We start from the raw sequence: 72,089 nt of genomic DNA, 5'->3' as shown, positions 1-72,089 counted from the left end.
GTGAAGAAAATGAAAAACAGAGGTTTAATGGTGCTCTAAATTCAATCACAGGTAGAAGATTAAACCTTGCCGACATAAATTTCTCAAAAACCCACTATTTCTTCTTTGTTAATTTGGTGTTCTTGGTCCAAAAAAGTGAGCAAAAAGGGAGTAAAGTGGATGAGATATTCCTATTTATAGAAAGAAAAAGGATTATGAATCAATGGTCAGAACTTTTAATTTTTTTTTTCAGAATCAGACAAAAGAATTTGCTAAATTTTCTTAATAATCAGATTTTTGTAGAAATGAAGCACAATAAAGAAATGGTGTCCCCTCCTAGTGGCAATGGAGTGTCACTGTTAGGTGGCTGCTTACTTCTGATTTTGTTTCATTCAACATTTGGCATACACAAATCTCAATAGCTATACGGGATCGAGCGTGAACGATAATATCAAATAGTTTTATAATTAAATTATGATATTATTTTGGTTGATAAGTTTGATATAATGTATCTTGTGCTAATAGAATAGTAGTATCGTGATAATTTATCCGGAATAGTTTTAATGAAATAACAAAAAGTATCTTTTTAAGTTTTTTTTTTTATGTATCATTTTTCACATTCATGTATATTGTTGAGGTTATTTTAGTGTCATGTATAATAGCATTCAGAATTTTTACTATTCTTTATTTTTATGATATTATTCATAATTTTTTATTATATATTATACTATATAAATATAATTTTTATTTATGTATTTATTTGATTAATTTTTATGTTAGTATCTTTTGATTTATCTATTATAGAATTACGTATTTTTAGTTATAGGTTCTTTTAGTCGATTACTTGAAAGTTTGTATTTTATATATCAATTAAAGTGAAGATAATTTTAATATTTTACAATTTAAGAGTAATATATGCTTAAATGAAGTGACATAAAATATAAAGGTATAATATATAACTATATTTTTTAATTTGGCCTGAATTTACATTTATGTCATCTAATTTTGAGTCTGCACGAGCAAACAATTAAACTTGTATAAAGTTCAACAAATAAAAATACGCATCTTAAGTGAAATTTCACGTGGCAATTTAAGGCCTACATGGTGTCCTACGTGTATCATGTCACGTAGGATTCATGTGTTTACTTATTCTCTCTTTCTCCTCTCTACTCCCTCCAGTTGTTCCTCGCTTGATCGCCTCTCTCCTCCGTTGATCTCCACATTTTTATTCGATTGCTTGAAAATTGAGGATATTACTCACACAAATTTAGCGAGAGATTTGTATCAGGTTGGAAATGGAGACCTCTCTTTTTTCTTTTCTGGTCTTCTATTTCATATTTAGACTCTCAATCATATATTATTATAAGCATGAAGCTCAAAACTTAAAAGTTGGATTACTAAAATGCCCTTCACTTATTTATTAAATTAGAAAATGTCATTTACAAAATTTGAAAATTAAATAAATAATGATAGCAAAACAGTTTTTTTTTTAATCTTTGATTATTGATCCTTTGAGTTTCTGCAGTTAAACTCATTCCAACCGAACTTAATGCTTTACACTAAATTCAATATTTAAGATTGAAGATAGATAGTCATAATCTCCTTGATTACAATTCAAAAACGTTTCATGTCATATTTTTCTTAGTTATTGTTGATCAATGTTTATATAATTTTCTCCACCTTTTCATATTCTTTACATTACAAAACTCTATATAGGTATACAATAAGTTTTCTTTTCTCTCATTTTCCATTCATTCTATTCTTTTTTTCCAGGTATATCTATCCTTTTTATATATGTATGTGTGGTTTAAGCCTCAATCTTAGTATGTTTAGTGATATAGCGTTTGATATGAAAACGGAATGATTATTTTTAAATTAGAACTATTTATCCCAATTTTTTAAATTAATCTTTTGGTTCATATAATTAATTTTCATCTTATGGAAACAAAGATCAAAAGATATTCGAAAATGAAAATANTTTAAAAAATATATAGGATGCAGTTCCAATTGATTTGCACAGTAATTTTGATAAGTGTATTACTATTCAAATTATATCATACAATTGAAAACTTGAGATTCTTATAGCCGATTGGATATTTGAGGCAACAATGTCAAAGAACCATTTCGTGGTAGTTTAACTATCAGGTGATGTTGATTAATTAGTTAAAATTGTTGTGTCTTTATTTTGTTATTTTTTAATTTATCTTACACTTTAATATATGTAAGTGCATGTATTACTATAGAAAAAAAAATGTTATATATGACATTATATACTTGAGGTTTAATAAAAAATTTGAAGTAATTAGTTTAATGTGGTGTTGCAATGCATGAAAAATATTGATTTTAATAGTTTGTCATGTGACATACGATATATATATATATATATATGTGTACTATTTTACTAATTATTTATGTTAAATTCAAAAAAGAAATGACTCAGAAGTTTAAATCAGACAAAAAGTAATCTTCCTTTTAAATTCATATAAGTCATATTATTTTCTTTAAAAAAATTACTTAACGTGAAATATACGTGCGTTGCACGTATTCGAGAACTAGTATTTCTAAATGAGGGAAAGATAAAATATTATATCAATCATATTTTGAAAGAGTATATAACATTCATTACTAGTCTCGTACAACATAACTTTATAGGTTCTATAAACTGAACTTATATATGCCTTTATCGATATAACTTAAACTAAGTTATCCCTTGTACGATACAATCTGTAGGTTTTGAGACTGGTTGAAATATTGAATGACCTTTTGATGAGTAATAGACTCTAAAAGTAATATATTAAAATACCTTAATCGATCTTCTCATATGATAAACAAGGTAGAATTCTTAAAGAGTCCGAGCAGGATAGCTTATTTGTATGCTCGTTTTTTATTAATAACCTTGAAAACCTAAGTACTAATACTCACACATAGTAGTAACTAGTTTTTGTTCACATTTTCCAGGACATAACAAAATTCTTACCTAAAGGCAATTCCAGTCCATGAATATCCATCATCATACTCTTTCTCTTATCAACTTCATCATCCATATTGTCTATGTACTTGTGTTTTGTTGTGCTATACTTCACTCTTGAACCATCTTCGATCGGTTGTCCATCGACGTTTATTTCAAAAGCCCCATCAGTACCATTGGTGCCTAAAACTATAACCTTCTCAATGAACCATCCTTTATCCAATGCAAACTTGCTTTCTTGAACTTCTGACCACAACTTCATTGTTCCGTTACTTGCTGTTGCATGGAAATCGATATACGTTGATTGCCCATTTCCAAGTTTCATCTCAGGAAGCTCATCATCGTCGAGGAAAAGATTTCCTTTAGCTTCTATGTCATTTGTCCCCGATGGTAAGGTGACTACGAGGGTAAAAGGTGTCGTTCTTGCTTCTTTTGATATCATCCCACCGCGCTGCATTGGTATGATGGTGTTTTCGTAGACATGTACATTGACCACACTTAGAGGCGCGTCTAATGTGAGGTAATGTAGGTCTTTTATGACAATTGCTTGTGTCATATCGAATAAATTGTACCACGTACCAGGGGGAAACAGAGCCTTCACCTCTGTTTTCCCCTGATCTAACACTGGTGAGACCATGACACTGCTTCCTACCAAGAATTGAGTGGTCACGTCGTGAAGTTCTGTCAGAGTTGGAAAAGAGAAGAAGAGGGGACGAGCAATTGGCGCACCAGTAGTATGTGCCTCGTAGTTCAAAGTATAGAAATATGGTAATAACTTGTACCTCATTCCTAAAGCATTTCGCGCAGATTCAGCCACACTGTCCCATTGGTAAAGCTCTTGTCTAGGTGAATAATAGTTGGCGTGATCCCTTGAGAATGGATAGAACGCGCCAACTTCAATCCAACGATTGCAAAGCTCCTCCGTTGGTGCTGGATAGAATCCACATATATCAGCACCAACCATAGGAACACCAAACAATCCAAAATTCAACACTGTAGATATTGAATACCTCAAATCATCCCAAGTTCCTTTGTTATCCCCTGTCCAATGTGCAGCATAATGCCCCGAACCAACAAATGTTGAACGAGACAGTATAAAAGGACGCTTCCCCTCGAGTCCTTGAAGTGCCTTATGAGTTGCAATGGACTGAGAAAACCCGTAAAGGCTATGAGCATCATATTCCTTAACTCCATTATAATGAACAGCGCTAGTCGCTATGGTTTTATAACCAATTGGTGCTTGTATTCCACTAGCATTAATCTTATAAGGCGGATCATCCCATCTAGTATTCGTTATGTTTTTGCAATCCAGGCAACATATCCAACCAGGACCGGTGCCAGTAGGACATATCCTTCCTTGAGGGATTGTACACAAACCCGAACAAAAGTTTGAAACTTCATTCATGTCAATCCAGAGTCCATCAATAGGCACAAGTTCGCGAAACCTCCTGATTTCATCACCCCACCACTCAACAGTCTTCGGATTCAGAAAATCGGGGAAATTGACAGCACCAGGCCAAACTTGAGCTAAATAAGGCTTGCCTTCATATTTGATGAAAACATCATTAGCTATACCTCTTTGGTAAACACCATAAGTGTTGTTAACGCCTATTCCAGGATCAACGATGACAATGTACTTCATGCCACGAGCATGAATCTTGTCCAAGAATGCTAGCAAATTCGGACGAGGATAGTTAACAGGATTGAGAGTGAAATCTTTTTTACCATCCATATGATCATCATCGTTCCAGATAACATCAAGAGGGATTTTGGCTTTGTTGTAGTTCTCAACAACATCTTCAATTACTGATAAATTGTGGTAACCCCATCTACATTGATGGAATCCTGCAGCAATCACAACAAGGAACTTGTTATAATCGATTAAATTATACTGATACACAACGAAGAAAAAGATCAAGTGTTACAAGTCCTAACACCGAAATAAGAAATAACTTTTCGTATGACAAAGTTTCATATATTCGTATCGTAATATCTACGAGTTATATTTTTAATGTATCATTCAACATTAGCTGTCAAATTAAAGAACATTTGCCTAAAAGGCACAACTCTAGTTTTTGAACACTACAATAAATTTGAAAAATACTATATAACTTAATTCCTACATAATTTATGCCGAGTAAATTACGTCTGAATAGATAAGAATACATTACCTCAAAATAATGACAAGTTTCACAAAAAAAATAAATTTGACCGGACATTTGCTTATAGAGTTTGAAATGAAATTTATATATTTGTAAACTACGTAAAGAGTACTATAAGTCACAATAATTGATAATTTGAAATGTTAAAAGGATCTATGAAAAGCTTACGATAAAAAATAAACTTGTTTAAAACTCGAAATGCGAAAAATGTACATCAAATGAGACGGAGGGAGTAATTAATATCTACTACTTAGACCTACTTAAATGTGGGCTGATACCTTTATGTAAATTAATTGCCAAAGTGGCAAAGAAAAAAAAAAGATGCCTTCAATCTTTCCACTTATGTATTAAAAGAATTAATCAAAGATTCTATCGAATACGATTATTTTACTTTTTTAATAAAATTATATACATTATATATATAACCTTTTTTTAGACTTTGTTTGTAATATTATTTAGATTGTCTACGATCTTAGTAACTCATTTTATTGATTATCTAAATTTTATCTTTTTTGTTGTAAATTCATCACCTACTTCGATATATTTTTTTAAAAAAAAAAAGAGAAGAAGATGATCCACGTGCTATCAATATTCGTACCTTATACCTAACAAAATATATTAAAGAAAATAAATTACACCAATTGACAAAAATTAATTAAGAGTATTTTTGTTTTGTACATAACACGGGTTCTAACTTATTCAAATTTATTCTAACAGAAACAACAGAGACAAAATTTATATAAAGGCCACTCACGGGTTCTAATCAAGACAAAATATTAAACTTACAAGTATTCTCCCACCGCCTTCATCTTACCGTAAAGACGGATTCAAAATTTAAAATATTATGAATAATAGTTATGCATGTAATAGTCTTGTAAGGGGCGGAAAAAGAGCTAAATTGAGATTGAAGGCGTAAATAAAAAATTAAAGGATGTATAGTCAGATTTTTATATGACAATCATTTTTATAATAACATTTTAATATAAATTGACAACAGTCTAATTTTTAAAAGCCAACTTTTATATTATGTCATGTATTCTTTATAAGAATATCTTGCTACAGCAATCAAAAAATATTCAAACAAACGATATTATTATTAGGAAAACTGACTATAATTTGGGAGATGTATCAATATAACATATAAATATCAAAGATTGTTGTAATATACACAAGATAAAATACATAAATATTTCCTTTAATTTTATTTTATCTGTGATATACGTCTTTTAATTTTATATGTGAACGAATAAATTCACGTCTCCTATATGATATAAAGTAAATTAATGTCATAAAACAGCGTGCCTACTTATATACTTAATACTGAAAGACATAAAGATCAGCTTAGATAAAATTAAACGTCATGTTGATGTAAAACAAATAGATACACGTGTCTTACATGATATAAAGTAAATTAATGTCATGTAAGACAGTATATCTACCCATATACGCCCAATACTAAAATACGTAAATATCAGCTAAGATCAAATTAAACGACATGTTCATGTATTATGTGTAAATACAATTACATTAAAGAAGATGAGAGAACATCAAACTTACCAAAAGACCAATAAGGCATTGGAGCAGGCCTTCCTATGAATGAAGTATATTGATCAACAACATCAAGTGGTGTGGGCCCAGAAAAGAAGTAAAAGTCCAAAACACCCCCAATCACTTTGTATGTTAAAGAATCTCCATTGTAAAACACATCCATCCCATTGCTATTTAGTAACAAAACAACATGAGCCTTTGCCTCTCCATTCACATTGTTCCTCAAATCCATATACATAGGGTGTGATCCATACAAATCCATATTCAAATTGATAGCTGGTTGATCAGTTGTATACAAAGTGTAAGGGTCATTTGGGTATATTTTAATACCATGGGGTTGTGTATTTTCACCTAGACCATATAAAGAAGCATTTTTGGGCAATTTTGTTGATATTTCAAGATATTGATCTTTAAAAACCAAATTGTTATATGAGTTTGAATCATCAAAGCTTGAATTGAAAAGGGTCTCTCCATTTGATTTTCTTTTCACAGAAAAACTAAAAGGGTCATTTTTGTAATTGAATATTAACTCATTTCCCGAATATTCTGACTCTACTGCTACTGATGAAAAAATATTCTTTCTTGATTTACCACCGATGTTTTGTTTCAATGATGGGGGTGTTTCTCTTTGTAATAAGTTGTAAGGAACTTCCCATCTTTGCTCTTTTGCGTCAGTTATATGAACCCTTAAACGATTATCCGTCTCATGCCTGGATAATAACCACAAAATTAAAATAAGGATTCAAAAAAAAAAAATCAAGAATGATGCATGTTCATGCTTGAATTATAATTACAAAGTTGACACAAAGATTAATTTTTTTCTTTCAAGAATGATGTTCATGTTTGGATAATAATTACTCCACAAAACTAACATAAAAATTCAACAAACATAAAAAGAATCAAGAATGATGCTTATGTCTAGATAATAATCACAAAATTAACATAAGTACTTTTTAAAATTCAAGAATGATGTTCATGCCTAGATAACAATCACAAGATTAGCATAAAGATTTAATCATTGTTTTTTTCAAGAATGATGTTGATGTCTAGATAATAATCACAAAATTGACATAAAGTCAAATTATTTTCTTCTAAAATGATGTTTATATCTTGATAATAATAAAAAAATGATATAAAGTCATTTTTTTTCTTCAAGTCTTGATAGCAATCATAAACTCAACATAAAAATTCAATTATATTTTTCAAGAATGATGTTCATCATGCAAGTCAAAGAAATGATTTATTTATTTATTTATTTGAGTCATGAAAAAAAAGGGAAAAACTTACTTAACATAGAGCTTCAAATTTGGAATATCTAGCCCATAAATATTGTTCTTCTCCTTTACTTGGAGGTGACCTATAAGGCCTCCATCTTGTGATTTTTCTATGGAGATCAACTTGTAACCTTGGCCAATCTTGATTTGTGTTGTGGACACAAAATCAACACCAATAATACATAGAATCAAGATTGATAAAGAAGTAAGTGAATAAGGTGATAAGAAGGAAGAGAAAAACATGATTTTGGATGTGAAAGAATCAATTAGCACTAGTGAATCTTTTGAGGTTTTTGGGACTTATATATAAGGCCAATATTCTTTTGCACTCTTTGTGTATATTAACTTATTATAGAGTAATAGATAAATCTTATTTTTTTAGGTTACTAATTTACCTTTTTATGGATGTTACCCATTGTGCTTAACTTGGTAATTTATTGAAGAAAAACTGATAGATGTATAGTATAAATCATTAGTAGAAATACAAATTTTTTTATCATCAATCAGTCGAAAATTTGTGTTATATATATCAAATACGATTTTCTCAATATTTTTTACTAAATCAGCTCATAAGAAATTTACGATGAGAAACTTCTGAAATTTCTCTTTGATTCAATCAAATTATCTATTGATGAAAATTCCTATGAAATATTTTTTATTAAAAATTTTTAATAAAAGATAGTGAGTTTTTAATTAGTAGTGAATATAAAAATATGGAGGGTAGCCTAAAATGTTTTACTTGGCAAGTAAAATGGCAATGGTATATATTATATTTCATGAAAATGAAGAACAATCATTCGTTTCTACTTTTTAGTAATTTTTATGTTTTAGTTTCAAAATTAATTTCTCTTAAAAGGGAAAATATTAACTTTAAGATAAATTTCTTCCATTTTAGGCTAAACAGTTGTTTTTTTCCCATTAGTTGGTATTTGTGGTGTTTATCTAGTAATACTATTATCACATCAACCTATAAATAAGTAATTTCAAATTTTGGTAGGTTTCTTTTCTTTCTTTCTTTTTTGTTGGGTAGAATATTTTATTTGTAAGTCGGCGAGAATATCTTTATTTCTTTAATTCCGTATATGTTTTTAAAAAGAAAGAAAAAAAGACGTGAACATTCAATTATACTATTGATAGTAAGCAATTTAATCATATTATTATATTTTAAAATTTTAAAAATATAATATTGATGATTTTCCTATTTTATCCTTATAAATAATTAAAAAAGATGATGACTTTTATAATTTTGCCAAGAAATAAGATGGTTAAGGTACAAATCATTAAAAATAAAAGGATAAGATGCAAGTCATTAAAAAGCACACACATTAGGATACAAATCACAAATTGACTCTTCAATGCGATATAAGATTTAGTTTATTTTAATATGTTATAGTATTAAGTAGATTACTCTTTAAAGTTATTTTAAACCACTTTTAATCGACTATAATTATAATAACTATATTTTAGGTGAACTAGTATTTGATTATTTGTATAAGATACATTATTGTTTTAGTATATAAAAATTAAATTAATATCCAAAGGAGTCATACAATACTCGTGAGTTGTGATACATCACATAATTACTTTCAAATTATCATGTGATTCTGATGTTCCTTTGGTCCCATTTATCTCTTTTCATTTTCCTTTATTCCTACGTCAAATTGCTCTAATCAAAAATCTTTTTACGAGCTACGTTATTCTTTAGGATAATATTATCATCAAAGATGAGCGGGTGAACAGATACTTTTAAGGTAGATACGAAAAGAAAATTATTTTCTAGTTAAGTTAAATGTAGTTATTTTTAATTTTAAAAATATTTTCACTTGTAAAGATACGAATAAGAGCTTAACTCATTTTCAAACATTAGTTTTATGAGTAAATAATTGGTCAAGTTCATATAAGTAAACCATTAATTCATTTTATAATCAACGTGAGATTTCAAGTCAACTCTAAGTCTCTAACACATCATTCATGTACAGACTCAAGACACAACTGAAACATGAATTGAAAACACAAATAAAGATGAATCTGCTTCTAATACTATATGAAAATATAACACACACATCTAAATTAACTCCAAAAATAACTAGTTAATCTTACATAATTGGTAACACTTGTATATACATGCCTTCTTTCACTACTTTTTGAGTTTTGTTTATAGTAATGGTAGAATGATGATATTATTTTTACTATATTATAACTAAAATAATAAAAGCTTGATGAAACTTGTACATCACAAATTGAGACTTATGTTCCACTCTATATTAAATATAATATTTCATTTTATGTTCTCGTCTTTTAAAACACTGATAATAACAACCACTCCTCCCTCCTCATTAATTATGTTGGCCTATTGGAGGATTGAAAACTACGCAATTTTGAATATTCAACTACACGTTATCCATCAGAATGATTTAACGTCATCGTTACATCATACATAATTATGGAATCCTTTGATGAAAGGCACCCTGGCTTTCTACAAAATTATAATCTATTTGTTTTAATTTTTTATTTTTTATTTTATTTTCAACTAACATAAAATATAAGAAAATAAAGAATAATTTTTGATTTGTGATTTTAATATATATATATATATATATATATATATATATTTCTTTTTAATTTTAGGGCTTTAAACATGTCATTATTGAAATTGAAATAATTTAAGTGTGTTTTCATACTCTAGTTTAAGTTTGGAACTTAAAAAACAGATATAGTTTAGGCGTGTTTTTACTATTGTACTAAAAACATCTTGATATATTATAAGTAATAAATAAACGAAAAAATTTTTATTTGAAATAATGAATAGATAAAAATGAATCGAGAAAGTATTAAAAAAAATGATACTTTTTGTAAACAAATAAATAATTGGAACATTTGAAGTCAAACTAAGAGAAACTAGTAATTCTACGTGTATTGTTTAGTAAATTTTACACAAATCTCATAGTGTTAAGAGTTAAATACATCTTATTCCTATTTTTTAAAAATTTCTTAAATTTGGTGGAATCTGGAATCTGGATCATCTCAAAACGTCCTGATACATCACATTCCGGTTTTGAATACATCCTCAACGTCATGATACATCACGTCACGATTTCGAATACATCACTCAACGTCCTGACATCACATACGTCCCGATACATCGCATAATTAAAGTAATGTACCCGGCCGTCACATTGTGCAAAGTAATGTCCTGATACATCGTTAAGTGTTGTATTCGATCTGTACATCACTTACGTGATGTAATTAATTGATATATAGCGTAAAGTGATGTATCCGACTTATACATAGCGTAAATTATAAATGTTTGTACTTTTTTTCAAATGATTGAAAATAATAGAAAATATAATAAAATAAATTGTATATTTAGGTACTTTTTCTTCGTATGTTTTTCCTAATTAGGTGGTTTAGCTTTTCAACAATAAATAAAAAATTAGTTAAAAGTTCAATCCCCTTTTTTTTCATAGTTAGGTGATTTTAGATAGATAGATTAAATCAATGAGTTCAACAATCAAATCTCTAGGCATTCGTCATTTTGCTTACGACATTTTCCACAACGTCAATATATGACATCATTATATATTGATTAATTTACTTAGTCAACTACCAAAAAATCCACTATATAAACAACATAAAAAAAACTCCTTCAAATAATCAACCTCAAAAAATTCCAATTTGGAAATTTTATAGGCATTTACATATTTTCTCCAATATTTTTTGTATGATGGAGGTGCAAAAGAGGAAAAGAATAGACGATGATAATGAAGCGATCGATAATAAAGAGGTGAAAGTTACGAAAGAGGACGAAGAAAATAATAAGGAGGCGATAGTAGATGATGATGAGGTGGAAGAATTCTTCGCGATCCTAAAAAGGATACGCGTGGCTACGAAGTATTTTGATGAAAAAGCTAAAATCGTTAGTGGTGATGGTGGTGGTGGGGAGAAGTTGATGGCCGCGGAAAAGCCGCGGAATCCGGCTTTGTTGCCGGAAGATTTTGAAGGACAAGAATGTGTTGAGGACAATGGATCTTAACCCTACCTATCCATCTTTGATTTTAATTTCCATTTCTAAGTATAGTGAATGTTCTTGAGCACGATATTTAAGGAAGAGATAAATGATATTTTTTCTGTTTCAATTTATTTAACATAATTTATTAAACAAATTAAAGAAAAAGAAAAACACTTTCGTAATTTGTGATCTTAAATATCTTATCATTGAATTTATGTGACACAACCATCACCATTTGTAGAAGTGGGGTCATCATCTAGTTATGTTGCAAAAGTTGCATCATTATGTTGGATTTATTATACGTGATATCAAGAATTTTATCGCGATTTCAAGATTAATTCGAGTTATTTCTATGAATTTGGTTTGATTAAGACAATGAAAAAGCTAGATAATGATGAATAAAATAACTTATGAGTAATAGTTTATGAATAATGAAAATTTTATGCATAAAAAATAAGGGATAGGGATCAAAGTACTTAATTACTCCAATATATATATATATATATATTGGAGTAATTAATTTTTATGTGATATTATAACTTTGATATAATAGAGAATATGTCGAAATATTAAATTCTTTAAAAATCAAATATTTTTACGTAAGCATTGTGATATCATATGTTGATTCCCTTAGTCAACACCCAAAATTCCACCATATAAAAAGCTATACACGTGAAATGACTCCATAATAATCAATCTCAAAAAATTCCAAACTTTGGAAATTTCCATAGTCATTATCATATTTTCTACACTTTTCGATAATTCCTTTGCAAGAGAAAAAGAAAACAATTGAAAATTTTAATCGAAAAAAAAAGTCAATATTTTTTTTTGTTCGATTTGATTTTAGATTTAAATTTTACAATTTGATATGATTTGTTAATAAGCGGAAAATAATCAAAAATCATTAATCAAATCGATTACATAAATTATGCCGCGCTTGGTTATAATCACCATCTTCATAATCATCCATATTATTAGGGGTTTGATTTCACTTAATCCGTTAAATTTAAAAACGAACACAAGTTAAATGACGATTTAGAAAAATATATATTTATGGACTTCACCCGTAAAACTGTGTTACAGTTTAAGCCCATATACTACAACATGGGCCAAACGTCCTTTAAGAAGTGATTGCTAAGCCCAATGAATATGCCTAAGCAATTGTCCCTTAATATTAATAAGAAAAAAAAGTGCATTCAAAGAATTTTATATTCATTGATATGTTATAAATATTTATACAACAAATTATCTGTATTTATCTGAAATAACGGTATTTTCTTTTAAAAAATACGTAATTAGTTAGGCGATAATTTGAGATTTTATAGCATATATATGGATACAATTAGCTATTAAGATTATATTATATACGCATGAATACACTTATAAGTGTAGATACAATTTATTTCGCTATAGAGATACTGCTTACATGTAGATATATTTTTTTAGCCCACGGACACGATGTATTTCACTATTATTATACGTGTGATTACAGTGGCAGAGTAAGAATTTTCAATAAAGGGGTCCAAAATCTGAAAAAGTAAACACACGAACTAGTCGAAGGGGGTCAGAATGTACTATATATACCTAAAAAAATAATTTTGACAAAAAATAGTAATATTTTCTGTCAAAGATCAATATGTTGGCTCCACCCCTGTGCGAATAAAATATGTTTTTCGCTACGTTCTGAAATCAAAATGATGCTACATTTCGTAATTAAGTAAAAAAAATCTTGTTATTTTCATAAATCTAGATACAAATAGCACTATTTACTAAATATTCACTATTATATATTATTACCATAAAAATAAATGAAGATATTAATGGGGAAGTGTCATATAGGAGATCCAAGCCCTAATGTGTACACATAAAACTCAAACTTTTTTCAAAGTGAACTTGCAATGAATTTTTCAATTTTGTTTTATTTTGTGTATGGAATTGAAATATTCCAATTCCTAAAAAGAGGGGACAAAGAGTTTTCACATTGACATAATAATCTTCATAGAATTTAACTCTTTTAATACATTTGCTTAATGTGATACGTTGCTTAGAGTTCAAGGAATGAAAATTATATATACACTTGCTAAAATCAGCGTAGTTGATATTATGTTTAATAATTTTTTAATTATTTTTTATAAAATTCATTTTATGTTTGATAATTAATTTTATACATGAATAACTAAATTTACTAAATTTGATATAATTAATCTCTAGATAATGTTAATACTAAAATAACTTTAATCAGACACCAAACAACTCTTTTACTTCTTGGTTTGTGTGTCATTATCATTGGCTCAATATTATCAATGCTGATAAAATCGCGTACTTTCGCCGTTCATCTTTACTTATCCACTATACTATTTTGAAATGTTCAACTCTACATGTTCACTTTATAAAATCAATGAATGATTTATCATTTTGTGTCTATTTTATCATTGCTAATAAATACTATTCACTTCTCAATATTTAGATGGCTTATATTTACTAAAGATGATTTAGTAAAATTATCATTATAATTTACTGTTTCTTAATATTTGTGTCAAATCAATAGTGGATAACTATTATACAGAGAGTGTATTTAATTTCTTTGATGGTCTTCCAATTTTTTGTTATTAATTCCACATAAGCAACTTTTTTGGACCAAATATATATGATATTATTCTTTATAAACACCTTCCATGGGCAATTCTTGACTTGCACTGGTCAATATTACTGCCTTTGATACTTGAATAAAGAAAAACAAAAGAAGCTTAATATTGACAAAAGCTAATGTAAAATTGAAAAAAAAAATAATGGAACATTGGGAAGATTATTGAGTAGGCGAACTCAAGATTTGAAGAGTCTAGATGTACCAATAATATTTAAACAGAAGCAACCAGGACATAGTATGTCCAAAGGAAACTTCAACATCGTTGATCAGGTTCAAACAAGAAGATATTTCCTCACTTCTATCAGCAGACCAAAAACGGTTTAATCTTCTTTAAGGGTGCACTTTTATTATATCCCTTTTTTAAACAAAAAAAAATTAAATTTTTATCGATCAATCAAACATTAAAAAATTTGAAAAACTCCCTATGGAACACACCCTATATATGCACCAACTATTCTTTAAATTGAAATATATTTATATGAAATTATGTCATGCGTAGACAACTGGAAGAATAAATTATAACCAGTACCATAGTCATTAATTTGCACATTTTTCCCATTATTGAAATATAAATGTGAAAACTTTCAAAATAAATTGGATGGTCTAACAACCACCCCCCACCCCATGCTCCCAACTAAATTAATATAAATACTAATCAAAATAATAATCGATAAATATTTTTCGGGTACGTACCACTCACAACTAATCCTTAATGAAAATATTACTTAAAAGCAAATAAAAGAACAAAAACAGATGGATAAAAATCAAATTGGTGGTGTACAAGACATAAAGAAATGCAAATGCAATCAACATTATTATTTCTGGCCCCTACTAAAATAAATGTTTACTTCTTTTCGATTTGTTTTTCTAATTTTGATTTAACATAAAAAATTTAAAAAATTATCTTAAATATTATAATCTTAAACTAAAAATATGTTAAATATATTAAAATATTTTGTAATGTTTTATCTTAATCAAACATGTTACGTGAAAATTAATATTAAAAACTTGTCCAAAGAAATAATGAAATGGAGTATATAAACATCACATGAGTAGATTATAGACAAGTTATGGCTTGCTTGAAGAACAAGAATTAATACTTTTTTCTTAGAAAATAAATAAAAAATAAAAACATATATTTCTTTTCAACAAAATTAATAAAGTAATTTGTTGAAGAAGAAAAGGTCATTCAAAGAATAGTTATTCAAACTAGTTAGAATATTGTTCAATGATGTCCACATAAGATGGCAAAATATGATTGGTTTTGCTACATAATAATCTTGACGAATTGTATTTCAAAAATTGGACACTTCTTCTACACGTCAAACTCTTTTAACAACCACTATGATTTTTTTTCGGTTCAGTATTCAGAGCTCATATTAAAATTAGGATTAAATTCACATTGCATATTGAAAAGCTCATACGAGGATATTGACGCTTCCATAAAAAAATTTCCATAATCAAAATTTAAACTCGAAGTATTTGAATAAGAGCAAAGTGAATTCACCACAATCCATATTGGTCATTATAATACTTTATTTGTAAAATTTTATTTATTTAGTGTTGACTAAGACTCTATATTACGTACATATTTGTTAGTTAGACCAACCTGTTGAAAGTGGCAACTAGAACTAGTCATAAAGAAGAACGAAGAAGTAGTATAAAATACGAGTGTCAAATAAGCAGGTTGAGTTGAATTTGAAAAGGACGAATAATCTATTCAAATATTATTCGAAAAGAATTATAATTTAAAATAAACTAAAAAGCAAATCATAACTTAATAGTTAATTCGCCTAATTCTCAAGTATTAAATTTTAATTTTATTTATTTATTCTTTTATAGCATTGAGTATCTGATAAATTATTGTTTTTTACCATGACTATATATATATATATATGAGAAGCCTTAAATAAGTCTACTTCCAAAGAAATAGCTAGAAGAACTCACATGATTGCTTCTTTAAAAGAACACTCATGTCGATCTTAAAATAATTATTTTGGAATCAAATCCTCAAAATCAAAATGAAAAAAATTATCTAATTAGAAACGTCATTTTTTAAAAATATTTTAAATATATATAAATTTATCTTTAATTAAAATTTTAATATAAATATTAAAAAGCAAAATTAAAAAAAAATATATGTGTGGAAAATACCAAGTAAGAGCTAAAAAAAGTTGACTAGACCCTTATCTTCTCAATTAAAAAAAAACTAAATGGTGAGGAAAACTCCAAGTTTAGTTGTTTGAGCATTTCCACCACTAACTCCAATTTACAATTTCGTTTAATTGAATCTGTTTTAATTTATGTGATATTATTTTATTAAATATAAAATTTAGAAAAAAAATAAAATATATTATACTTATAATTAAAAATATGTCTTAGACAATTTATATCTGATTTTAAATTATTATTTTTCTATTTTAATTTATGTGATATAATTTGAACTTCAAAAATATTTTTTATTAAATTTGAATAGTGGATTTGAAGCATTAAGATATAAAAAGTAAAAGATGGAATGAGTAGACCAAACAACTATCTCTACATATATCAAAGTTGAGAAAAGAAGTATAACTTTACCTTTTTTTAGTATTTAATTATTAATCGACAAATTAGACGTATTATCTTCGATTCTCTAGAAGTGATATCAAGTAGTAATTTTTTAATAATTCTTTTAGCCGGATTTTAAACTATATTAATTATTGGAATGTGTATTAATTATATAAATATTTAGCGGATTAAATGTCCACCATTTTAATAAATCTTTTAAAAACAAAGCAAAAAGTAATAATTATTATATTATATCGTATTCTATTATTATTTAAGGAATATAACATTTTAAATGATCGTATTATTCAATGTTGTTAGATAATGTCATTTACTGATAATTTGAATTATAAATCTATAAGAAAAGATAAAAGTAAGGTATATGATGGAGCTGCTGTCATATGCAAGGCGAAAGATTATTTAATTATAAAATAATAAATAAAAATTAAATAAATAAATAAAAAATAACAACAATTACATCAAATCGATCATTATATAAAATAAAACACTTTATTATTATCTAACAATAAATTTAAATTATACAATATAATAAATTTAAATAATAACTAAAATAAACATTATATATAAACTAAGTACCATCTAAACATCATCAAGAAAAAACTATAATGGAATAGGACCATTATGTCAATTATGATATGGCATGTTTCCACACCATAAAAATTTTCGTATATATTAGTGATTTTTTTTTTTATAAAGTAAGATCATTTATTGAATTTAGACCAAAAATAATAATTAAAAAAATCATCAATTTAAAGTCATTATTGAGGTGTGTACCATGCTTTTCTTTTAAACGTGGCCATAATTTTCCGACCCTACAAATAGGCCCTCCATGTCTACCAAAGTGCAAATCAACCAATTTGACAAAAAATAAATAAAATTATATATATATATATATATATATATATATATATATTTCCTTTTTTGGTGGGTCGGATAAAAAAAACAAAAATATGTGTCCCAACTTTGATAATGTTGTGATCAATTAGTCATTAAGTAAATATTATTATTAAAAAAATTTTACACTATACAATAATTCAAATGGTTCATCTGATTTTAAATCGTAACATAAAAAATTATATGTTCAAACAAACATAGTCATTACAATATTGTGTGTTACCAGTCAACATAAGGAGCCACTTCTCTTCCTCGATTTTCTCCTTAATGGCTCGAGCATGACAAATAATTTATAACAGATACTAATTAGATATTTATATATAAATTTTTTATTTTAAATCATGTATGTGATTACGTCATATTAGAGAGACTAAGACAAAGTGGGTTGTATGCTTACTTTAACTACTTGACAAAACAAAGAAAAAAAAACATTTCGAATTTGAATCTACGAAGTATAAGGTAAAATTAATTATTATTTTTCAATTTACCTTTCATTAATAATAATAATTTGTTTTTGAATATAAACATCTCAATAGAGTAAATATTTATTTTAAAAAAATTGTAGATACTAATACATGAATAAAATAAAATAATGATAAATATTTCCTAATCAATAATTTTTTAAGTCGCACGTAAAATTAAAATAACATAAATAACTTGAGACTAAGGAAGCACTTAGGTATACATTTGTTATATATAATATATATACACACTTGCGCCGGACAATATGTTTAAAATTTCCTTAAATATTGTATATGTGTAGGTTTGATTGCATATAGAATTAGATAAAAAAAAATTTAAAAATAAATCGAGTTTTATATGATATTTGGAGTTTTAAATTTAAGTTTGAACGAAATTTAAGTCGCATATTATAAAATTTATTCGAATGCGCTTCTAATAAAAAAAAAATCCTAATATTATAGATACATAGAACTCGATAATTATTTCAACAAAAAAAAATTCAACTATTTTTCTATTATTCATCATGCAACTTTAATTAAATTAATTAAAAAGTAAATTACATCTAAATATTTATATTTTATTCTATAAATTCGTCAATCACTAATCCTTATAATTCCTTCAATCATAAAAGTTGTTGATAAATAGTAACGATGATATATGTCGACATCTACTCAAATAAATAATAAAATTCATCTCATATGACTAGTTTTAATATTGTATCAATAATAACAACCAACTTCGACCTTTTGTGTATGTTTATCTGTTCATATCTAATTTGAACATACCCTTCAGAAATAATAAAAATAATAATTTTATAATATTATTTATTATTAAATAAAATTATTTATTAATTTTTTATTTAATATTTATTTATTATGGTTGAATGCATGAATGGAAAAGTCAATTATTGGGATTGACAAATTAGGTTTGCTAGATTGACTAAGTTTTCTTGATTGAGTTTAAACCATATAAATTGTTAGTACTATTTTTGTTATATAGTTATTATGATAATTAAAGAATAATATATTAATATTTTTTAAATATGAAGAAAAAATCACATTGATTCATTGAGTATCTTCTACATACCTCCTTTCCACCACTATTCCATAATCCTTATCCATATCAATTATCATAAAAAATAATAAAATATTTAGTAAAATTCCACCAATTTTTATATAATATAAATGAAACACATTCTCAAATTTTATTAAGTCAAGGAGGGTTCTCTAACATTTTCCTCAATTTTTTATTAAGAATTTTATATTACTATAAGATTTTAAGATCATTTGTTATATATTATGTGACAGATTGAAAATAAATTGAGGTGTATATAAATTTAATTAATTAAATAGAAAAATATTTTTAACGCCGTTAATAATTTAAAAATAAATTAATAATTTACGTTAAATTTAAGATTACAATACTTTTCTCTCATACTTCTACCCTCATGAAAATAAAAAAATTGTTTCGGAGGAACCTTGACTTTGAGCATAAGATCATCAACAATATCATCCCACATCCTTATTTCTCATAGTATTTGTTAAAGATAAATATTGTCGAATTCAAAAGAAAATTAAAACATATTTTTTAAGATTTGTATTGACTATTTGCAGGCGCGGATCCACACAATATGGAGGGGTGTATGTATACCTGCTAACTTTCAAAAATATTATATGTATATTTGTATTTATTTTGAAAAACAGATAGAAATTAAGATATATCTAACAGGGAACCCATAGAAAACACAAAAGTTAAGCAAGAGATTTCAACCCCTAGATCAGAGTTCGAATCCTACTAAAATTTATTTTTATTTATTTTATTTTTTAAAATATTTGAGCTAGGTTCATATTGGTGCACCCAAAGTCTTCAAATTATGGGTTCGTTTCTGAGTCTGTTTGACCACAACCAAAATGTAATTTAAACAACTTTTGGAGGGTAGAATAGACATTATACAGCGATTGATATTTTCTGGAAATTACCAACATGAAGTGGGACCCACCAAGATATGTTTTGTGGGTCCCATTACCTTGTGAAAAGTCACCAGCTAAGCTATCATAAAACTTGGATTTGGTCTCATAAATGTGAAAACTAATGCTCCTTTATTATATCATAAAAATTCGTTTGATAATAACACTTCAAAATAAGAAATCATATTTCAAAATCGAATGATATATATGTTTATATACTAAATAAATCTTTAAAAATTATTGCATATTTTTTTAATAACGGCATATAATTAAGTTCACTAAATATTATTATTTTTCACCAATAATAAACATCAAGTAATTCTATTTATTAAAATTAAAATAAAATTAAAAAAATTATATAATAATTTTTTATGCATAATTTACGTATATTCTATTCTTTCTGATATCATCGTGAAATAAAAAGGATGGAGGGGTCCTTCCCATATACTCATCATATTCATGTGTAACATGTTTACGTAGGTCCTCCAAATTTTCCCTTTAATTTCCTATATCTCTTGTTTTTTCTAAACTTTTAATAATCCCGGGTACTCACAATAATCAGGTAATTTATTTTAATATTTTATTAATTATCATAACATAATATCATAAAAACTATATAATATCACATAACATAAAGAAATAATCCAACCCCACCTTTGTTTGACTCGCTTATCTTTAGTCTATTTAAAGAATAATTTTTTTTAATAATTAGTTAATTTCAACAAATTAATTGATATTTTGATATAATTGATATATTTTAAATTTAATATTATATAATTAAAATTTTGTGTCAAACTAAAACAGATTAAATAAATTGAAACGAGACGATTATTATCTTGACTATATAACCAATCTTTTTATGGACATGGACAATAATAGCTTATAATGTAGATTATCATAAATCACAAATAATTAACAAGGAAACTAAGATCCAATTTATTTGATTAAGTATAGAAAAACATAATACGAAGCAAAGTAATTTGATTTTGTCGGTAACATACCAAACATGAAAGAGTATTAATTGACTTATTAATTTTTATAATATAGTTTTTCATCTTCAAGAACAAAGAAATGAGCTGGCCATCAAATTAATGCTTAACATCTAAGCATTAACCTTATTGTAATTTATAGCAATTTGAATTGTTGTTTATTTGTCACTTTCTTCCTTGCCCATCCCATTACACATGGTGGAATTATAAAGATAAATACGAATTCAAAATTTAAAATATATGAAATTTTATAATAACACGAGACATGCTATATTTATTCTATTTAAAGATTTAAAATTTTTTAAAATCTACTTACACTAAATGTTTAAATCAAATTATAGTAATTTATTACATTTAAGTAATGAATTGAAATGATAATATACACTGATTATATATTGTTTACCTAGTTGTAAAAATATGTGTAAAATGATATTTTTATTTATTTCCTTGATATAAATTTGGGCATTATCATTTTCACTTTCTTTTTTTTTTGGAATTGTATCCGTTATGGCTCATATTATTATTTTAACTTTTTCCACTCCAATTTTATCAAATATTGTCCAAGTTGTCCGTTCGTACAATCTAATGTTTTGTCCTTTGAAAGAAATTTTTCATACCTAAATTCATATTTTTTCTTGATTTTTTACGGTATTTAGTATCTACATTGAATCGGAGTTTCACTTATTTGAATATATACGGCTAAGATTAAAAGAAAACACTTTCTATTAAAATATTTATATATATATAAAGCTTAAATCAGATATATTTAATTAAGGGAAAAGGGTCTGATATACCCCTCAACTTTGTTATTTAGAGCTGATATACCCCTTGTTATGAAAGTGACTCATATATACCCGTACTTGTAAACAAATGGCTCACATATACCCTTTCTCTAACGAAAATGAAAAAAAATATAATTTTAATCTAAATTTTTATTATTTTTTCCAAAAAATAAAATCCTATATGAGTAAATTTAATCTTCGTCAAACATATTTTTTTTGATTTTTTTCTGTTTCAATGACTAATTTAAAATTATTATTTTGATAATCAAATTTATTTATGTTTCACTAATATTCTTGTAAAACTTATTGTAGATGACCAAATTTTTTCTTTGAATACGAAATTAAATTACAATACACACAAAAAAATAGTTTAATTTTTTTTCTCTTTAAACTAAGGAATGAAAGGAAAAACAAAATAAGAATAAGAAACTCAAATAATTATAATAAAAGAAGTCAAAAAATAATTTATGTATGAAAAAAATTAAAATATACCTTGAACTTTGATAGAAGAATCATATATACCCCTTAATAATTTTTTTTTAAATTAGAAGTAATAAATATAAATTTTAAATTAATTTATTAACTTCCGTAAAATGAAGGGTATATGTGAGCCATTTTGTAATGGCAGGGGTATATGTGAGCCGTTTGTATAACGATAAGGGCATATACGAGTCACTTTTATAACGAGGGGTATATCAGCTTCAAATAACAAAGTTAAGAGGTATATCAGACCCTTTTCCCTTTAATTAAAAAGAAATATCGTTATCCACTGCACTCATATCCTTTGGTAATTTTCATACCCAAATTCTCTTGTGAGTTGCGTTTAGAATTTGGAGTTTAGGTCCATATCTTGCCAAACTAGGCCACAAAGAATAATACCAAAAAGAATTTATTAGCTGTCTTGGATCTTGTTTTTTCCCACCAATTTATGCAAATATTCCTTTTAGATTTTGGAAATTTCCAAGTATTTTACTTTATAGAAAATACATATCAAAAAAAAAAATTGGCCAGAAAATATGGTCGATTTATCTGTATTTTTCTCACTTCATATTACTTTGATTCTAAATTTGACACGATTTTCTAAAAACTTTAATGTTATTTTTATGTGTCTATTATATTAAAGATAAAAATTTGTTTTATTCATTCAAATTGAAAAATTAAGTCATAATTTATTGTTTTAAACCTATTTAATTATTAAATACTAGTATTTATTTTAATATTTAAATGACTTATATTAATATATAAAATTATTATTTTTAAGATTATGTCAAGTTAGACATGGACGGAAGGAGTATATAGTATCCCTTTACTTTTATGTTCTTTTTTAGGTAAAGTTGAAGAAATATCTATTGTTCACTGTTTATAGAAAAGTGGAGTGCACGAAAATTAAATTAAACGAAAGTTTTATTATAATACCCTTTAGCTTTTTCCACGATTTTTATGCAAAAATATTCTATTTTTTATATTTGGAAAATCACTTTCCGTAATCTAATTTGATATTTATATTTCTTTTTGGAAAAGTGGAATGCACGAAAATTAAGTTAAACGTAATTTTTTCAAAATAATAATAAAATAAAAAAAATCTTTGAATAAACGCTAGATTTACACTACTACATGGAAAAAAAAAATTATATAAAAAATTGGGCATATCTAATGGAACCTAATTTATTTATTTTTTGTCAACAACCTTAATTAGCAAGAGATGAATAAATTTGACTTTAAGAAATGTTTTAATGTCAGCTCTTTTAGGTAAGGAAAAGACATATGGATTTATGGAATACTTTAACCAAAACAAATATGCTAAGTTTAGTTGAGTAAAAATACAATCATAATTCAGATGACAAATAAATTTAAGAATTTTTATTTTAATCTATCATGTTGTTGTCAACCATTTTATATGGTTTGTCAAAGTATTATACTTTGCAACTTGAAAAAAAAAGAAGTAAAATGTTCTAAATACATTTATATTTTGGATGTATATGTATTTTTACAGTTTTTTGAAGCAAACAAATAACAAGTAATAGCTATAGTTTATTTTAATTGTAATTTACAGGAAACATTCATTTTTTTGCTATCTGATTCGGTATACAATTAGTCATTTTATATATTTTGGTATAAAATGTAAAAAATATGTTTTTGTGTGTAAAGCGAGATAAAAATGTATATACAAATATATATATTTTCGTCCTATACACTTATAATTATACAAAATACATATCTTATTGTACAAATTATAATATATAAATATAGTTATAGAAAACAGAGCAATTTGTATAAAACTGGATGTCTCTAGCGAATTATACAAATCAAAGCTCAATACAAACAAAAAATTTGTTACGAAGCACAATTATATAAGCTATAATTATAACATACAAATATAACGGAGAAAATATAAATTTTTTTTCTATAACATCATAGTCAAGGACCCAATACGGAAAAAACTCACTAGAAATGAAAAAAAAACAATGAGTTGAATCATTCCAAAGAGAATATAAGTCCATATACAAATTACGTCTTAATTTCAAAAAAGATATAATTCAATATTATGAATTTTCATTTTTAAATATTTTATGGTCATTTTTTTTGTAAAATAATTCAGATTCCCCCTCAGTTCGTAGATAAGGTCGGATCTGACTTTACCATTATCAAACCAATTTAATTAGATTTGTTTTGACTAATGCTTAAAATATTTTCTAAACATTAAAAAAAGGGAGAAAAAGGATTCCAAATATATTTGAATTCGATCAAAATTGCTTAGTTTTGGGAGGACGAATTACCCCATATACTATTTAAGTAAGTATATTTTAAAAGTATATACTTCTCCGTTTTATAAAGAATAACCTGATTTGATTTGACACGAAATTTAAGAGTATAACATTTTTTTTTATATTTTGTGATCCTAAATTAAAGTTAGGTTGAATGTATAAAATTATCTTTGATCTTGTATCCTTAAACATGCCAAGTAGAAAACTGATTTTAAAATGATATCAAAAAAAGAAAAAAATTATTAAAAAAAAAAAGGTCATTTTTTTTTGAACGAAGGAAGTATATGCTTACATAAACAAATTACTACTTATGATATTCACGTGAAAATACATATTCCTTAAAAATATATTATTAAAAAATACGATAATAAAAAATTTCTTCATAAAATTATCTTTATATTATTACTCTTACCCGATACCAAACGACCTCGATAATTGACTAACCCATATAGGTCCATACTACGACACATTCCGTACTCCAAGTCTGAAATCAAAACCAGCTAATCACGGAATATTATTTATATTACTATTCTCAAAGTACCCCACCCCCACTACTTACAAAAAGAAAAAAAAATTTAAATAAATCTTCTAAAACACACCACCAACACGTTTAAACATAAAGTTTCTAAATTAATTAAATAAAAATAAAAATTTCTCCTTTTTTTTTAATTTAAAAAATAAAAATCTAGAGACGACCATAACTGCCCCACAAATAATTCCCACCCACGCGCCGACATTACATCATTTTACTCCACTTTCTCTCTCCTCTTTGTCTCCACTATATAAACCAACTCTTATCTTCCCTCTCTCCTCACTCAAAACTTTTTCAATTCTCAAATCTAAGCACGTGTATTACACGCATTCTGCAAATTTCTATGGAGAGCATGATGAGTAGAAAGAAGAGAGTCCGAGTTGAATCGGAAGAATCAGAATATAACTCACCGGAAGTGAAGAAACTCAAGGAGAATCTGTTGTACGATCTCACCGACGACGATGATAGCTCCGAGTTTTGCACCACGAGTCATGATTTCGATTCGTTCATGAAGAGTTTCGAAGAAGAAATTACAGCTCCTCCGTCACCGGCGAAGGTGATGGAGACGGAAGTGGTGGATTTGACGGCGGATTCTGATGAGTCTCAGCCGGAGTTAGGTTACCTTCTCGAAGCGTCGGATGATGAACTCGGACTTCCTCCGGCAACGGCGGAGGGAAGTGAATCGGTAGTCGAATTGATCGGAGTTTCACCGGATTCAATATGGGAAGTGGAAGAGAGAATTCCGAATTACGATTCGTTCGAATTGGGGATCGCTGATTTAGTGGATTTTAACACTGGTGTTTGTGAATACGTAGCACTAGATGGATTGTTTGATCATTCGGATCTTGGTTTCGGGTCACCCGATTTTCTATGGAGACCCGAGACGTTACCGGCAAACTAGGAAGTGTAAATCTTTTTTTTTTTTGGGGGGGTTTTAATCTTCTTTTTAATTATTAATATTATTTAATTTAAATATTAAAAAGCAAGAACAGAGTATACAAATTTCTGGATATTAAATTTTGAACCAAAAGATAGTGGAATATTATATTTATGACTGGATATTGTACTTTAGAGTCTTTGGTGGACTTGCACAAAAATTAGACCTATCGATAAATTTGAATTGAAAAAAGTTATGGACTAACTTGTAATTGGGTAATTTTTTAAAAATGATTTTATGAAATAAATTATAGGATTATCGGTTTTTGAATTTCTTTAATATATTAGAAAAATATATATTTTTTTTTGCGGTAAACATATTCAAGTATTAAATAGCTCGATGAGTGGGCTTTTCGATGTTGATCTCTATTTCTAAGGTTCATAGGAGGAACGTTATGTCATTACATGCCCTTCTTTTTTTTAAAAAAATAGAGTTTTGACCGATTTTCTATATACATGCGTGAACACAAGTATGTAAACATAGCATCTTTTATACATGGAAGATGAAATAAGTCACGAGGCTGACAAATAAAATTAAAAGTTGCTCAAGGTACCACAACACTTGACACAACGATCAAGTCAAATAAAACGATATTATTTTTAACTCATTCTTTATCTTATGTGAGTATAAATAAGAAGAAATCTAACATGTTTACAACTGTAGTTAGGCATCCCATCTTGAGTCTTGACCATTCTTTAATAGTGTAGTTATTACATGTTTAGGGCATTTAAAAATAGGGGGAAAATTAATGTTTATTAAGAGAAAAAAATATCCATTCCACATAAACTAAATATCAAATATCATATATCATCAAATTGGATTTAGCTCATATTTGTATTACACTCTATTATGTATGGTAATTTGCTTAGTGTATATTGAGTTACGTAGAGTTATATTTTATATAGAGCGGTATATTTTTGAAAATTCCTTCTAACATAATCATTCACATTATGTGTAATAATAAAATATTTTATATGGATTTGGTCTTGGTTCCGGATTTAGGGACAAGACTTGAGACTTGAGTCTCATGTTTTAAATGTCTCAAAGCTCGATTTATTGATCTCGATCACGATCAAGTGGATCGTTTAAAAATATTTTTCGATTCACGGTAAGGTGGACAATTAAGAAAATTGGGTCATGTTATGAGAATCATGGCCCAACCCACTTAAAACCAATTTTAGCCCAATTCATTTGTCCAAATAACTTTTGAACTAATCTTTGTCCAACCCATATATTTTCTTGAAGATCCATTGTGGATGGGCTTTTTCTCTTTATTTCCATAATAACAACTCAATTTTTACCTGTTAAATAAATTTGAAGGGGTGGAGGTTATACATGCACAATTCTTAATAAAGTTTAATGAAGAATTTTTTTTTGGCAATTCCTCTTGATCCAAATATTTTACTTAGATGTGATAAAAAACTCTTTTAGATAATTAACTATCACATTCAAACCAAACCTTGAAGGCCACTATTCAATATGTCAATTTCAAATATATCAATAAAATGAGTTGAGACATGTGTGTATATATTCTAAAGAGGGAAAAATTGTAACAATATGTGTGTATTAATATATGTATATGTTATACACTAAATATACCTTGATTAATGTACTATACACATATTATAATAAAAAAACAAAAAAGAATGAGTGTGAAAGATTAAATGGCTATGATGAGTACTGACAAAAAATGTATATATGTATATAATGAAAGGTGTATCTATTCTGTATCCAACACATATACTATATCCAGTGTGTGTGTATATATATAGTGTATAATGCATATATAACTTATAACATTTACATTTACATATAAAATAAAGAATTAATATATAGATTTTTGTATACAAAGTAAATATCATGCTCTCATATATATATATATTCCTAATCTTTCACCCTTTTAGATCTTATAATTTTAGGTTAGGTGGGTAGACTTGAAGGTGCATGAGGCTATTTACAAGGGTGGATGAGTTTGATATATATCTCCACAATTTCATCTCCAACTACAAAAATAGCACTATTAAATCTCCATCATAATTTATAAATTTCATTTATTCCTAAACCAACATTGATTTATGTTTTTTAAGCCCTAATAAAATTGAAAAAAAAAGAATAAATATGTCGAAAAAATACAACGAAAAGTATTGTTAGTGGAGAGAAAAATATTAAAAACACGATAAAGTATTAATTTCATACTCAAATAATTAACAATTTTAGAAATATCCTTACGCGATTATATATATAATATAAGTAGTAGATATCACAAAAATCTAGCTAGCTGATCCTTTCCTTCATTCAGTCTTCAACACCTACTCCCAATCTTTCTCCTTCGCCTTTCACCACACGCGCTATCAAACTACCCAAATCCTTATCGCGTGTCTTACACGCACATATCATACGCGTGAAAGTGTCTCCACAGTTATTAGATATATAAAAAGGCCTGTACTCTTTTAACTCTTTACTTGCACCTTACGGTCCTTTCTACATTATTCTTCCTTCACCGTTGGGCTCTCCGTCGTCCTCTCCCTCTCGTCGGTCGGCGATCAAACTTCCCGGGTGACGGAAAAACAGATATGAAGATTTTTGTGAAAACTCTCAAAGGCTCTCACTTTGAAATTGAAGTCAAACCTGAAGATACGGTCCGTTTTTTTAAACTCTTTATTTGATTATACATGAGCTGATGATATTAGCGATGTTGTTTGAGTTCAGTTTTTTTTTACCATTTTTTTTCGGAATTGAGGTTTGTTTTGATTTGTTGACGTGCTTTGTGATGCATAGATGTGACTGACTGTCTGTAATGATTGATTCAGTCGGTTGCTGCTCTAATTTGTTGATTAGATTCCGAGTTAGGCGATGTTGAGGTTTGAATTGAAGTGGTTTTGGTTTTGATTTGAGTTTTGAGGAGTTTCTGATTGTGTGTATTGGGCATAATTAGTGGATTCTTTTTAAGTATTTTGAGATTGTGCTGTAGTGTTGGTGTTGCTTAGTGATTTGTTTCTGCAGGGAGGCCATTTTGTTGTTGGAAGATGCATCTATGGAAGTTTAAAGTACTTCCTCTGTTGATGTACTCTAGGAAACATTTCCTGTGTGACTTGTGAGCTTGGGCTGCTTGCCAAGTTATAGCTAGTTTTAAGCCAAAGAAGAGCCTGCAATAGAATGAAGGATGATAGTTAAATTAACAATTATTTGAATTCTAAATAATAGACGACGACGGTTGCAGAGGGTCCATGTAGGAGCAGTTGGTTTTGGATGGCGAAAGGCAACAAAAGGCGACAAGACAATGCGGCCTTTTTGAAGTGTGGCGCGAATTATACCAAAAAATTTGAAGTATTAAATTGCATATATAATAATAAAAATCTCTGTAGTAATAACATATTAGCAAATATTTTAATTCAAAAACTGAAAATAGAAAGTAGATACCGAAAGTCTAGAACTTGAATGAGAAAAAAACAAAACAAAGTCAAAATAAATAGGAAAAAACAGAGGTAGAAGTGACCCAAAATTCTGAAGGAAGAGGAAAAAGAAATAGAAGAAGAAATCTGTGGAAGAAAAGATAAGAAAGAAGAACTATGTATTGGTTGGACTTTGGAGTCGCCGGAAAAGTATGGTTGGTAGCCGGAGAAGTCTAATCGAGTCAATTGGCTGGAGTCGCTGTCGCAGTCAAAGAGTTGCGAGAAAACCCTAAAGTCATCTTTTAACTTTTAGAATTCTAAGTTAGTAACCTTTTTTAAGAAAATAGAGAAGGCGACACGTTTCTTGCCTTTGTCACCATGGCCTCGCCTTTTGAAGATTGCCTCGCCACAAAGTTAATAGGCGATGAAGGGCCGCCTCACCTCTCGCCATTGTGACTAGGTGATGATCGCCTTTCACAACACTGCTTCGATGAAACCTCTGAAAATTGTTGAATAGAACGGATGGATATTTAATTTTAAAAAAATAATAGAATAGATAGATATAGACATATTCATATGGCTGACTCCAATTGGTTTGGAGTTAAGTTGTTGAGCTGCTGTACTCTTGGAAACCAAAGACTGACATGGAAGGGCGTGGTTTCATCTATCGGCAGAAAAGAAGTGGTTGAAATTGCATGACATCCGGATGAAGTTGTGAAGTTTGAAACAAGGTTTTGCTAATACGGTTGAAGTTGCATGAGATCCCTTTGTAGAAATTAGAAGAATTTGGAAAACTATCCCCCGTTAGATTATTTTGGTAAGTTGTATTTTTTGACTAGTTTCTCACTTTTTAATGAAGTAACATTGGTATATTTTCAGTATTGTCTAATTTTTAACTCTAGCTTTTAGTATAGGAACTTTTATGTAGCTAATGGTATGGTTGTCCCCTTTTCTGTCTATTGACTTTATAGATTATGAATATTAGGTGGTTTCTTCCCATGTGTCCAAGCCTTGATACAATTACTCGGTTCTTGTGCTAGTGGGAGGTAGGTATCCCTGTAATCTATCGAGATGTGCACAATTTAAGCCTGGACACCATGATTATCGAAAAAAAGAAAGAAAGCAAAACAGAAACACTTCCGCGGGAATATATACAAAGAGCATTCTCAAAACACATAGGATGGCAAATCATCATTGTTTGATACATAACAGTTCCCAACTCCCTCTTTGTCTGAAACAACCTTGAGCTTCTCTGTTCTAAATCCGAACCATGCCAACAAATGATAAAGAATTACAGGAAATGATGATACATTCTCAAAACACAACTTGGAATGAAGCTTCACTTTTTTATCTAAAAAAAGTAAATACAACTTGGAATGGGAATACTCAAAACTAGAGGTCTGGTTGGTACAGTTGTTCAGCTTCTCAGTGATATATTGTTAAGTGTGGTTACCCTTTTTCCCCAAAAAGAAAAGAAAAATGGATGAAAAAGAGTAGGTGCACTGCTGCAAAGAAACACAGTTGCTGGTTACAAATCAGAGTTCTGATAGTTGGTGTCAAACTATAGCTGTCAGCCATAGTTGCTCTTGATGTCCAGCCAATAATAAGGCGTTTCGACAAATTCTTTAGGCTCAACATAAAAGTGTTTCTCAGTAATCAAGTGCTATTAGCAGGATACATTTCGATATATAGATTCAGCAAGTAGATAACAATTTACCAGTTTGTATGTAACTATGAGGTCCAACAATGAGGTACAGAATTAAATCAAAAGGTATGATAACAAAAGCAGAATGAGCAAATAATCATAGTTATTCAAGGCTGTGGCATATCAGATATCATACAATTGCCTGGCTTTGGCATATGATCCTCAAATATATTTGATCGCACTCAATAGCCATTGTGAACTTAAGCAATGTGCCTTTGCGTAGCGAGGTGTTACTATCTCAAGGGTGGACTCATGCTTCTTCAGAGAAGTGTGTTCATCAAATGATGGTGGACAAAGTAATCTGAACCAATCATCCATTCTTTTTTACCTCCACTTTTAGTAGGATTAGATTGACATTGACAATGTTGTATATTGGATGCAGTAGTTGGTTGTTTTATTTCCAAGTTGATTTTATATTTACTAATAGATTCATTTACATTTGGTACTTTCTAATTTAATAAATTGTATACTTCGCTGCAAAGAAACATCCGTTCATATCTCGCTTTTGCTTCAAGCCTCATGGACCTAGCCCCCTTTTTTGCTTTTCTCACTTTTGGTAACCCTGATTATTCTCTCGCGACCAAACTTTTGGACAAGGATCTTTAGCTGGATTGAACTTATCTTAGAGATTTTAGCTCTTGTAATCTTGTCACAATGAAACTTCAGATCATGCAGTACATTAAATTCACGGCTTGAATTTTCTGTATTTTTTAGGTTGCCGATGTGAAGAAGAACATAGAAACAGTTCAGGGTTCAGATGTTTATCCTGCTGCCCAGCAGATGCTTATCCACCAGGGGAAGGTACTAAAAGATGGGACAACACTCGAAGAAAATAAAGTTGCTGAAAGCAACTTTATAGTAATCATGCTGACGAAGGTAAATATGAATCTTTTTCTTTTTTCTTCTAATTTTCAGTGTTATTGGTATAGTTAACTGCATGAACATAGACATCATGTTGGATCTTTACACCATGTACTGGGGTTCTCTTGGGGGATAGAGCGGTATAAAAAGAATTGATTCACACCTCTTTTTTTATAGAAAAAATACTGACTCGTCATTGATCATTTGATGTAGTTTCAATAAGCATGTGTATATGTTTGTTCTTTTTCTTTTTAAAGGTCTGATGTAAAGATTCCTCTTCCAAACTCTTTTAACTCCATATTTTAGAATATTTACCATCAAGTCTCTGCACCTGTCCTTTATTTTTCTGAACCTTTGTTTTCAGAGAAGTGTATTTTGTTGAGGATTGCCCCTTTTGATAATTCCATGTGTTAATGTTAATAGCTAATACTAATGTATTTGGAGGATGAGCTATTGCACCTGTCAAATAGTGTGTGTTATAAGCCATGATATGTTTAAGTTGTTTGTTTATTGGACTTATGTAATGTATTGTGCATATAGGGGCACACAATGGGTTCATAAAGGTCTTGAGTGATGGTAATTGCTGCACGTACTAAAATTATGAAAAACAGTGTATACCTACCCTGTTTGGATGCATACTTGTAAACATGTCCATGCATCACAATTTTAAAAATAAATGTCTCATGGTGTACCTATCATAACTTACGAATAAAGTTATGATATTCAGAGGATTACTACATCTGTTTTTATTTATATTTGTAACTTTAGTTTGTTACTTGCTGTTTGCATGGAATTTCAGAGTAAGAGCTCAGCTGGAGAAGGTTCAGCTACTTCAACTGCAGCAACAGCTAAGGTTTGCGGTGTGATAGAATTTTCGTTCAATTGAATTAGTTGGTCTTGCATTTGTCCCGAGTATTTATCCAAGGTTGGTAAAGATCAAATCTAACACTTTGGGATAATATTGATAGAGGTAGGGAGAAAATCTGGATCAGTTCCATACTATGAGCTGAGTGTTTAATCCTAAAAAGAGGCAGCACACTGGAAAAGCTTTTTTCCAAATTTTTTCTTTTGATATGTTTTCTCAGAGACATTCTCCTACCGTGGTATGTTTGATGTTTTGCTATCAAGGTGTTATGTATAATAGATGAGGACTACTGGATTGCCTAACTCGATTGGCTATTGACTAAATCATCATTTATTCTTACTTTTGAACTAGGTTAAAATTTTGCACAGGAACAAAAGAAAAATACCGTTCTAGAAAGGGTACTGGCAGCTACAACTAGTTTTGTTTTTCTCTTGGGGAGTGGTGGGGGGTTTCTCCTCACTAATTCTGTGATTTAATGTCTGTTGCATTGTTCTGATATTTGATCACTGACTGATAATGCATGAGCTGCATGTGGTCAAAGTTTGTGACAGTAAATAGAGCTACCCGTACAGATCCTACTTTTGTCAGTGTGGTAGTGACTATTTGGTGGTAATGCTTTGTTCATGTGAAGCCTGCCGTACGAGATTTTGCTTGTTATGCCTATAGAAGCTTATATATTCACTGAGGTGTAGACTATGTACATATCACTGCAGCAAGTTATTTCTTCTCAAAATGAATGTGATTGTAGTTCTTGCTGCTTGGCACTTCATTTTCTTAGTTTTATTGTGAAATATTGTTCTAGTAGTTGTCAGATTTAGCTGTTGAGGAATCTCTTATCAGGATTGTTAGTGGTTCCTATTGAGTTACTTGAATATTTAGATATGATGTTTGTAGCTGATCAGTCTCATCATTTTTGGGATGGTGAGCCTGTTTTATGAATATGAAGTTACCTATCTCTGTCTCTCAAAAAAAAAGGTTCCTGATGGTTATTATTATTTAGGGTCATTATAAAGCTAGTGAATTTCGGTATGACGACACTTGGTGCTTATGTGATAAGGGTCTTGCTTGTGTGTTTGGTGTGGAAGGAAATTCTTTTGGAAAATATTCTCCTGAAAGTAAGTTAATTTTTGGAAAAAGCAACAACATGAAATAAAGAGCTGAAATAGTTGTGGAAGGAAGGTGATTTATGTCCCCAGGTAAGGAGAGTTATTTCCTTAACCTCTTAGTGAAATGTTCTCTTTGAAAAATATTATCCAAGCAATCAAACATCAGAAAGTGGTTTATTTTCCCTCCTACCTACGAACTCAAGTCTATATTATTTTCTGAAGGTGATGAATTACTTAATAGAGCTCCAAATTCCTATACGTTTAAAATATATAATACAGAAGTCCTAGGTTAATTGAATTTACTCTTGTCTAATTGGTATGAAGACATTATTATGTATAATGATATTTTTCCTGAAAAATATTTTCTATATATTTGGTTGAGTGTAAAAGTTGATTGCTTTTGTTGTAAAAAAGTGAATTGTTACTAAAAGAGATAGTTCACTTTATTTGCCAAGAGGGAGTAACAAAAAACAGGCTACAAATCCGGGGCTAATTGGTGAATACAATTTACTGTAGGCTAATTTTTATCTTTGAAGCTACTTAAGAGGGTGTTTGGTGTCATGTAAAATACTTTTCATGAAAGTATTTTTGTATGGAGAAGTGGAAGATGCGGCATAAGGGAAGCGCTTAGCTATGCACTCCAATTAGCAGAGATAGACAAGAGTATTTATATAGTAGTTGAGACCTGTTGGTATGAATCATGATTGAGATGATTGTTGGAGGAAATGATTTTGGCCTTAATAGGCATAAGTTGTTTTCTTCCAGTTGATGCAAATATTTTCCAAGGCAAACAAAATATTTGAAAATGATTATGTGAAGGAGCAACAACTGTACCCTTGGGTCATTTCGTTAGAGGTTATGCAGGGATCAATAATGCAAGGGTTGTAATGCTGGAATATGTAATGCATTGAATAGTTATTTAAGGATTGTAATGCTGAGACTATATCTTGTGGAGTCGCATTGCTTGTGGAATGCTTAGTTTAACATATTACAGATTAGTATACACTGTATAATATCAGATTAGGGTTACTTTTATAACAACATAAAGTCTATGAAGACTATTTCTGTCATTTTAGGGTTTCTGATCCATGTACTTCTAGTACTTTCATTCTTATTCCACATTCTATTCATCATATAATAATCCCTCCGTTCCAATTGAAATGTCTCAGATCGTCTAGCACGAAGCCTCTACTTTATCAAAATTAATAAGATTGATAAGGCACATCATTTTAAAGAAAAATAAGGGAGATGTTCGAGCCTTATTAAGACAACAAGATTTGCGTTATGTACCACAATGCCCTTTGAATCTTGTAGTTTTGAACAAGCATGTAGAATGTTGGAATTAGAGATGTTCCAAATAGAGAAAGAAGTTTTCTTTGTTGAACTAGTTAAGAAGGAAAGTAAGATGCTTAAATTGAAGTGTAGAGATTACATAGATTTGGACGTAACTTATGTAGGTACATTTTATGAGGAAAACAAAAACTAGTAACCATTGTATAAAATAATGCTCGATTTTATGTAGGGATTAAATCCCTTTAAACCCTTGACCAAGTATCACCTTAGTAATTACTAATTAGCATTATGCGAGTGAGAAGTAGTTTCTCCTTTATTTGCCATGGCTGAGCAATTCAACTGTTCAGGTTTTTTGGGTTACGGTGAATGTTGACATCATTGTCGAAAATGTTTTCAAGAATAGTATAATCTGCAAGGTAGTGTGATGGCCGCTGCCTTCTGCAGCATGTGCCCATGTGTTTACTATAATGCTGTTCCTACTCTAACAAGTTTACTTCAGTTAATTTATTTGATTTGGACTTGTAGACACCACAGTCAAGTACGGCAGCACCTAGTTCAACTCCTGCATCTACAGCTGCTCAAGTCCCAGTTGCATCGTGAGTTTTCCTTTTTCAGTATCATATTTTCTCAAAACATATTTTTCACTTTTGCATCACATCTATTTGGCTGTGCAATTTGGGGTTTGCCCTATTATTCCGATTAGCAGTAACGCCATGATGTAGTATTTTGGTCCATTGAGATTAAATTTCTGATGAGCTTTAGACATCCAGGTCTTGTGGAATCACACTGGGTATGTTGTTGTTGAGCTTTAGACATTTAGGTGATGGTGACTATATATATGTTTGAAGAATGCAGACCCAGAACAATGTACGTGATTAAACATGATGAGAAGTTTATATTTCCCCTCATAAATTTTTGAAATAATATTTGTGAAAATTACTCCGTCGATGATGTTTGACTGGGCATCAAGTTTAAGACAGACTTGTGAAACACATTAAAATTACCGCTGGCCCTTGTTTTAGACGTCTATGACATTTTTGTGGATGTATGAGCATATCATTATTGTAATAGGAAGTATAAAGTGAGAGATTCTAAATATAGACAGGTATTTATATGCGTTAAAAAAATATAGATAGGTGTTCTTCTAGGAACAAGCTAAATCGAGGGGGAGTGTCATATACAATGGATCTGAGGGGAGTAATAAATAAATAAATAAAAATTTGAAGGATTTCTGAGTTCAGGTTTAACGTTTGGAAACAGTGTTTTGTTTAAATTGTGGCGTAGTGCCTTGCATTTTAATTTATTCTCCCCTTATCCCTTTTATATTATTTTCTCTCCATTAACCTTGATGGGAATAGTGAAAGCATTTCATACTCCTCACTTGTGATTGTGTGCTGTTTTTCAGGCCTGCAGCAGCTCCCTCCCCAGCACCAGCCCCTGCCGCTGCCCCTGCCCTTGCCCCAGCCCCAGCTCCTGCTCTTGCTCCTGCATCGGCTGTTGTGTAAGTATATTCTTCAAGGAACACATTCTCCTTGCCTTTTCTGCTAAATTGTAAGAGAACTTTTACGTAAATGATCTATTTATATGCCAGGTCGGGATCTGATGTCTATGGCCAAGCTGCTTCAAGCTTGGTTGCTGGTAACAACCTTGATGGAGCAATTCAGCAGATCCTTGACATGGGTGGTGGAACGTGGGATAGGGAGACAGTTGTTCGAGCCCTACGGGCAGCTTTTAACAATCCCGAGAGGGCTGTTGAATACTTGTACTCTGTAAGTTTGTTAGTCCTTGGTCGCATACTAGTGTCTGTCAATTTTTGTTTTTCTTTTTACTGTTGGTTATAATTCTTTGACAGAATATTTCAAGTTCCACAAATAATAATGGCTACATTTTTTACTTATTTCTGTGAATATTTCCATTTTTATGCTACTCATCCTTTACAAAATTATTATGTTGCATAAATCAAATAAATGTAGGATTCACTCAATATATTTAATATTAAGACTACTTTATCAAAAAAAAAAATATTTAATATTAAGACTAACAATATAGTTAACAGAAGAATGTAACTCCTCAATGTTGGCTCCCTTTCTTTTAAGCATGCATCCTTCTCCTCTCCATGCCTTCTGACTAAATCCCCTTTTCTTCCCCAACCAAAAGAATGTAAAAGCCGCTCTTCCCTTCCGAGCTCAGGCTCTTTCATCCTCTCTCTTCTCGGTCCCCCAGCCTGCCCTCTCTGAATCAGCATGTTGCTGACGCTAAATCTTCTCTCTCTCCCATTATCTGATTTCTGTAAGTTATTGTTATCGTACCGGTGATTCTTTGGGGTGCTTGTGCCATGATGGCTTTTACCATTTTGGGTCTGATGGTATTTTTGAACTTGGGCATTAAATGTGGGAAAATGGACCACTGGCTGTCTGCTTATCTGTCTTTCAACTGCATTCTTGCCTGAGTCACTCATGTGGAGTTAGAGACCGTTTAGATTAGGATTAAAAGTTGGTCAAACCTGCTTCTAAGTCGGTTTCAGCTTTTGGGAATGTTTGGCAAATCTAAAGATAACTTAAAATAAGTTTGAAATGTTATTTTTTAAAAAAGTTATTTAAGTTTTAACCAAAAATATTACTTCTTTAAAAAGTTAGAACTTTTTTTAAGACAACCCAAACAGGCTTGTAATCTGACAACCAATTTGCTGGTGCATACTGTCTGAAAATGATGGTAGAGAAGTAGGTGTGTGTCTTGTAGTCATATAGAATTTGCTGTAGTTCCTATTTTGTGGCTAATTTTGTTTGCATCAAACCATTAGTGAATGGGTGGAAGGCTTTAAGCTTTGCTCAAATACCACGTCTTACTGGTTATATCTGTTGCTGATCAAGCTTTTAAATTCTACTTAATAGGGTATTCCTGAGGCAGCAGAGGTCCCTCCTGTTGGAGGAAGTCCACCCAGCGTGCAGACAGGTAATCAACCGGCTCAGCCTCAACCTGCAGCACAACCAGCACCTGTTCCTGCAGGCGGACCCAATGCAGATCCCTTGAATCTCTTTCCTCAGGTAGAGCGTTTAATTCGTGTTTTTACGCTCTTCTTTTGAGGGGGAGGGGTGGGGCAAATTATTTTGGGGCAAGCTTTTGACATTCTGTTCACGCAGGGTCTTCCTAGTGTGGGATCTAATACTGCTGGTGCGAACACCTTAGACTTTCTAAGGAACAGTCAGCAGGTATGCGTGTGACATTTCCTGACCTTCACTGCCTGCATAATCCTTCCTCTATTTCATTCTGGAAAGTTCATTTTATTTAAGTTCATCTTAATTATTGTCATTCTCAGTTCCAAGCTTTACGGGCAATGGTTCAGGCCAATCCACAAATTTTGCAGGTTTCACTTCTCAGTTCCTCTCTAGTTTGGACCATTTGTAAAAATTCTGTGTGTAGGTTCTCTTTTCATTGTTTCCATTGTTGACAGCCCATGCTTCAGGAGCTAGGCAAGCAGAATCCCCACCTAATGAGGCTTATACAGGAGCACCAGGCTGATTTTCTTCGCCTTATCAATGAGCCTGTTGAAGGAGGAGAAGGGTATGTTCACCCTTCTACATTCAATGATTTTGATACAAAGGTTATGTTTAGTACTAATTCGTGTTTCCCTATTTTGATATCAGCAACAACGTATTGGGCCAGCTTGCAGCAGCCATGCCACAGGCTATATCTGTAACACCCGAAGAGCGTGAAGCCATAGAACGTGTAAGTGATCGCCGACATGGTGGTGGTGTATTTTCGTATCTATATGCTATCTTTCCTTTATTCTAGGACTGATTTGTTTTGATTTCCCCTCTTTTTGCAGCTTGAGCAGATGGGCTTTGATCATGACCTTGTACTGGAGGTTTTCTTTGCCTGCAACAAAAATGAGGAGCTCGCTGCTAACTACCTCTTAGATCACATTCACGAGTTTGAAGAGTGAAATCGGGGTTGGGATGGCTCTTTTGTGTAGCTTCCCTTGCATCCCTCTCTTTGACCCACCACAAACATCACTTCCATATATGGTGTGGGTTCTAAGCTATTCGAGTGCTGGAGAGGGGTGAACTGGAAAAACGTAACTAGTTATCCTGTTTGTTTCTCTTCTCCCAGCATTGGCTTGAACCTCATTAGGATTATCCTTATACATAGTTTGTCAATTCCTCCCCCCTCTACCCCCAACCCCCAAAAAAGAAAAAAAATCTTCCCTTTGTTGAGAGACTCGAACGTTTCACCCAGAGATAAACCTTTTCAATGTGGACAGTCCAAATCTATTGGTATTTGCATGCATTTCCCATTTTCAATTCTGGTTTTTGTTGCTTGATGATCACCATCTCCTCTGTGTATGTGTTTCGATCTCTTCCGAAAATAAAATGAAGCTGCATTACTTTAATAGTTTAAACTCTGTTTTTGACTTTTGGGCAAGTTATCAGTCATATACCGAGAGAGAAAAATCGCGACGTCATACGTGGGGGTCATTCGGTATGCGGTCTATAAGGAAAATAATCATGGTATATGAATTATTATCACTTGTATTCACCGTTTGGTTGTAATTTGAAACATGCATTAGGGGGTCACCTTTTCAAGAATTAAAAGACCTATCGTGTATAATAACATAGATCTTTTAATTCTTGAAATGGTGATCCTCTAAATCATTGTTTGTATCAATGATAAGACTTCATCCCATGAGGAGTTTTGAGGTGTCTTCAGTTTTCTTTTCGTAATTGATTATCTAAGAAATATACATCTCAAACACATTTTCGATAATGAATTTCAAATTGGTTGATAACACGACTTATAATCTGTATATGATGTGTAAGATACTAAAAAATTGAGTGTCCTTTACACTTCACATCCACTGAAGCAATCAACTTTCGTCTCACCTCCATATTTCACTTCTTGAATTAACAATTGTAAGTTGTGAAAACAAAATGGTAAGAAAATGTAGTCTTTATACAGAAAACAGTATCCACCACATATCTGCATCATATATTACTAAAAATATCAAGTTGTTTTTGCTTGATTAAATTTTAGCTTAGATATAAATAAGTGGATACACTTAATTTATTACTTTTGAGATTTGGCTCACCTCAAATACCAAAATTCTCCATTTACCTAACCTTGAAATTTTAATATGTCTCTTCAATAGCCAAGAGGACCAAATAAATTTGATTGACACGTGTTGTGTTTTAAGTGGTCACTTAATTATATATTTTTTCAAAGGATTTGGCTCACCTTCGATACCCAAGATGTGTTAGGTATGACAACATATATTTTCTTAGAGTTTTTTTTTTAGGAGATGAGAATGGAGGCTACTAGTGGTAGGGTGAAGATGAGGTGTGTTAGAGGGTAAAGAAGACACAATCAATATGAAATGTCACTTGTTGATCGTAAATGAGTTAAAATGTTATGATAAATTAAACAAAATACCTTCTGTTAATACCAATTTAAGGAGGGGTCCTGAGGTGTCTTCAACATATGTTACAATAGTAAGAGAACTATACATCTCCGACATATCTCTTTCAAAAACCAACGGAGCCCCTTTTGTGAAGAAATCTTAGAGAATGTTCGACAATGCAAAATTTGTTTGGGAAAGAAATCTTAGAGAATTTAAATGAATCCACTTGTGAAAATGTCATTCTTAAACTTGAGATCATGAATAATGATCTGGATTATCACAATAAAATGAACGTTAATAACCTATTGGATGAGCGAAAATGATACATGTCCAGAGGTCTAGAGCTTTGATGAAATTGTGGATACCATTAAAAAAAATGTGATGATAAAGTAGAAGATGATACACTACCTTTGAAACCAGTTACAGGTAAAGAAGCACTTAAAACATTTAAAGCTCTATACAATTTTATGGTGTAGTTCATAAAGACAACATCGAAACTTTTGGATCCAATAAAAAAAGTTAGAGATTAACTTCAACAAGATTTAAATTTTAACAAAAAATAGAACACAATAGATCATATTTCGCTAGACTGTCTTAGATATATTTATATATCGGTCTTCCCAAAATATATTATCTTATCGAAAGGAGTAATTTTTCCATTAACCCAAATTGAAACTAAAGAAAAATATTTTTTTTAAAAAGGTTATTAATTAATCGAAAATTAATTTAATGAGGTTTTCCTATTGTAGATTTGATTTAGTCTGTTTTTAAAGATTCATTGAGATCCAAAGCAAATCTTCTAGAATGTGGTAAATAATTAATTACTTAACACATTGTTATTTAACTTAAATGTATGTCAAAATACCTCAAGTTTTGTGGCCTCATTTATTGGGATCACACTACATGATTATTGTAAATATATCCATAGAAATGGATTGACATATAAAATATGTTATTCAAATACAATAATATTTATTTTACACCATGGCTAAAACTTGCTAATTATTCATCATACAAACACAAACACACATAGATTATGTATGTGTTAAGACACTCACAACAAACTTTACATTTATCCCTAATTTTTGAAAAGGGGACTCTCTATTACTCATGTCAATAAGAATACAGTCGCGATTTTTTTTTTCGTACTCAATTGTCCATATTAATCATTGGAATTCAAAAAATATTAAAAATATAAAAGAACTATACATATCCAACACATCTCCTTTGATAACTTTTCAGTGACTTGATTTCTTATATGGATCGACGACTTTAATAATTTTCTTGATAAACTTTTTATGTCTAGCTGTAATCATTAAAATAATATAAGAAATGTTACATTTAGTTCAACTCCTTAATTCCTCAGGATATAATTAAAGAATTACAAAATAATATCTTTATATTATTTGATTTTCTCCCCTAGTTTTTTATTTCTATTTTCTCCAAAAAATTATTTAATGCTCATGAATATTGGATTGTCTATTTTTTTGGGAATAAAGTTATTTTTCAAAATCTCAAAAGAAAAGTTGACATCATGGAGAATATGAAAATTAGAAAGAACATTATAATTCTGATTTAATTATTTATGTTTGGTATAACAAAAGTAATATTTTCGCCAAAAAGAAAAAAGATTTTTCTGCAAAACAATTTTAGTATTTGATTGGTGAAATGATATATTACCTAAAACATACACTATAAAAGAATAATAATAATAATATTAATTTAATTTTACATCTTTAAGGTAACTAAATATTAGTAAATAATGTCTCAATTTTAGTCGGAGCAAATAATAAATTTTAAAGTTAATTAAGGTAGTTTATATGTAAAAAATTCTATCACCAACAAGTGAAAGAAGTTATTTTCAAACATCATTATATACATTTTTATGAATATCATTTTCATGACAAATAACTTTAATACTACCAAATACATGTAAATATGGAAAATTAATGCAAGTAAATCATATTTGATGAGAGCAAATATACAAAAATATGTGTTACCATCAGTCAGATTACCATCGAACCAATCTTTATGATTTCACTTTTATGAATCTCAAATTAGTTGATAACACGACTAATAGGCGATACACGATGCATATTGGTATGAATTATACCATGAATCGAGTGTCCTCCGCATTTTGCCTCCATTGCAATAGTTAACTTTCATTTCAAACCCATATTTGCAATTATAAGTTGTGAAAATGAAGTGGTGAAAATTTGTAGTGTCTATATAGAATTCAATTAGATGTGAGAAGCTAGCTAGTATAAAACATTATCACAATTTGTACAACATATTAATTCATTTGTGCTTATAATTAGATTTTAATTTAGTTATAAATTTATAATGAAATTTTGCATACTCATGCAAATTAAAAAACGATGAAGATAGGGAAAATGTGTATGTGGACACTCAATTTATTACACTTTTATAGGATTTGGCTCACCTAAAATACCAAAAATTGTACATTTTCCTAGCCTTGAAATTTTAACATGTGTCTATTTAATAATCATGATGATCATATTTATTTGATTGACACGTGTTATATTTTAAGTGGTACTCAACCAATTAATTTTATTAGGATTTGGCCCCTAGGTGTGTTAGATATGAAATATTTTATTAGAATTTCTTTTTAGGAAAATAAATGAATTTCTTACTTATTTTTTTTGTGTTTAATATTACACGTAATGAATAAATAAATATAATTTTTTAAGTATTTATATATAATCTAGACAAATAATATGGAAGGCGATGATACAGGCTATGAGAAGTCGAATGAAGATGAAAATGTGTTAGACGGTGGAGAAAATACAGTCAATATCAAATGTTACTTGTAGTACAATAAAAGAATTACACATCTCTAATATATCTCTTTTAATAATTAACGGAGTTAAAGCTTTGAATCCAAGGGGTAGTTTCAAATTTTAAAAAGATATATACTATTACGAAAAATGGCCTAAAATATTTTTAAAGTATTGAAAATGATACACATCACGGATAAAAACTTACCCGCATCGGGTGTTTACACCAAAATTCATTATTACGTTATTTAATAAAGTAAAACACATGTTAATTAGTTAAGATTGACTGTAAATTATCCTTCTCATCCGTCTATTGGCTCACAAATGTCCTCCACACCAACAGTTGGGTTCAATTTTGGCCACTTCATTAACGAAGAACCATTCAAAATAATTTAAATAATATTTTTAATTACATAACACTTAATCATTGGTTGCAATTTAATTATTTAATATAACATTAAACCATCCATTATAACTTGTCATAAAATATATTATTCAAACACAATATTATTTATTTTACAAGATGGCTAAAACTTGCCAATTATTCATCATACAAACACACATAGATATGTATGTGTGTAAACACACACACAAAAGATAGATAGAGCTTTTAATTCTTGACAAGGTGGTCCTCTATATCCTTGTTTAAGTCGAGGATGATACCCAATTCATTGAGGGGTTCTGGAGTGTCTTCAATTTTCTTTTCGTACTCGATTGTCCATGTTATCCATTGAGGTTCACAAGATATTGCAATAGTAAAAGAATTATACATCTCTAACACATCTCCTCCGATAATTTTCCAACGGATTGATTTCTTACGAGGATCGATGTCTTCAATAATTTGCTTTGTAAACTTATTTTGTCCACCTATAATTATTATATAATAATAAAAGAAAAAAATGAGAGATGTGTTACTCTTGGTTCAATTGCTCTAATCCTCATGGAAGACTTAAAACATTTACAAAATAGTATTTTTATCTTATTTAATTTTTTTCCCTCGTTTTTCATTCTCATTTTCTTCAAAAATTATTTTTTTGCTCATCAATATTTTAATTTTGTAGTTTTCATGGATGTTGCTTTCTTTCTTTAAAAATCTCAAAAAAAAAAAAAAAGGAGCTGATATTGTGGAGGATATAAGAATTAGTAAGGAAAAAAATGATTGTTTTGATTTAATTATTTATGTTTGGTATATAACAAAAATAATATTCCAAGGAGAAAGTCTTTTTCTGCAAAATTTCTTTTAGCATTTGCTTAGTGGAAAAAAGATATGTTACCTAAAACACACACTATTAAAAATAGGGAAAAGGGTCTGATATAATCATTTCGAGCTGATATACCTCTCGTTATAAAAGTGGCTCATATATGCCCTTTCCGTTATACAAACGGCTCACATATACCCCTGCCGTTACAAAATGGCTCACATATACCCTTCATTTAACGGAAGTTAAAAAATTAGTTTTAAATTTATATTTATTACTTCTAATTTTTTTTAAAAAATTATTTAGGGGTATATACGATTCTTTTATCAAAGTTCAAGGTATATTTTAATTTTTTCATACATAAATTATTTTTTGACTTCTTTTATTATAATTATTTGAATTTCTTATTCTTATTTTGTTTTTTTTCTTTCATTCCTTAGTTTAAAGAATAAAAAATTAAACTATGTTTTTGTGTGTATTGTAATTTACTCTCGTATTCGAAGAAAAAAATTTGATCATCTACAATACGTTTTACAAGAATATTAGTGAAACATAAATAAATTTGACTATCAAAATAATAATTATAAATTAGTCATTGAAACAAAAAAAAAGTCAAAAAAAAATATGTTTGACGAGGATTAAATTTACTCATATGGGATTATATTTTTTAGAAAAAATAATAAAAATTTAGATTAAAATTATTATTTTTTTCATTTACGTTAGAGGAAAAGGGTATATGTGAGCCATTTGTTTACAAGTAGGGGTATATATGAGCCATTTTCATAACAAGGGGTATATCAGCTCTAAATGACAAAGTTGAGGGATATATCAGACCCTTTTCCGTTAAAAATAATTTAATTAATGTGACACTTTTCATTTTTTAAAAGTTAAATAGTTTAAGTTTGATCGGGAGTTTACATATAAAATTTCAAATTTTTTGAAAGGAAATTTATATATTTGTAAACTACGTAAAAAGTACTATAAGTCACAATATCAAAATGTTTAAAAGATCAATAGAAATTAGGGTCAAAGATAGATTCGTTTGAATCTTGAAATTCTAAAAATATCACATAAAATGAGAATGATTCCCCAATAAGTGGAAGGAGTTTTTTTTCTTACTTGGAAGCAAAAGCCTCTCCTTGGAATATAGATGGTAATCAAACATCATTAAATAACTTTTTCATGAAAAACATTTCGTGAAAAATAACTTTATACTATCAAGAACATATAAATATAGAAAAGTGATGAAAGTAAATCATATTGTGTGAGTAAGAGAAAGAAAGAGTTGAAAAATGTGTGTTACCATCATTGTAATTCCAGCTAATAATTGAACTAATTTTTATGATTTCACCTTCATGAATTTCAAATCGATTAAAAGCACGATTTATAGTGGGTACATGATGTACATTTGTGTGAAAAATATCATGAATCAAGTGTCCTCCACACTTCATTTCTATCGAAGCCATTAACTTACCTTTTAAGCCCATATTTCTTTAATTATAAATTGTGAAAAGACAATGGTGAAAAAATATTGAACACTCAATTTATAGACTTCTAAGATTTGGCTGACACCTCAAAGTGTCTAATTTCTACCCTTTCCAAATTTGAATTTTGAAATTTGAAATTTTACCATATGCCTAAAAGCCTATTCAATAATTAAGAGGATCAAATTTGTTAGATTGACATGTGCTATAATTTAGTGGACACTCAATTAATTAATCTTTTTAAGATTTGGCTCACCTTTGATACCTAGGAATGGGATAGGTATGATTTTTTTTTCATAATTATATCTATTTAGAAAAATAGATGAGTTTTTTATTTGTGTTCGATGTAAATAAAGATAATAATATAAAAATATTTATATATAATCTAGATAAAAAAATATAAAAGGTAGAGTGAGTGAGGTGGGGGCTACAAGATTGATGAAATAAAAATAAGGTGTGTTAGAGGGTGTATAAGACAATTAATATGAAATATCACTTGTCGTTATTTTCTCTGTTTTCATAGGAAAGTATATTTTTCAAAAGTTTTAACAAAACAAACATAAAAAAAAAAAATATTTATCAAATTTTCGTTTCCTTCACACTTTTAGAACCAATGAAATATCACTTGTCGTTATTTTCTCTGTTTTCACAGAAAGTATATTTTTCAAAAGTTTTAATAAAACAAACATAAAAAAAAATAAAAAATATTTATCAAATTTTCGTTTCCTTCACACTTTTAGAGTCGGTTTAGATTATTTTGTGCTTTCAACTATTGCTAAGTGCACTGATTTAGGGTTGACCTCGAAATATTTACAACACTGGTAAGGCACCTAACCATCAGGCTGCAAAGCTCTCTTATTCAAGCAATGTCACGTAAATTATATGTATACGTTGTATTCTATTTTTTTAGAATATATATATATATATATATATATATATATATATATATATATATATGATGTGTTTGCGCCTGCTCAATACATCCTTATTAGTTTAAATTCATATTTGCTTGGGCTTTACAAATGAATAAGTCCATCTTATTAAATTCAAATCGAAGGTCCATTTCACCATGAAGCGCAAACTCATGCCACGTATCACAGTGACTAGGCATCCAAGACCAACAAGGTGACTCCATGTGTTCAAATGAGGTAGTAGTCTCAGTCAAATGCAAGAATCAATCACAACCCGCCAAGTGTCAAAATGACATCCTTTGGCTAATCACAAACAACATTGTCCACCCCCTCATAACTATAAATAGGGGATGAACATGACATTCAAAGGGCAAGAAGAAAAACTCTTCAACAAGCATTCTGCAATTGGAGAAAGCTACAACATCAACTCGATAGCTCTTCGAAGGAGTGATCAACAGAGTTCTTTCCGGAGATCGACTTGCAACAACGAAGTGCTTCCTGAAATTTCTGGAGATCAAATACATCTCAAGAAAGTCCACATCACCCTACATTCGAGAAATACACTTTTGAAGGCCCTCAAATCACGAAGAAACTTAGAAGAAAAGAATCAAAAAAATAACAAAATTGTACTAAAAAATCCATTAATAAAAACACATTTTCTTTTATTTATTTGCTTGCATTTAATTTTCAGCGCCTAAAAAATTTTATTGTGAACAGTAACTTAAATATTTAAGTAAATCAAAAACATTCTCTCTTCCAATCTCTCCCCTCAATCCTTATGAAAAATAATTAAAATACTAGTAAAAAAATACATTATCTACTTGAAAATATTTAAAAATACCTTTCAATTCATCTCTTGGTCAATTTCTACTCTTAAAAATGACAAATCACTTTTTTTTAATTAACACAAACTTAACTTATAAACAAAAATAAATATAAAAAAAAGTATCAACGTGTACAGTTATGCACCACGTGTCTTTCCGCCCCACCTCTGCATCCTCTAGAAAGGAAAGTGTTATCTCACTTCACTTAACAACTCCGGTCCAGAACGTTTTACAGAAGCCATTTTCCGGCGAACTTCGGAAATGCCGGCGGCAACTCTGCTATGCACAAAGACTCTCATATACGGAAATCAATCTGTTATCCATGGAAGACAGGAGTATAATTCGGCATTTGGACGAAATGTGAAATTGTCCGAGACAAGTTCTCTGTTACGGTTGAAGCTTAAAGTGAAGAAGAGTATACAATTAGGTCGTCGGATACCGGTTTTTACCACTAGAGCTGGCGGCGGCCGTCGCGATGGCGGAGGAGTGGATTCAATTATTGAAAGGGATGATAAATTGAGGAAATTAACTCAGGCTATACTGTGGACCGCAGAAGGCGTTTATGTATTGTGGCTCTTTTTACTTCCTTATGCACCTGTACGTAATTCATCTCTCTCATTTCATATTACTGTATTTCTTCTGCTTCGAAATAATTGTCATATTTTAGCTTGTTTTCGAGAGTCAATTTGACTAATCTTCGAAGCTAAAGTGAGACATGAATGAGTTTAGTTTATAATCGAGGTCATGATTAATAATCTCGATTAGTGCAATAAAATTGATTTCAAAAGCCTTTAGATTGAAAATGATACATGCTAAGATTAATGCAGGGAGATCCTGTATGGGCAATTAGTTCAGAAACAGTCAATGATTTGGTTGGTCTCTCCCTCAATTTCTTCTTCATTCTGCCTCTTCTGAATGCTGGTATGTTGAAATCTCTTTAGTTACCAAATTAGTTTTACACAAAACTTTTACTAATTAGCCTGCACTCCTTTCTGGTCAGATAATTCTGTTGCTTCCTTTTAGCAATGAGTGGCATAATTTGGCACTCATAGCAGTGTTGTCGAAGGGACGCTTAAGCACTGAAGTAAGACTCAAAACGTGTTGAGCGCTTCGCCTCGCTTAATGTGTGGCTAAGTGTCGTCATCAAGGTTCTAACACGTACTGTTCCTTGTCGATGAACCTCTTTCCTCCTCGGAAGAGGCGATACTAAACCATTGATATTTCACTTTATCATTAAAAAAATCAATTTTTTTGTTCATATATTTGTCATTCATGCGGCTATTAAATATTAGTCTTGGACTAGTATATATGTTTGTATTTCTGGTTGCCTTGTGCTTTTTTACATTAAAGCCTACACTTTTTTTGTGCTTTGCGCTTACCCCAACAGACTTTGGAGTATTTTTGGGCTTGTTGCTTTTGATATTAATGACTCATAGTCAATTAGGTTCGTTCTTGAACATATCTCTCCGTATTAATTTGTTTGTCCTACTTTTCTTTTTAGAGCGTTTCAAAAGAACGTCTCTTTCCTTTTTAAACACTTTTTGGTTTCCAACTTTCCAAATGACATGTTTTATACCATGAGATTAAAAAGCATTTTGGTACATTTGACGTATCTTTAATTTTAGATTACAAGATTCAGAAGTCTTAACTTTTTTTAAACTCCATGCCATATCAAAATAGTACAAACAAACTGAAACGGAGGGATTATTAGTTTCTTTATATTTGCTGGTGTAATTTCTGATTCTGATTAAGTGCTCAACTTCCCTTTGGTTTGGTCAATAATAAACCTATTTAATCATCCACATTTCTCAATATTGAAACATATCAACCAGAAATGTTCGATTATTAAACAATGACCATGTCTTAGCCCTCCATCATAATTGGTTTCTTTCAAAGGCCGATTTAATCGGGTGTTCTGTTTCAACTTTCACATCTTCTTAATTTGTTTGCTTGTACCAGTATGCATACCATTCTTTTTCTAGTCTAGAGACATGACTTCAAGGACCCTTTCTTCATACACTGGCAATGTGGAATTTATGATTTTCCACCGCGTGTCAACTTGATCACTTGCTTTAGATGCACAGAATTTTGCAGATTAAGCAGTTAATTACTTATGTACATTCAGTTCAGAGGTTTCATTTCAATTTTCCATCTGCCTCTTACCATAAATTTGATATTGAACTTTAAACAACGAATCATTTGGCAGAGTAGGGGGCATCCACTTGATAGAGGCACCGGTGCTTCATCCAGTAAGTACTTTGTAAAATACAAATTTATTCGTTTCGTGGATCTCATTTTTGACATTCGGCTCTGTTTTTTATTCCAGATGTCTGAAGGACTGTTTAATTTTGTAATTGGCTGGACGTTCATGTTTGCACCTTTACTGTTCAGTGATCGTAAGAGAGACAGATTCAAGGGATCACTAGATCTTCTCTGGGGCTTTCAAATGTTCCTCACAAACAGTATGCACTTTTCTCAAATACTTACTTTTGATTGTGCAACGTTATGGATGTTAGTTTCCTCCATCCCGATGGAACTCTTAGTAAGTGTCCTGTCAAAAAATAGGATGGCAAATGGTATCCGTTTATTAATGATTTCCTGATTATACTGGAGTTGCTTTGATTAGAATTGCTCGGTAGCTGAAGTGAACGCTCTATTAGTGACTAGGAGCTAGCACTGAATGAGAAAGAATTAGATGGTTAAGATGGAATGGGTTTTAACTATTTGCAATTAACTTTTTCTAAAGTTCCTCTTATTCGAGTTATTATTCTACCACTGAATTTTTGTCCATTGTTATTCAATCTTCTTTTTTCTTTTGCTGGTTTCGATTTCTGGCTCTCTCAAGCATATAACTCCATCTTTTACTGTAAATTGTTTTTGGTTTGACAAGAGACTTATTAATTACCTTTCTGGAATTCGATGCAGCATTTTTAATTCCATACATGGCTATTCGGCTAAACAAGGGTGACTCAGAGTACCCTCCAAGAGCAACCTCTCAACTTGGTTCGATCATGACTCGTGGTGCATCTGTTGTTGGACTGGTCGGTGGAGCTGCCTGTTTGCTTTCGACATTTTGGGCCTTTTATGGGAGAGGAGATGGTGATTTTGGCAGTATATCTAATAGATGGGAGTTCTTGCTCAGCTATCTATCCTCTGAAAGACTTGCTTATGCCTTCATCTGGGATATTTGTCTCTACATTATTTTCCAACCTTGGTTGATAGGAGATAACTTGCAAAACATCCAGGAAGATAAGGCTGACATAGTGAGATATCTCAGATATGTTCCAGTTGTTGGCTTAGTTGCTTACTGCCTTTGTTTGGATCCTGAAGATGAAAACTAGCTAATTTTGTTTCTAGCGGAGACAAAAAAACACTAGGTAGTTATTTCCATCTGTCCTAGCCTTGGTGGACGGTACCTATTGCCGGTGGGAGGTGGTAGGTATACCGTGGAATATCAATTGCCGGTGGGAGGTGGTAGGTATATCGTGAATTTTATTGAGGTACATGAAAGTTGTCTCGGACTTCACAGTCATAAAAAAATTGTTTTGATGACTCAATTCATGTAATTAATGCTTATAAATTTTATGTTGAGATTAATCCTCTCTTGTTTTCTCACACTATATTCTCTTTTAATTTTGGGAAATCTTTTTTTTATGTATTTTTTTTAAGATTTTGAGAATCTATTATATAGATCTTTTGGATCATAATTATAATATTTATATAGTATTTATTTTATTATATAGAAGTCAAATATAACGATTTGATTTCAAAGTATGAAACTCTATCTACAATTACAAGTCATAATATGCCATTATTAAGTGTACTTAACCCATATTAAATATGGATTATGTGAATTAAGAGCCTATTTAAACCAACTTATTTAAAATATTTTTATAATTTTAAGATAAAATACTAGAATATTTTTAAACACTTATTTTTAAGCTGGATAAATAAATAATTAGTATTATATACATGTTCTAGCTAGTTGTACATGAGAAAGGAACAAAATCCAACTCTTGTACATTAAGCAACCATTTGATCATTTTTGTGTGCTCAGTCCAAACACTTTCCATTTCATTGAAATCAACGATGGCAACAAAAGCTCTCTCTTGAATTCGCCGGAGATCAAAGGCTTTAAGTCTCCGGCAGCCGGCGACACACATTTCCGGTAATCCTCTTTTCTGCTTCTTGTACACAAGTTAATCAAAATCTTTTGCCGGTAGAACTTAAACAATGTGATCGAAATTGTTGAATTTTATTGCAATTAAAATGGTGAAGCAGCTGATTTGTTTTGTTTTGGAAGATGAAATTGAGCTCATTCTAGTATGTAGGGATTTTTTCCTTTAACAATTTGAGCTCCAGGTCCAGGGTGTTTGTTTTGCTTCTTTTATTTCTTTTTTTGATTAAATGCTAGGGTTTAGTTTAAATCATCATATTTAGATTCATTCATATCATGAATATCTCATTTTTCAGAGAACTTGCAGAATGGACTTTCATGCTTCTTAAGTGAGATGTTAAAATTTTGATTTGTTAAAGGTTTAAGTTTATTAAATGTACTATTCCAAAGTTGCTCAATTTATCTTCCGTTACGGTTTGGGTCCTCTCATGCCTTAGCCCTGAGTAAATGTATCATATTTGCTTGGCTGTTTGTGGAGCCCCAGCTTACAATGGCCATATGTCAAATAACTTGAGGGAGAAGGTCTAAATATACCCCTTAACAATAAAAAGAAAGGTTTACAGTTACCCCATTGTTCTTTAGGTTGGAGTTCCATTAGGGGTTGAGGGCAAAACTTTAGACTTTTCCGAACGGCAGGGGCAAGATTAGACTCTAAGTGTGACCAAGGCAAAAGTTGCTTGATTTCGGATAGTACCGGGTCAAATCTGACCATTTTCCCTTTTAATAATGATGGTGATGTGTGGACCAACTTGTTTGTTGCCTATCTTGTTTTTTTTTTTTTTTATGACAAGGGAAATCCGCAGCCGCTACCCTTTGGGTGCGCACAGGGTAAAACCCCCGCTCCTATGCAATAGCTCGCAAACCACATTGGAGAGGTAACCCGCACTAGGCAAGCCTGGTGCGACGAGCTCGACCCAGAAGGCAAACCCCTTGCTTTCGCTGGCAAGGGGTTTCGAACTTGAGACCTCCAACATGGAAGTCCCAAGCTCAAACCACTGGGCCACCCTGAAGGGTTTTGTTGCCTATCTTATTATTGATTAATCCAGTGGCCTACCTGCCACAGCCCACATGCACAGTTGCCAGGTAAACCTTCCATGAAAGCTGAACTTACTCTGAAGATTGTAGCAGGGAGCGGAATCTGGGATATTGAAACTCTTCTTTTACACCTGAATAGCTTTGACATTCCCTTAGAACTAAAATTTTGAGTTTATAAATATGAACAAGCTCCTTTTTGGCCGCATAACCAAAGCTTTTTATCATTCTCTCGTTCAGATTCAAACTCCATACGAACCACTCTCTTGGAATGTATTCCTCTCTTGTGCAATTACTCTGTTTGTTACTCTTCATTCCTCTCTCTTTCCTTTTTGCACTGTGTTTATCTTTTCATTCCATCTTGGGGGGGTGGAGAAGGATTCTTGGTCGGATTGATTTGTGATTTCTCAGTAGTCAAGACAGCGTATGGCAGTTACGAAAATCTAGTCAAATTTCTTTCTTTCACCATTGATTCATTTTGCTTTTAGTAGTTCTCAATATATATCTTTCCAATTGCAGCTGTAAGGGAAACACAATATACCTGTCAATGGCGCATTTGCTGTTGTATCCAATGGTATTAGATGAGCTGAAGAATGATGACATTCAATTGAGGTTGAATTCTGTTAGGAGGTTATCTTCTATTGCATGTCAACTTGGTGAAGACAGAACCAGGAGGGAGTTGATCCCCTTTTTGTGCAGAAACACTGATGACGAAGATGAGGTTCTACTTGCCATGTCAGAAGAGTTAGGCGGTTTTATTCCTTATGTTGGAGGAGTGGAGCATGCTCATGTGTTGCTCCCTCTTTTGGGAACCCTTTGCACTGTGGAGGAGATCTGTGTGAGGGACAAAGCTGTGGAGTCATTGTGTAGAATTGGATCCCAGATGAGGGAGAGTGATTTGATTGATTGGTTTGTCTCTCTAGTGAAGGTTTGCCCCAAACTTTTATTGTTTATTTTAAATCTCATCACTTGTTCTAAGGAATGCTATTATTCATTACTTTAGAGATCATAGTCAGACAAACTTACAAAGACCATTTAGTTGCAAGTATTTAGTGCCTTGCAATCTGTAAATTCATAGTAACATTTAAACTCAGAGTATTGCGCGCCAAAACTTCATCTGTGTCCTGTCATATTTTGTCATAGCCAATCACAAAATACAGTATTTAAATCAACCTTTTACATTTTGTTCCTATGTCTTCCTTTTTCACAATCACTAGAGGCTGGCAGCTGGTGAGTGGTTCACGGCTAGAGTTTCTGCTTGTGGACTATTTCACATTGCTTACCCAAGTTCCCCTGAGATGTTAAAGGCAGAGCTCCGGTCCATATATAGCCAGTTGTCTCAAGATGACATGCCTATGGTGAGAAGGTCAGCTGCAGCAAACTTGGGGAAGTTTGCTGCTACCATTGAACCAGCTTTCCTCAAGACTGACATCATGACAATGTTTGAAGATCTTACACAGGACGGTAATATTTTAACTCATAAGTTGCCCTGTATGATTATAACTATTCAGTCTAGTCATTCACAGTTTAAGACATATATGGTTCAACTTGTCTGGTACCCACTACTTGTAGCAGTAAATAGCCCCGCAGCTCTTCTAATTAATTTCTATACGATTGTTATATCAACTTGAGTGTTTGTGGTGACTCTATTGTGTCTTGATTTCAGATGAAGATTCTGTACGCTTACTAGCAGTTGAGGGCTGTGCTGCACTAGGCAAGTTGCTGGACCCCCAGGATCATGTTGCACATATTCTTCCTGTCATTGTCAACTTCTCTCAGGTTAGATTGTGTTTGAAATCATGCTACTTGGGCACTCACAGATACTTTAAATCTTTCATGCCTGTTCAGATTCGTGCATTTGTTTATAGTCTTAAGATCAAATCCTGCATATAATCGGTTACTTTTTCAGTTGTTTAGTGAGCTGTTGCAGTGATTTTAGCAACTTACTTTATCGCAATATCTGTATCATCATATCTTTAAGTCTATATATTGGTTTACTACCTATTAGTATGGTTCTGACTTCTGATGTATTTGGGATCTTGTAAATTAAGATATCACACTTTAAGATCAAATCATAACCACTTCGCCAGAGAAGCTTTGTCATAGCTGGAAATAGTGAGTTTTTTGGTTCGATTGTCTAGGTTATGATAATGGTTATTACTTGCTGTTTGAGAAATCTCTACTATAGTTATTACAAGGTAGCAAGGTAGTGGAATATAAAAGGAACACGAATAAGTGGCTTGAAGACTCCTAATTAAATGCGGTCCTTACTGCAAGATCGTGGTGGTTTGAATGACACTTCGGAAGTTCTCAGGATCTAATTCTGATCATGTACTAAAACTAGGGCAAAGTTACTTCAGAATTAGCTTCATAGACTGATATGATTGATTGTTGGTGTATTCATATACTTGTTAAATGCTTTTGCTAGTGCTTTTTATAAGTTCAAATGCTTTTACTACTCTTATACAATACAAAAACCATGACATGGTAATGCCTGTTTGGCCAAGCTTCTGGAAAGTTAAAAAGTTGTTTTTGTTTGTTTTCAAAGGTGTTTGACATCTTTTAGGAAAAAATAAGTGCTTTAGTTGTAGCAGAAGTTGAACAAAGTAGTTATTTCCCTAGAGCACTTTTGGAACTTTGGCCAAGCAGAAATTTCTGCTCTAGTAGTGGCAAAAGTGCTTTTCAAATTGATCATCTGAACACAAACTGTTACTCTGGGGGCAACCTTTTTTCGAACCAAAAGTATTTTTTTTTGGAAATACTTCTTACAAAAGCACTTCTCTAAATAAGCAGATTTTAAAAGCTTAGTCAAACTTGCTATAGAACTTGTAAAAACATGATGTTGGGACGCTGGGATTCTCTTGCCAATAGTTGATACTCGATAGTGAAAATAGGATCAGTCTTTAGCTTACGTAGTGGATGAATTAGTTGGGGAATTGATGGGACTTAGTGCCGGATTCTTATGGCAGCTAGGCTGGACTGAAATTGAGGAAGAGCAGGACAGACCAAACAGTATTTTGGGACTATAATATGAGGATGGACAATGACAACCGGAGAACAACAAAGGTGGAAGATAGTACGGAAATCGGAAGGTGCTCTAAAGGTGTCGCTAGTAGATATAATTTCTAAGTAGAATCTACTATGGGTACATCCGAAAGCATCAATCGAATCTTTTTCTATCTCCTAATTATGGATAGCTAGATGTAAGCATCTCATCCTTGGCTGGAAAAGGTTGTTCAAATGATATATTCCAGAAACTAATACTGTTCGGTTGCCATAAATTTTAGGTTCAGCACAATGAAAACCTGATCAGTGATCTCCAGCAATAACTATGCTCAGTTAGTAGAGGTTTTGATTTAAGTTTGTTACTTCTTTATAATTGATCAGGAAACCTGGTTTACCCTTGTACATTGTCCTGATTTATTTCAAATCACAACTTGTTTACACAGATTTACTTATTTGTTGGAATTCCATTTGATTGCTTTATCAGCTTAATATATATGTTTGTTTTTATATGCATACACACACACACACACACACTCTAGTTTCTTTTACATGTGTTTCTTTCTCAAAGTCACCCCGAGTTTATTTCTCAAAATGACCAGGATAAGTCTTGGCGTGTACGGTACATGGTTGCAAACCAGTTGTATGAGCTGTGTGAAGCTGTGGGTCCTGAAACGAGCAGGTACTTAACTCAATATATTTTACTTTGTGAAATCTACTCTTATGACATTTGTCTAAGTTTTATTTGTACTGGTTTTCTTTCATTTACAATGATATTATCAGCATATCTTGATGTCTTCAATTTTTTGCTTTATGTGATTCTTGGTGTCTTTTGTAAGCAAAATCATAATACATCAACATGCACCAAGACCACTCTTAAATGTAGGTTATGTGGTTGGGCTTACGAAATACTTGTTTACTCTCACATGTCTGTTATACGTGTAAAATTAGTTCATTAAAATAATTTCCATCTCATAAGTGCGTTCTGTGTTACTAAGTCATATTCTAGAGAAGATTGCACTGAACTCTATCACTAGTTCCTGATTTACATTCAGTGTCTCTATTATCATAAGAAATTCAGGATCTGACTTGGTTTTGAATGTCAAATTTTCTATTTGGAGACTACGAAACCAACTCTCCCTCCCCCTTATCCAAAAATAAAACCGTCTTTCAATCGATTTGAATCCTTTACATATTATACGTTTAGATTGTGCCTGCGGTTGAGTGGGCCAAAGTGCCTACCTATCATATTCAGGATTTATCTGAAGGCTCCTTTCAGAGGTTTGAAACCTTTCAGAGGCTTGAAAAACGGGGGTTGGGGTGAGTTGGGGTGTGTGAATGTGATGAATCAAGTAGTAGTTGTTGGAATGCATAAATTCAATGTTGACAGAAATGTTATTCTTCTTTAGATGGGATTAACCAAGGATTAATTTTTAGAAAGATGCAGTATTTATATCAGAAACAAAGAATTATCGTCAAGTCACTAAATATACTAGAAGACCTGCAAGTACTGTTAATCTAAGTTGTTTGGACTCGGGTGTGGGTGTCCGATACGGATGCGGATCTAGAGGTTGGATCTTCTATGATCTAAATTTTAAGATTTGTGGATATGGATCCAAATATGGATACGGGTGTGGGGATTTGGCTAAAAAGATTCAAATATCTAAAAATAGAGTTATAAAACCTAAATTATGAGATATTATGTGGAGAACTTGAGAAAAATTTTTTTGATCAAGAGGAGAATCCTGGAAAGAGATAAAAGAGAAGGTAGTGACAACATAAATTTGTATATGCAAGGTATTCTGTTTTCTTCAATTTCACCTTAGTTTTTGTTTTGATTTCAGAAATAATTGAATCTGTCCAATTCTCCCTCGTATTTGGTCAAATAGTCCAAAACTGGTTGACCAGTTTGGGCATGGATCCCACACCCACGTTGTGTCAACACGGTTGCGGCGCCGAAAGTGAAGAGTTCGAGCAACTTAACTTCTCATCATTGTTCGGTGTCCCGCATTGGTTGGATTGAGGGTTTAAGAGTCCTTTTTTGCTGTACGTATTTACATCATCTTGGTGCATAGTAATGAAATCTCTACCTTCCTATTAAAAAATAGTTGCAGGTTGGTTGAGGGAATGGGTTATTGCATTCTTACCCTCACTCACCTTATTAGCTAGATTTTGTGGTCGAATTAGATTCCATATCAATGTTTTTAACGTGGTACCAGAGTTAGACTTAGACTTAGACCTATCCCAATTCTTCTTTTACCCAATGTTGGGCCCCCATTTATATTGTCTGGAGTCCAGAATCCAGCCCCAGGCGTATGCCAGGAGTTAAGGGTACCACATTGGTTGAGCAACTCTCACGCATGATCTAGCTTGCGAGGTTGATAAGACGCATTACCCTTTTCTCAACAATCATGATATGTGACGTGGTCAATGTCAACTTAGTAGAGGAAATTGTGTTACTAGGAGTCTATGCATTTGTTTCTCTACCAATGAGACTGTTAGCTTGCTTACCATACAGAGAAATAACAATTTTTTGCTCTGTGATATCTGATTGTTGGTGATCATGACTTAAGGAAGGACCTGGTTCCTTCTTATGTGCGTTTGCTGCGGGATAATGAAGCGGAAGTGCGTATAGCTGCTGCAGGGAAAGCCACCAAATTCAGTCAGATACTTAGTCCTGAGCTTTTTTTACAGCATATTCTTCCGTCTGTGAAGGTAAATACATCTTGGTTTACCTGTTAAGGAACTTCTAATTACAGCTTTTGTTCCAACTGTTCCTAATATGTAATTGAGTTTTTAAATGTTATAGGAATTGTCATCCGACTCATCGCAGCACGTTAGATCTGCTTTGGCTTCTGTTATAATGGGGATGGCTCCTGTCCTCGGGAAGGTGATTGAACATTTTCTTGATTTTTGTTGTAGAATTCAGACAAGAAAATATTAATCACGTATTTATGTATGATACATATGTTGATATACGCAACATTATCAAGTTGTAGAACTTACCGTGATACTTGTTGGATCTGTCGCAACTAAGAATTTTCGTTACTTGCAATATGCACTGCTTTAGATGACAGTGTTTGCATATAAGTTAACTTTTGGAAGCTTTTGTATTCTAATACTCTAAGCTAACATAACTACATTTGGACCTTTTAAAAGAATCAATCTTTTGGAGGACAAAAAAGACCAGTATGATCTGGGAGGTCAAATTCTTTGATGAGATTTAAGTAGGTTCTGCTCTTTATTTGTATGACGCTCTGCGATTCAACATATTTCTACAAATCATCTTATCACACATTATTTAATGGGTCTATTAAGCTTGAATGTGCACAGTTGGATGCATCAACCTGGTTCTCATTTTTCTTCACTTTCCTTATGATGCTTCCTCTTCTTCTTATGAGCCTGTTTGGCCAAACTTGTTGAAAATTAGAAGTGATTCTTTTGAAGTGCTTATCTTGGAGATTTATGGCATTTAACTAAGTTTCTGGGAAAAAGTTCTTGAAGTGATTTTGCCAAACACAAACGTAGTAATCTCCCAAGTGCTTTTTCTAAAACACCATTTGATAAAAAGTGCTGATCAAAATAAGCAAATTTGAAGAGCTTGGCAAACAAACTATTTTTTAGGCAATGTATCTTCTATACATTTTTGGATTTTGATTGGTAAATTCCGCTACATTATCATAATATAACATGTGCAGTCAAAGAGATTTTTGTGTTTGGTTTCTTCCCTAGTTTGTCTACCTTCATTTGATCTTTGAAATTGAAATTATCAAACTCATTTTATATTTCATGCAGGATGCAACCATTGTACATCTTCTTCCAATTTTTCTTTCCCTTCTGAAGGATGAGTTTCCTGATGTGCGCCTCAACATCATTAGCAAACTTGATCAAGTCAATCAGGTTGGTTGTATTTTCAAGCCTTGTTCTTTCTAGCTCCTTTTGGTTCATGCTTTCTGTTCGTTATGAGCGTTTCTTTGTGTCTGATAAGCTCCAAGAGGAAGAAGGAAATTGAAGATCAATGAAGTCGTATAGTCAACCTAGTATAGTGGGATGCCACTTTGCCTTCTTGTTCCTAGAAAATTTTCTTGATCATCTTTCAGTTCTAGGACATAGATATCAAGATGCAGTCTTATCTCTATTACAGAGACGTGTTGAGGAAGACCAGACTGGTTCAGGGTCCATAGATAGAATTTTGTTTTGAGGCTATTCATTTCATGAGTCTATGTGGAGATCAGTGGTGGCAAATGGGCGAGTTGGGTTAAATTTGGGTGGGTTGAAAACAGGTCAACATAAAATGGGTAATAATTCAACCCGCGCATAATTCATAAGGGTAAAAGTGGGTTGGCCGACAAATGGGTTGGGTAAAAAAACAGTTGACCCATATTTACCCATTTCCACGAGTAAATGGTGCTCAACTTTATAATTTTCATCATTCTCCTCTCTGAGAATAGACTTCTCCTAGAGTCTCTTCTTGATCGAGAATATTGATTTCTTTGTCATGCTTATTTTCTTAATTCTTTAATTTTCTTACAATCTAAATCTGTACAGACTTTAGTACCAGTGTGATTTTTCATGCTACAATATGATATTCTCACTAGTATAGTTTCTATCTATGAAGCCTTGCTAGCCTTTGTATCTTAAACAATCTGATAAGTCAATATCAGCCAAATTATGTGCTTTCTACCGAACTTTGTATCAGTGTTAGCCAATTAATTTTCTGCATTTTGAATAATATTGTCACTATTTCAACAACAACATCAACATACTAGTGTAGTCCTACACATTAGGATTTGGGGTGGGGAGGGTAAAGTGTATGCAGCCCTTACCTCTACCTCAAAGGTGAAGTAGACACTGTTTTTAATAGACCTCCGGCTCAAGACAAAACCAGTCCAAAAAAATACATAATGGAAGTAGAAGAGACAATAGATAGTTACAGAACGATATACAACAAAGTAATACTACAACGAACTACACAAAATAATAAATAGGAACAAAACTTGAAGAGCAAGAAACTACAAGAGTAGTCCTACGATTATTAGTAAGGGCATTTGCATAATATATTGTCCTAATATAAACCTTTTGCATATTTGTCACAATATCACGGTGAACAAAAGTTGGGACTAAAGAAAGTTCAAGTTCTCAAAAATTAACTGTATATCTAAACAAAGCAAAACATGTAAATTGGACCTGTGGAGAATATTACATGTTCATAAGACAAGTATAAGGAATGGAATGATACTGTGTCAAAATTTGCCAAAATCATCTTAAACAAGAAGTTCTTTTCAACCCGTACTGTAGTATGCTTAAATTATTAAGGATTTAAGTTGTATACACTTATGATGCAATATCTGCAAAGTCTAGTTATCCTATCGTAGCATGTTGAGTTGGTTACTACTAGCGATTAAGAAATAACTCCGTCATGAATTATTTTCTGTGCCGGATGCTATGCACTTTGAAGTACTAGTTTTTAAAAAAGAATTATTTATTTTTAAATTAAAAAAAGGAGGCTATACCCTATTAAAACTGCTTTATCTATGCAAAGATTGGAAACTAATAACTAGAAAAGCATTGATTTAAGAATTCAACGAAACACTGTATTTATCACACCTCCTAATGTAAAGGAGAAAACACAAAAAGTTAAGGAACTGAGTAAATATTTAAGAGAAAACATGTTCAATTACTAGACGTTCCCTCAATTTCCATATTTTACCCATTTTTACGTGTCAAATATGGGACCTGTTCAATATATCATTCCCCAACTGTTAAAATATTGGCGGATCGATAAAATATGGGCTCAGTTTGCTAGCACTAATGGATATGAATGTTTTGCAGTCGAACAGGACTTGCTATTTAATTAACTGGTACAAACTAATGTGTGCTTGGGAAACTTGAACTAATAGCAAGTTCTCTTTGCCAGATTTGTTTTCTGATTGCTTGTCTTATTCAGATGTTTTTATGTCAATTTTTAACTTTTTCTTTTTGCCTTACCATTCTACTTCTACTTGCATAATATCATGGTTTTCTTAATGTTTTTTTTTTTTTGAAGTAAGGCTAACTTCATTAATCGTGATTCTCTTTATGCTTATTCATTCTATCTATTGGTTCTTTGCAAATCTTTTGCAGCTTCTTCAGGACTAAATTTAAGTTGCTTCCAATTTTACAGGTGATTGGAATTGATTTATTATCCCAATCTCTGTTGCCAGCTATTGTTGAGCTGGCAGAGGATAGGCATTGGCGAGTTCGTCTGGCTATAATAGAATACATACCTCTGCTGGCCAGTCAGTTGGGTGTAGGATTTTTCGATGATAAGCTTGGCACCCTTTGCATGCAGTGGTTACAGGACGAGGTTGGTATGTGATAAGCTAGTGTGACTAGATATGGAACCTTTCTTTTTGATTTATAACACAAAACATTAGATATGTAATCTAGAAAATGAGAAGCATAGATACTTTGCTTTTGTAAAGTGAGTGCATCTCTTTCACTTTCTCTTTCATTGTCAGTGGCAAGGAGGATGCATTTCATCTTTTGGATCAAACTAGCTGTTGTTTCTGTCTTAGTCTAAATCTGAATATTAAGATGTACATTAAGATTTAGATGTTTCAACATGAATACACATGTAAATATAAAAATGTGGCATTAATATATGAATACTTAATAATCAGGACTATTTATTGTTTAAACATCTGAATATATTAATCGTCTCTATTAAAAATTATAAATATAAATTTAATAAAATAGTAAATCAATCTAATATTAAATCAATAAAATATTTAAAAGTTGTATGATGGTTGTTCATGGTGATGGCTAGCGATGGTGTTTTTGGGTGTTGATTGGGGATTGTGTTGGTTGATGGTGGTATTTTGTGTAGTAGTTGGTGATGGTGGTTGACAGTAGTGGTTGATGGTGGTTGACAGTAATGGTTGATGGTGGAGGTGGTTGATAGTTGTGGTGGATGATAAATATATTAATGGTGGTGGTAAATGATTATGGTGGTTGGCGATATATAGTGTGGCTTATGAGTGGTAATTGTCGATAGTGATCGGTGGTGATGATCATAAATGGTGGCTAATGGTGGTGACAACTGATTGTAGTGATTGACAATGATGGTAGTTGTCTGAGGGTGGTGGTTGTGAGTAGTGGGTGGTGGTAGTTGATAATGGTGGGTTGCAATGACGACCGTTGATAATGGTGGGCGACAAGACTAGTAGTGAATGGATGGAATTGGTGATTGCCATCTTTGTAGAAATTTTTGAATAAAAATCTTAATGATATTAAGACTTTGATACAAATTTTACATTCAGATCTATCCAGACTCATTAAGTGGTTGTTAAAGAAACACTCTTAATGCTCTTAATGATTAGAATTCAAACATTAAAAACAAACCTAATGACTGAGATCTGAATGATTAAGACCTCCATTAAATGCAAAGAAATGAAGCCCTTGTGACTTCTTCTCTTCTCTGCCATTGTTGATACCTGTCAAAGAAAAATGCTTGCATCAAGCATTCGATTCTCTCTTACTGATTTGCGTATGTGGTTCAGGTTTATTCAATCAGAGACGCTGCAGCTAATAACTTGAAGCGTCTCGCGGAAGAACTTGGTCCAGAATGGGCAATGCAGCATATAATTCCTCAGGTTTGTTTGATGCTATTTCAAAGCTGAAGTGCTGGTTATCTTGCATAATTTCCAAATAACTCTCGTGAGAATTTCTTTTGCTGTTGATGCATGGATATTAGGCAGAATGGTAGGGAGAGGTGAGTTGATTTCTCTTTTGATAATCACTTCTGAAGTATCCCCCTAGGATTGATTTCTCTTTAGATAACCATTCCAATTCCTTCCTCAACTGTGTATCCACTATGACACCCCCTCCCAAAAGTAATAGGCAAAAGAAAGAAGAAATGAAAATTGTCAGGTTGAAGGGTTAATACTGGATTTTGTGGGTCCTTGAGACTGTTGTAATAATTCATCATGGCCAAGCTTAGTTTCAGAGACTTGGTTTGATCATGTATATTATCTGCTTGTTATCTGTTTCTCATTGGTCAAGACATGGTCATTTGTTTGCAGTTCCTGGATATGATTAATATTCTGCATTATTCGTTCTCTTGGTTTGACCATGTCTGATATCAAGCTTGTTCCTGTTTTTAGTGGTTTAAACATGTCATCTCTTTGCAGGTCTTGGGTGTTATTAATAATTCACATTATTTATACCGGATGACAATACTAAGGGCAATATCTTTACTTGCACCTGTGATGGGTTCTGAGATAACATGTTCTAAGTTGCTGCCAGTGGTTATTACTGTAGCAAAGGACAGGTGGTTTTGCTTTTCAATTCTTGTTAAAGTCATTATATGCATCAGTCCCTAGATCTGATGGTCCAATTTCATTTCTTCTCCAGAGTGCCCAACGTCAAATTTAATGTTGCAAAGGTGTTGCAGTCCCTTATCCCTGTTGTTGACCAATCAGTGAGAACTCTCATCTACCTTCTTTTCTTGGATTGGTTATAGCGATTGAGCTTACTTACGTTGTTGTTTGTTGAAGAAAGTTTACACTTGCATATCCTCACTATACCTTAGTGCCGACTTTCTAAGCCTCTTATAATTGCCAGGTAGCAGAGAAAATGATTCGCTCTAGTTTAGTAGAGCTAGCTGAGGACCCTGATGTCGATGTCCGTTTTTATGCAAGTCAAGCACTTCAGTCAATTGATGGTGTCATGATGTCAAGCTAAAGATACTTATCTGTTGGGGGTTCAATACCAGAAATCTGTTGTCAAATACTCTCTGGACGTCTGGGATTACGCCGTCACACCAAGAAACAGTTAAGGGAAGACAGAAAGTGAAATACATCTGTTTGAGATAGTGTTATTAATACTAATATATATTCTAGGATGTGTCAAATATGAAATGCTTCCTGCAGTAAGCTCAAGTATTTACATGTAAATTGGCTGTTAGACTAACTAATTAGTGTTGTCGAATGAATGTTTTTTCTTATTAGATTCTTTCTAGTTACTAAAGGCTGTTATATATCCAAATACGAATTTGCAATTCTATCAAAGTATGAAGTGTCAAATACTCTTGAACTTATCGTGAATTATTAATTTTATCCTTGAACTATTGACAGTCTCAGAAACATCACTCTACCAACTCAACTTAAATACATCTGATCTGCCACATGATAAAACAACTGGTCTCAAACTCTTGTAGGAGCGTGATACGCTATAGCTTGACTAAAGGCTATTGCTCTCTTTCCATTTTGTTTACATTCACTAAAACAGCTATTTTCTCTATTTTCATTAGCTCACTCCAAAGAAAGAAGATGGCAGATCAAGTTGTGACTATAGCTGCACGTTTTCTGCTAGAGAATTTGTTGCACCTAATAAATAAAAATGCAAATCGTCTCCATATTTATGAGACGGTATTTGATTGAGGATGGAGTTTGATAGACATATATATTAGCACAAACTCACTCGGTTCTAATTTATGTGAAGGTGTTTGACGGAGTAAAAGATGTTCTTTTGAAGATTCTCATACAGTTCGCAGAACAGATTGAGCAGTACTAAAATACAAGGATGTGAACGAAATAGCCAAAGTGATATGTGGCGTTATGGCTAAAGAAGATTAGTGTCTCGTTGTCTTGGATGATGTGTCCGCGACAGTAATTGTAGATTATGTCAAAAGTGTTCTCTCGAAAAACAACAGAGGTCATCGAATCATGATGACCACTACTGACAGATACTTTCCTACAATACAAGATCCAGCTACATCTCGTGAATGAGGAAACTGAAGGGTGCTAAGGGTCGCTGCTAAAGATTAAGTATTATTGGCAACTATAATTGCCACTAAAGGGTGTAAGGATCGCCGCTAATGTGGTGTATTAGCGGCAACTATATTCGCCACTAAAGGGTGCAAGGGTCGAGTCTAAAGATGGAGCATTAGCGGCAACTAAAGGGTGTAAGGGTCGCTGCTAAAGATGGAGTGTTAGCAACAATTATAATCGCCGCTTAAAGGCTAAAGATGGAGTATTAGAGGCAACTATACTAAAAGGTGTAAGTGTCAACGCTAAAGATGGAGTTTTAGCGGCAACCAAAATCGCTAAAAGGTGTAAGCGTCAACACTAAAGATGGAGTTTGCAACCAAAATCGCCGCTAAAAGGTGTAAGGGTCGCTACTAAAGATGGAGATAGCGGCAACAAAATCGCCACTAAAGGGTATATGGGTGGCCGCTAAAAATGGTGTATTAGCAGCAACTGTATTCGCCAGTAAAGGGTCTAAGGGTCGCCGCTAAAGATGGAGTATTAGCGGCAAATTTGCTCGACACTAAAGGGTCTAAAGGTCGCACTAAAGATGGAGTATTAGCGGCAACTTTAATCGCCCGCTAAAGATGGAGTATTAGCACCAACTGCAATCGCCACTAAAGGGTCTAAGGGTCGCCGCTAGAGATGGTGTATTAGCAACAACTGTGATCGCCACTAAAGGGTCTAAGGGTCGCTGCTAAAGATGGAGTATTAGCGGCAACTTTAATCGCCCGCCGCTAAAGATGGAGTATTAGCACCAACTGCGATAAAGGGTCTAAGGGTCGCCGCTAAAGATGGTGTATTAGCAGCAACTGTGATCGCCACTAAAAGGTCTAAGGGTCGCCGCTAAAGATGGAGTATTAGCAGCAACAGTGATCGCCACTAAAGGGTCTAAGGGTCGCCGCTAAAGATGGAGTATTAGCAGCAACTATGATTGCCACTAAAGGGTCTAAGGGTCGCCGCTAAAGATTTAGTATTAGCAGCAACTGCGATCGCCACTAAAGGGTCTAAGGGTCGCCGCTAAAGATGGAGTATTAGCAGCAACTGTGATCACCACTAAAGGGTCTAAGGGTCGCCGCTAAGATGGAGTATTAGCAGCAACTGTGATCGCCACTAAAGGGTCTAAGGGTCGCCGCTAAATATGGAATATTAGCAGCAACTGCAATCGCCACTAAAGGGTCTAAGGGTCGCCGCTAAAGATGTTAGCGGCATTTGATCGCCTGAGTATTAGCAGCAACTGTGATGCCACTAAAGGGTCTAAGGGTCGCCCTAAAGATTTAGTATTAGCAGCAACTGTGATCGCCACTAAAGGGTCTAAGGGTCGCCGCTAAAGATTTAGTATTAGCAGCAACTGTGATCGCCACTAAAGGGTCTAAGTGTCGCCGCTAAAGATGGAGTATTAGCAGCAACTGTGATCGCCACTAAAGAGTCTAAGGGTCGCCGCTAAAGATGGAGTATTAGCAGCAACTGTGATCGCCACTAAAGGGTCTAAGGGTCGCCGCTAAAGATTGAGTATTAGCAGCAACTATGATCACCACTAAAGGGTCTAAGTCGCCGCTAAAGATTTAGTATTAGCAGCAACTGTGATCGCCACTAAAGATTTAGTATTAGCAGCAACTGTGATCGCCACTAAAGGGTCTAAGGGTCGCCGCTAAAGATGGAGTATTAGCGGCATTTGATCGCCACTAAAGGTGGAGTATTAGCGGCAACTTTAATCGCCAGTAATGGGTATAAGGGTCGCCGCTAAAGATGGAGTATTAGAGCAACTTCAGTCGCCACTAAAGGGTATAAGGGTCGCCGCTAAAGATGAAGTTATAGCGGCAACCTAGGTCGCCACTAAAGGGTATAAGGGTCGCCGCTAAAGATGAAGTAGTAGTGCCAACCTAGATCGCCACTAAAGGGTATAAGGATCACCGCTAAAGATGGAGTATTAGCAACTTTAGTCGCCACACTAAAGGGTATAATGGTCGCCTCTAAAGATGGAGTATTAGCAGCAACTGTAATCGCCACTAAAGGGTCTAAGGATCGCCGCTAAAGATGGAGTACTAGCGGCAACTGTAATCGCCACTAAATGGTATAAGTGTCGTCGCTAAAGATGGAGTATTAGCACCAACTTTAGTCGCTACTAAAGGGTATAAGGGTCTCCAATGATGAAGTATAGAGGCAACTTATGTCGCCACTAAGGGGTCTAAGGGTCGCCACTAAACATGAAGTATTAGCAGCAACTGTAATCGCCGCAAAAGGGTGTAAGGTTCGCCGTTAAAGATTAAGTATTAGTGGCAATTTAAATAGCCACCGAAGGGTGTTAGGGTCGCCCTAAAGATGAAGTATTATCGGCAACCATAATCGCCACGAAAGGGTGTAAGGGTCGCCGCTAAAGATAGAGTATTAGCGGCAACTACAATCGCCACCAAAGGGTATAAGGGTCGTCGCTAAAGATTGAGTATTAGCGGCAACTATAGATGGAGTATTATGGCAACTATAATCGCCACTAAAGGGTTTATATGTCGCCGCTAGAATGAAGTATTAGTGGCAACTATAATCGCCACTAAAGGGTATAAATGTCGCCTCTAAAGATGCAGTATTAGTGGCAACTATATTAGTGTGGGGAGGCTTCCAAGATTTCACTTCCCAAAACTCAGGAACCTTGTTCTTCTCCAATGTGATACGCTTAAGCATGTGCCTGATTAGCTGCATATTGTATTGAGAGGCAGGACATCGCGGAATTGAAAACGTGCTAAACCAGTCAAACAATGTCCTCCTTTATAATGATACTAGTTTCCGAGCACGCGATTTGCGCGTGTAACCCATGAGTGTATTATTTCTTCAAAGATAATATTAGTAAATAATAAAATATGTCTAATTGAGATTTCTTACTTTGTTTTACTACTAATTGTCTCCAATTTTCTGACCTCCAAGTGAATGCATCGAGATAATAATATGAGAAATTAATAAAATAAACTTTGTTTGTAATTAAAAAATAAGTTTGCAAAGCTAAAAGGAAAAATAACAACTATCTAAATTAAATTTCTTGATACTTCCGTTTTATTGGTTGAAAATGCTAGATAGTGTAAGATTAACTTTGAGTGAAGGAAAACAAAACCTTTAAACTTTATTAATGAATGTGTTTTAAGTATTGTATTAAATTTTTATCCACAAACACTTTAAACTAATTAGTTAACTATAAATATTTAAAACTAAGATGTAAAAAGTTTTATCATTTATATTTTAAAAATCAGGATATTTATGAATAATTACTATTTTTATATAAAATTTAATTCTATCATACATAACTTATCCACCATTAATCTAATATTATATGTTTCACCTTTTTTTTNGTCACATGAATTATTGTTAAAATAAATATAAAAAAGATAGAGATGAAATTTAATTTTAAAGATACATGAATCTACTTTAATTATATTTACTCATTTTTGTTTTATTTTACATTTATGTTAGAAATTTGAAAGGTCAAGATTATGAAATGAGAATAAGAAGATTATATATATATATAAATTATATTAGTTTTAATTTATTAGAGGGGTAAAATGGTAATTCAACTTTTAAGTTTTGAGCTTCATGCTTATAATAATACTAGTTTCCGAAACGTGCGTTGCACGTTTACTTCATAAGGATGAATAAAATGATAAATAATTTTTGTTTTAAAAGATAAAATACAGTAGCAAAAACAAAAATGGAGGCACACTATCTTATGATTAACTTTCTTAAAATGTTCTTTTTTGTCTCATAAAAATGTTGAAATTAAGTTAATATTTATACATTTCAAGAAGATAAAATATTTGACATTAATTAGTAAAAGATGAAATTCTCCTTCTCATTAAGTAGAAGGCAATTAAGTAATTCAAATTTATATATAAAAAACTTATTAGAAGGAAATAACTAAGATTTAAAGTGCAATGATTGATATTTAAATTATGTAATTATACAAATAAAATATTAATATTTAATTAAATAAATCAGATTTTAATTTAATGGAGAGTCAAAATGACAATATTAGTATTCTTACAATTAAAAGTTTGTTAAAATATATTTTAAATTTTTTTGTTAAAAAATTAATAGGAGCAATATTTGGTCAAAGGATAGAAGATCTTCTAACTTCTTAAGCATTTTTTTGACTTTGGGATTTGGATCTCATGATAATTTTAATGAAAATTGTCCAAAAACTTTAGATTTTATCCACAACCACATGTAAGAATGATTCTTTACAAATATTTAAAATTTAAAATGCATAAACGTAATTATTAATAATTTGAAATTAGAAAATCTTGTAGGCATTAATTGTTTTGCATGTCTTATACACTATTTTTATGATTGTATATGTCTCATTTTGTAAAGCAAAAAACACACCCTTCAATCAAATATATTCTTAAAACAAAAGTACAAATACAAAGATAAAGTATCATATATAGGAGCAAGTTTAACATAACGCAACCAATGAAAAATAGAAAAATTCTAAGACAATGTTTTTCCTGTTTTTTTTTTATAAAGCAAATTGAAACAAAGTTTTAGTAATAAACATTCAACTTTTGACCATAAAAAATTAAAATATTTGGAAGACAAGTTAATGGAAGTGATATTTAACTACATAAATGGCGGGGTCTTACTATAGTTCCAATCTCGACAAATAAGTAAAAAAAAAATACATCAAACTTCGATACTTGAGTAGAATCATACTATGCCTTGTAATCTTGACATAAATTTTCTTGCCTTGAGATTTTCTTCACTTGATTAAAGTTTCTCTAGTCTTCCACACACAAAAATTGTATCACATATAAACCTTCCTATAAAAATAATGTTAAAAGATTGTATTTATAGGAAAAAATATAACTTTGGAATATGAAGATTCACTTACAAAGTTGAAAGGTCAAGTGTTACAAAAATTTAAGACAAATATTAATTAAGAACATAAATTAATTTAGAAGATAAATCATATACATGTATCTATTTAAAGGGTAAATAATTTAAGAAAATAAATTAAATTAGATATTTTAATTAAGAATTATTCTAAAGAAGTGCAAAAGTCATTAACATTTCCATTAAAATAATGTAACTCAATATTTAAATTAAATAGTTAAATATTTTTATAATATTTTAATTTATAATAAGGGTAAAATCGTAATTCAACTTTTAACTTTTTTTGTTCCCTCTTATAATAATATATGATATGATTAAGGTCGCCGAATTCATTTTGTTCATAAATTATTTTAAGTTTCTACTATACACAATTGGGGGATATTTTAAGTCCAACAATGCATGATCAATAGTCTTTTACTACTAGTATATCTTGTTATTCTAACTTCATACAACTTTTATGGTACAATAGGCCTATGTTGTTGTTGTACTCGTGTCATATCCTCCAGAAATGACCTACTTTTGGAGGATCGGACACACCATTTTTGCAGAGTGCGAGCAACAGAGCTATAGGCTAGATGGGAGTATTTTGAATGAATTAAGTAATTATGGGTAGTAGCTAGTCAGTAATGGTGGTTGACAGTAGTAGTTGATACCTAATGGTGGCAACAGGTGGTGGCTGATTATAGTTATAGGCTTATATCTATTAGGTGGTGGTGAATGATGTCAGTAATTATTAGTATTAATATATAGTGGTTACTAAAGGGAATGATTGTCGATAGTAATTAACAAATAAAAAGTAAATGGCGTTTTCTTAATTTAGTATAAAATTGTTTATATCAAAAGAAAGAAAACATTAATAAACCAGAGGAAGGTTCTTGCATGGTAAACATCCTTCACCTTC

General features: G+C 31.5%; 6 protein-coding genes across 6 annotated transcripts in view; 4 read left to right on the top strand and 2 right to left on the bottom strand.

Moving 5' to 3' along the window:
- LOC107015638 (ethylene-responsive transcription factor ERF119-like) overlaps positions 1–343 on the bottom strand; it is a 2,248-nt gene extending 1,905 nt beyond the window's left edge. Inside the window, exon 1 of the mRNA XM_015215968.2 lies at positions 1–343. This exon is cut by the window's left edge and continues 61 nt beyond it. The gene's annotated coding sequence lies outside the window, so the exon portion shown is untranslated.
- Positions 344–2,637: 2,294 nt separating this feature from the next.
- LOC107018219 (alpha-xylosidase 1-like) lies at positions 2,638–8,225 on the bottom strand. Its single transcript, XM_015218641.2, has 3 exons — positions 7,945–8,225; positions 6,667–7,367; positions 2,638–4,792 (listed from the first exon to the last, which is right to left on the bottom strand). Exons 1-3 carry the CDS (start codon positions 8,172–8,174, stop codon positions 2,925–2,927), a joined length of 2,799 nt encoding a protein of 932 aa, XP_015074127.1. The 5' UTR covers positions 8,175–8,225; the 3' UTR covers positions 2,638–2,924.
- A 17,605-nt stretch (positions 8,226–25,830) lies between these two features.
- On the top strand, positions 25,831–26,614 carry LOC107016216. Its single transcript, XM_015216710.2, has one exon. The coding sequence runs from the start codon at positions 25,887–25,889 to the stop codon at positions 26,442–26,444; it is 558 nt and encodes a 185-aa protein (XP_015072196.1). The 5' UTR covers positions 25,831–25,886; the 3' UTR covers positions 26,445–26,614.
- A 2,243-nt stretch (positions 26,615–28,857) lies between these two features.
- On the top strand, positions 28,858–40,094 carry LOC107017999 (ubiquitin receptor RAD23c-like). Its single transcript, XM_015218327.2, has 12 exons — positions 28,858–29,119; positions 32,292–32,453; positions 33,238–33,291; positions 36,228–36,298; positions 37,108–37,203; positions 37,294–37,471; positions 38,594–38,746; positions 38,843–38,911; positions 39,019–39,066; positions 39,154–39,263; positions 39,347–39,428; positions 39,529–40,094. The coding sequence occupies exons 1-12, from the start codon at positions 29,054–29,056 to the stop codon at positions 39,643–39,645; spliced, it is 1,206 nt and encodes a 401-aa protein (XP_015073813.1). The 5' UTR covers positions 28,858–29,053; the 3' UTR covers positions 39,646–40,094.
- An 8,355-nt stretch (positions 40,095–48,449) lies between these two features.
- Positions 48,450–51,930, top strand: LOC107015537. Its single transcript, XM_015215849.2, has 5 exons — positions 48,450–48,910; positions 49,141–49,234; positions 50,525–50,562; positions 50,640–50,775; positions 51,239–51,930. Exons 1-5 carry the CDS (start codon positions 48,575–48,577, stop codon positions 51,652–51,654), a joined length of 1,020 nt encoding a protein of 339 aa, XP_015071335.1. The 5' UTR covers positions 48,450–48,574; the 3' UTR covers positions 51,655–51,930.
- Positions 51,931–52,293: 363 nt separating this feature from the next.
- LOC107015681 (serine/threonine-protein phosphatase 2A 65 kDa regulatory subunit A beta isoform-like) lies at positions 52,294–65,600 on the top strand. The gene is made up of 13 exons (XM_015216017.2): positions 52,294–52,481; positions 54,042–54,450; positions 54,740–54,986; positions 55,189–55,301; positions 57,128–57,207; positions 59,099–59,240; positions 59,335–59,415; positions 60,321–60,425; positions 62,689–62,871; positions 64,067–64,159; positions 64,697–64,836; positions 64,920–64,986; positions 65,130–65,600. Exons 2-13 carry the CDS (start codon positions 54,070–54,072, stop codon positions 65,247–65,249), a joined length of 1,752 nt encoding a protein of 583 aa, XP_015071503.1. The 5' UTR covers positions 52,294–52,481; positions 54,042–54,069; the 3' UTR covers positions 65,250–65,600.
- Positions 65,601–72,089: the final 6,489 nt, after the last annotated feature.

This window comes from Solanum pennellii, chromosome 4 (genome assembly GCF_001406875.1).
Source record: "Solanum pennellii chromosome 4, SPENNV200".
NCBI classification, from domain to species: domain Eukaryota; kingdom Viridiplantae; phylum Streptophyta; class Magnoliopsida; order Solanales; family Solanaceae; genus Solanum; species Solanum pennellii.
Note: the sequence above shows the minus strand (reverse complement) of the source record. Positions and strands in the feature narration are given on the sequence as shown.

Coding starts and splice junctions, on each gene's coding strand:
- LOC107016216 (XM_015216710.2), top strand. CDS start 25,887: ATGGAGAGCATGATGAGTAGAAAGAAGAGAGTCCGAGTTGAATCGGAA.
- LOC107017999 (XM_015218327.2), top strand. CDS start 29,054: ATGAAGATTTTTGTGAAAACTCTCAAAGGCTCTCACTTTGAAATTGAA. Junction 29,120..32,291: donor AAGTCAAACCTGAAGATACG/GTCCGTTTTTTT, acceptor TGTATTTTTTAG/GTTGCCGATGTGAAGAAGAA. Junction 39,264..39,346: donor CCTGTTGAAGGAGGAGAAGG/GTATGTTCACCC, acceptor TTTTGATATCAG/CAACAACGTATTGGGCCAGC.
- LOC107018219 (XM_015218641.2), bottom strand. CDS start 8,174: ATGTTTTTCTCTTCCTTCTTATCACCTTATTCACTTACTTCTTTATCA. Junction 7,368..7,944: donor AATTTGAAGCTCTATGTTAA/GTAAGTTTTTCC, acceptor GTTATTATCCAG/GCATGAGACGGATAATCGTT. Junction 4,793..6,666: donor AATGCCTTATTGGTCTTTTG/GTAAGTTTGATG, acceptor TGATTGCTGCAG/GATTCCATCAATGTAGATGG.
- LOC107015681 (XM_015216017.2), top strand. CDS start 54,070: ATGGCGCATTTGCTGTTGTATCCAATGGTATTAGATGAGCTGAAGAAT. Junction 57,208..59,098: donor GTGGGTCCTGAAACGAGCAG/GTACTTAACTCA, acceptor TCATGACTTAAG/GAAGGACCTGGTTCCTTCTT. Junction 60,426..62,688: donor AACTTGATCAAGTCAATCAG/GTTGGTTGTATT, acceptor CCAATTTTACAG/GTGATTGGAATTGATTTATT.
- LOC107015537 (XM_015215849.2), top strand. CDS start 48,575: ATGCCGGCGGCAACTCTGCTATGCACAAAGACTCTCATATACGGAAAT. Junction 50,563..50,639: donor AGGCACCGGTGCTTCATCCA/GTAAGTACTTTG, acceptor TTTTTATTCCAG/ATGTCTGAAGGACTGTTTAA. Junction 50,776..51,238: donor TCAAATGTTCCTCACAAACA/GTATGCACTTTT, acceptor AATTCGATGCAG/CATTTTTAATTCCATACATG.